At 36.1% G+C, this 72,089-nt stretch overlaps 3 protein-coding genes and 2 long non-coding RNA genes across 17 annotated transcripts in view; 3 read left to right on the forward strand and 2 right to left on the reverse strand.

Moving 5' to 3' along the window:
* Positions 1 to 31,833: 31,833 nt before the first annotated feature.
* On the forward strand, positions 31,834 to 48,401 carry LOC110931440 (WAT1-related protein At1g09380). The gene is made up of 7 exons (XM_022174834.2): positions 31,834 to 32,006; positions 45,224 to 45,286; positions 45,360 to 45,476; positions 47,014 to 47,272; positions 47,467 to 47,625; positions 47,717 to 47,865; positions 48,073 to 48,401. Exons 1-7 carry the CDS (start codon positions 31,834 to 31,836, stop codon positions 48,299 to 48,301), a joined length of 1,149 nt encoding a protein of 382 aa, XP_022030526.2. The 3' UTR covers positions 48,302 to 48,401.
* LOC118490178 (sodium-dependent phosphate transport protein 1, chloroplastic-like) lies at positions 39,069 to 42,076 on the reverse strand. The gene is made up of 4 exons (XM_035987528.1): positions 42,013 to 42,076; positions 41,761 to 41,846; positions 40,461 to 40,587; positions 39,069 to 40,332 (listed from the first exon to the last, which is right to left on the reverse strand). The coding sequence occupies exons 1-4, from the start codon at positions 42,018 to 42,020 to the stop codon at positions 40,329 to 40,331; spliced, it is 225 nt and encodes a 74-aa protein (XP_035843421.1). The 5' UTR covers positions 42,021 to 42,076; the 3' UTR covers positions 39,069 to 40,328.
* Positions 42,557 to 44,138, reverse strand: LOC118490179. 2 transcript variants are annotated; one of them, XR_004888491.1, is made up of 5 exons: positions 43,838 to 44,138; positions 43,547 to 43,657; positions 43,214 to 43,293; positions 42,899 to 42,933; positions 42,557 to 42,716 (listed from the first exon to the last, which is right to left on the reverse strand). It is a non-coding gene; the product is annotated as an uncharacterized LOC118490179 (long non-coding RNA). The 2 variants fall into 2 exon arrangements; XR_004888490.1 differs by having other exon boundaries at positions 42,899 to 43,293.
* Positions 48,402 to 56,021: 7,620 nt separating the features above from the next.
* LOC110928937 lies at positions 56,022 to 65,575 on the forward strand. 9 transcript variants are annotated; one of them, XR_004888495.1, is made up of 7 exons: positions 56,022 to 56,353; positions 57,678 to 57,776; positions 58,632 to 58,718; positions 60,070 to 61,411; positions 64,052 to 64,150; positions 65,006 to 65,161; positions 65,315 to 65,575. It is a non-coding gene; the product is annotated as an uncharacterized LOC110928937 (long non-coding RNA). The 9 variants fall into 9 exon arrangements; XR_004888496.1 differs by having other exon boundaries at positions 60,070 to 60,154; positions 61,317 to 61,411; positions 64,052 to 65,161; XR_004888497.1 differs by having other exon boundaries at positions 60,070 to 60,154; positions 61,317 to 61,374; positions 64,052 to 65,161.
* Positions 65,576 to 69,550: 3,975 nt separating this feature from the next.
* LOC110928938 (tubby-like F-box protein 8) overlaps positions 69,551 to 72,089 on the forward strand; it is a 5,290-nt gene continuing 2,751 nt past the window's right edge. The window contains exons 1-2 of one of the 4 annotated variants that reach the window (XM_035987530.1): positions 69,551 to 69,750; positions 71,339 to 71,712. In XM_035987530.1, the coding sequence (XP_035843423.1) occupies positions 71,404 to 71,712 (309 nt within the window). In that variant the 5' untranslated portion in view covers positions 69,551 to 69,750; positions 71,339 to 71,403. Of the gene's footprint in view, positions 69,751 to 70,928; positions 71,161 to 71,338; positions 71,713 to 72,089 lie in introns of those variants that run through there. The other 3 variants (XM_035987529.1, XM_022172008.2, XM_022172009.2) reach the window with 3 other exon arrangements.

A 72,089-nucleotide genomic window follows, 5' to 3' on the forward strand; every position in this document is an offset into this window, starting at 1 on the left:
AGGTTTCACTCTCTCCTTTCTACTTAAGACGTTCGCCTTGCCAGGATGGTATGTTATCTCACAATCATAATCATTCAAAGTTTCCATCCATCGTTGCTGCCTCATGTTTAAGTCCTTCTGATTAAACAAGTGTTGAAGGCTTTTGTGATCAGAATAGATCACACACTTAGGTAGCGTTCGTTTCATGGAATGGAATGGAATGGAATTAGGAAGTTTTTCTTTGTAAAATTGATCTTGGTTGGGGGAGGGAGGAATTTGAAATCCTTCACTCTAATGAAATTTGTGACTATTTCAACATTCCTTAGAAATCCTTCACTCTAATGAAGGAATGGAATGGAATGTTGAAATAGTCACAAATTTCATTGATTAAAGAAATTCATTGGATTTCAAATTCATCCCTCCCCAAACCAAGATCAATTTTACAAAGAAAAGCTTCCCAATTCCATCCCATTCCATTCCATGAAACGAACGCTACCTTAGTTCCATACAAGTAATGCCTCCACAGTTTTAGTGCGAATACAACGGCACCCAACTCCAAATCATGGGTGGTGTAATTCTTTTCGTGCACCTTTAACTGACGTGAAGCATAGGCAATGACCTTACCTTTCTGCATAACCACACATCCCATCCCGGTGTGTGATGCATCACAATATACTACAAACTCATCAATTCCATCAAGCAACGTCAGTACTGGAGTGTTGCTCAACTTCTGCTTTAGAATATCGAAAGATTCTTGCTGCTTAGACCCCTAGTCAAATTTGCTATTCTTGCGGGTGAGTAGAGTCAGAGGTGCTGCAATTCTTGAGAAGTTTTCAATAAAGCGTCTGTAGTATCCTGCCAGTCCTAGGAAACTGCGAATCTCCGTGGGCGTCTTTGGCTCTTGCCAATTCATAATTGCTTCAATTTTAGCGAGATCTACTTGGATACCACGCTCACTAACAACACGTCCAAGAAACTGGACTTCACGAAGCCAAAATTCACATTTTGAAAATTTGGCATAGAGCTTTTCTTGATGAAGTAGTTTCAGAATGCAACGGAGATGCTTCTCGTGGTCAGCTTGACTCTTCGAGTAAATGAGGATGTCATCGATGAAGACGATGACAAATTTATCCAAATAAGGCTTGCAGACGCGATTCATGAGATCCATGAACGCGGCAGGTGCATTAGTGAGCCCAAAAGGCATCACTAGGAACTCGTAATAACCATAGCGAGTCCTAAATGCAGTCTTGTGTACATCTTCATCTTTAACCTTCAATTGGTGATAGCCAGACCTCAAATCGATCTTAGAGAAGTAGCTTGCCCCTTGCAATTGATCAAACAGATCGTCGATCCTGGGCAAAGGATACCTATTCTTGATAGTGACCTTATTAAGCTCACGGTAATCGATGCACAGACGCATCAATCCATCCTTCTTTTTCACAAATAAGATTGGCGCTCCCCAAGGAGACGAACTAGGTCTAATGAAACCTTTGGCTAGTAAATCATCTAGTTGTGTCCTCAACTCCTTCATCTCTGTTGGTGCCAATCTATAAGGCGCTCTCGCAACAGGTGATGCTCCGGGGATGATGTCAATTCTGAATTCCACTTGCCTATCTGGTGGTAAACCAGGTAGTTCTTCAAGAAAGACTTCAGGGTACTAAGAAATGACTGGAATATCTTCAATCTTGGGCTTCTGTTCATCAACAGTTACCTGTGCCATATAAATGACACAACCCTTCTTCAGACATCTGGATGCTTTGAGCATAGACACTTGCTCGGGCAGTCCATACTGGGTATCTCCCTGAATGGTAAGTGGCTCACCAGACGGAGTCTTGATCACCACTTGCTTCTTATTGCAGACGATCTGGGCTTGGTTATGAGATAACCAATCCATGCCTATAACTATATCGAAACCGGCTAACTTCAAAGGAAGCAAGGACAAAGGAAAAGAGTGGTTCCTAATGGATTTAACACATCCATCTAACACGGTTGATGCGGTTTCTATAGTTCCATCAGCTAATTCAACCTCATACTTATACTTAGGGTTTTAACAGGCAATTTCAACAACTCACAAAACTTATTATCTACGAACGACTTATCAGCTTCTGAATCAAACAATACTCTAGCATAAACATCATTTATGAGGAAGGTACCTGTTATCACATTGTCGTTCTGAATCGCCTCCTGTGCGTTCATCTGGAAGACCCTAGCATTGGTCTTCTTGGCTTCCTCAGGCTTCTTGGCGTATTTAGGGCAATTGGTCTTGATATGCCCTTTCTCATTGCAGTTGTAACATGTGGCATCTTTAATCTTCTTGCAGTCAACAGTCTTGTGCTCTTTAGACTTGCATAACCCACATGCAGGTGATCCTGATTGAGACTTGGTCTCAAGCCTGCATTTTCCAAAGTGGCGTTTTTGGCAAGTTATGCATTTTGGCTTCTCCTCTGTTCGTTGACTATTCTTTCCAGACCCAAACTTCTTGGAATCAGTATTTCCCTTGTGCTTCTTTTTCGACCCTCGTGAGTTATCATCCTCACGCTTCCTCTTACCCTCTTCAGAGTTCTTTAGCGATCTCAACCTGACCGCATCTAAGGTAAGAGATAGAGATAGATCAGCTGCTGATCTAAAAGTAGCAGGTCTTGAAGCCTTAACACTGGCTTTGATTTCTGGGGCTAAACCCCCAATGAAGCGAGCAATTCTCTTGGGTTCCGGGGTTACCAGATACGGAACCAGTCTGGACATGGTATTGAAACTGGTGAGGTAAGCTTGACAATCTAAATTTCTCATTACCAGCGATAAGAAATCTGATTCAATCCTTTCAACCTCATGTTGCGGGCAATAATTATCTTTTATGAGAGCAACGAACTGATCCCATGATAGATTGTAGAGTGGGATCTTCCCAGCAGCCTGGATGAGAGACTTCCACCAAGCTAATGCCTCTCCCTTAAATGATTGGGATACATACTTCACTATATCCCTTTCAGCACAACCGCTGATATCAACAACAGTGTCCATCTCATCTAACCAAGTCATACAATCAACTGCCCCTTTCTCCCTAGTGAAATCCCGGGGTTTGCAGGAGACAAAGTACTTGTAAGTACATGACTTGGTACGCGGTTCATCATCGAACACTATCCTCTTGGATGGAACACTGTGTTGGTTTGGGGAGTGTTGGACATCCTCTTTCTTGGGTTCATCTTTCTTAGAGGGTGGCTTGCTGTGAGCCTCTGAATGAGTTTTAGGGACGGATTTAGAGTGGGGTACAGATGAGGTTCTACTATGCGTCCCACTAAATTCCCTGAATTGCTTATCTACAGCTTTAGATACAGCTGTATCAATCGGTGTACGGAGCTCTCCTCTGGTTATATTAATCCTATCAGCATCGTGGTTTTCCAGGGGATGACTGTTTACTTCTTCTGACCCAGCCATGTAGCTTTAATTGCTACATAAAATCAAACAAGGACAAGGTTTATATAGAAGCTTATACAGTTTTATCGTTTTAGACGATTTATTAACCATGGTTTTTAATACCCATTTTAGTTAATTTGTTAAGTATATAATTATTCAGGGTCTTTATCATAACCCTAAATTATAAGTTAATAATAGCACAAAAGGCCTAGTCACATAGACAAGTTTAATTTATAAACCAGGATTCTTACAGAATCGAGATATTAAGGTTTGAATCAAAGTTCATTACCTTTTCTAGACAGGAAGTTGTAGGCTACCACTGTCTTTAGTCCCAGAGGACGTTAATTATAGCCCGTGGGCACTTCATCCTTAAGGGATGATTATTTTAATAAGGAAAGATTGGAATAACCCAATTTAAGGATGACTTATGCGATTTTATCGAATCACATTTTGTCAAGCATGTTAATATGCTTTCAGATGTTTAACAAGGATTTGAATCTTTTGGATAGGTTTTACCATCTTGGCCATGTTTGCAATGACATTTAGGCTAGGTTTTACCTTTAAGATTCTTTTTTAATACTTAGCGCAGAACAATCCTAAATTGAGATGTTAACAAGGATCTAAATCTAATTGAGGAACTACCATCTTGGCCCTGTCTTAAGGTGACACATGGCTAGGTCTTGTCCTTTTTAGATTTTGCCATTTTATTATAATGGTAGATCTTATAATAGGAATGTTATTTTAAATCTAACCGTTCCATTAAAATTTAAACAAGTACATGGTTCCCCTAAACGGGACTTCTATCTGAAAAGACTTGCCCATGCAGGGGCTAATCAGAAAATAACAAGAAAACAAATGAAGGACGAAATAAGACAAACTAAGATTAGTCCTAAGTTCTTTGTCTAGACTCGAGAATCAAGGAATATGCAATTGTGTAACTAAGATTAAACACAAAAGGCTAGTGTTTAATTCACTCAGTGTTGGCTCTGATACCAACCTGTCACACCCCGATATTTCCACGTAGTACCGGTGGGCCCGGTGGGGAGTATCGTGACGTAGTTGATATCATCATAGTCAAACAACACAAATTTAAATGCACAGCGGAGCTAAAGATAGATTTATTTCAACTTAAATAAATTGTAATATTAAGTATCACAAAATAGTTGAAACAGATCCATGGGCGGATCGAATAAAAAGAAAACCGTTCAACAGACTTTGATATCTAGAGCTTGCGAGACTTGATTATTGATGCCTGGAGTAGCCAGCCTATTACGTATAGTACCTGCACTTAGCCTTTTTGGAAAAATACGTCAGTTTACACTGGTAAATATAACTTAACTGACTCATTTTGAAAAGAGTTTAAAAATTGATTTGAATGCACTTTGGCAAGAATATCTTTTATAACTTGGGACAATTATTCAAAAATAATCTTGTATACAGTTTTACTTATTTGTCGTCCAATCAGGGCCGGTTTTTAGGGCCGGTCTAGATTAACTGACACGCCACAGGTATAATACCCACAAGGTTGATTCCTTTAAGTGGGCTACCAGTTTTTACATATGCAACTGTCAGGTGTACGCCTACACCCCGTGCTTAGGTCGTGGCCATTTCTTTGAATGATGCCAAGGATATCCGGGACATGGTCATTTAACCCCCAAAGGCCATACACCAAATAATACATATTAAACGGGTCATGTAAATACATTAATCACAATCCGATTTAAATGACTACACACACCTGACCAAGCGGTACTTTTATAGTACCGTATCCCAAGCCCGTATAGGGAAAATAAGTTAAGAGTATTTACCTGAGCAATGTATAAATCAAATACAACAAGTGCACGTATCTTTTACTGGGCTCCTAGTCTAGAACGAAGGTTTTTAATAACCTATTAGAATCCTAACGGGTCTTTAATTAAGCTTAGACTTAGACCGGTTAGTTTTCAAAAGGGAGATACGGTTCAAACACATGATAAAGCGAAGACCGGTTTAGAATGTGGTTTCGACCCGACAAGCTTTTATGCTTGTTTAATATGGGTAACTTAAACACATTCTGAATTTTGAGACAAAAACGATATGGTTTGACCCGTTTCGGCTAATATATGCAAACTAGTTACAGAGGCCGATCCGAACGCGAAAAGTGCGTAACGAGTAACCAAATGAGTCATATACAAGTTTCCTAAGTTAATATGCCTTAAATATGTTGTAACATCAGTAAGATATCTTCTATTATGCCCACAACGAATTTAAACTCAAACTATGCCCCGTAGGGGCATTTTGGTCATTTTAAAGGTTGTAAAAGAGCTTAAATAGTAATCTGAGTTACAGGTCTGATATAATCAGTAAAAATACTTAATTTAATAAGTTATAACAGTAGGGTATCATACATATGTGAAATTTATCAAATATAACCAAACTATGCACCGTAGGGGCATTTTGGTAATTTCACATAACCTTAAAAGGTTAAAACCGGAAATCTGAGATTAAAACTTTTGCTTACTGTTAAAGTATAAAAATTTGCTGAAAATATCAGTAGGCATCAAACCTTATATGTTTAAAATAGTTTTAATACATACTATGCGTTAAAAACGCTTAAAAAGGCGATTTGGAGCCATTTCCGTGTTTTCAAAAAAAAGCTGATATTTTTATTATTCCAGAAGGCTCAAAATATTTTATTTATCATATTAGATCAGTAGAAAAAGGTTTGGTATCAAAAGGATTTGTAAAACTCATTTTATAGCCCAAAAGGGCAAAACCGACAATTACCGAATCAAGCTTAGAACTCTAAGTTATGCTCAGCCTAAAAATAAATAAAAATATTCAAAAATCTCAAAATATTATATTACATAATTGGGTATTAAGTTTGGTATCAAAAATTGGGTTTAGATAAGCTATATGCTAATTATGCCATTTAATTACTAAAAAGCTTCTTATTTACGCTAACGAGCATAACTCCTAATCTAGACCTCAAACTGATGTCAAATTTTAGGGACAAGTTTATAAATCAGTAGTGAAGGTTTCTATTCTTTCACTTTTTCAAAAATCACATTTTAAGGTGAAAAGGGCATCATAGTCAACATTTAAGCATTTAATGGAAACATGCATATGAATCGGATAACTAATGAACCAAGTTGTATAATCTCAGAGGGTTATACTTATAGGTAACTTGGTCCTAATAAGGCTCTAAGGAATTTCTAAACTATGCTCAGATGGGTCAGAACTGAAAGTCAAAGCAGAAGTCAAACTATGCGACTTTCGGTCCCAAACCGAGCCTAAACTGAAAATTGTCGAGTTGAACATGTTTAGACATGTTCTTATATTAATTACTATGTTATATTAATGACAAAACAGGTTTCATAGCTTCTACATTGCTAATTATGCATTAATTTGAAAATAAGTTTCCTGTTGACTTTTTATAATCAACTTTGACCCGACAATTGACCTACTTAGAGTGGGAATCAGAGAATACCCTTTTAAAGGTTTATTACCCACATAATTACCAACTCATAGGTACTTTCAAATTGAAATTTGACTGGACAAATTAAGATTAATGATGAAGTCAAATCTTAATTACAACGGTTTGACTTTTTGGTTTAAAAGCTAATTAAAAGAACTAAACAAAGATTAGAACTCTTACTTAAGGTCCTTGCTATCTTTTCTACACTTCTTAATCTTCTCCTAAGTCAGCTACCTCCAGAAATGAGTGCTTGAATTGTTACAAGTGAATGAGCACTTGAACAAATGAACTCATGGCCCTTATATAGGTTTCTTAGAGCTCCAAGATCATTCCAACAAGGTCTATGGATGTTATGGGATCATTACAGGTGTCACTAGGCCATAATAAACCATCAAACAAGCCCATAGAATCAAAAACAAGTGTTTAAAGTCAGTTACACAGCTTTAACAGGCAGCTGACCACATTTTCTGATGCTGGCAGTCCCAGGCGGCCCGCGTAAGGTCCTGGGCAAGCCTTACGAGGCCCGTGTGAAGGTGGCTCTCCGGTCAGCAAGTTTTAAATATTGCAATTTTGGCCCCTGGTCCTTCCAAACTTGATTTTAATATGGTTTCTTGCACTTTTAACCCCCAAACTTGACTTTTAAGGACCCCAAGTCATAAACCAACTTTGTTAAGTCCTCGGTTATTCATACGATCACCAAAAAGTCTTAAATTTCAATGTTGACGCTTTTAACCCCTCGTATACGAATATTGTCATAACTTTCTCATACTTAATCGAAACCTTGTGAAAATTTTATCACGCATTCTAGTGAGCATAATTAATCATTACAAAGCTTCGGGTTTGCTAAAAGGTTACTCAGAGGTATACTTTAAACATGTTGACACTTTTAACCCCTGTAGTTTGTAATCTCTTACTTTCTTTCACAATTAGCTTTGTATGATCCATGATTTATTCGTTTAAGGGTATAAACATCATGTAGGGTTATTGAAATATATATTTATTCATTGTTGACACTTTGAATCCTTTTACACACATAGATTCCTTGTTTGTCAACTTTAGTCCCTCTAAATCAATCATTTACACGTTTTAAGTCCATGACACGTGTTGATATATTATTGGACATGAATTTCGAGGTGTTACAATTAGTGCTCCGTAGCACTTTTACTTGATTCACAGTAGGTCACCTGAAACATGTTTTAAAAATTTTTTATCAGCGGGGAAATACTGGCGAGTCACTCAAATTTGATAAAACGACACATAGCTATTAATTATAGTATAAGAGCGATTACAATGGCTTTTATCTTATTTTTATCTCGCGCCGTGTCACACCCTGGTGACGATGGTCATACCACTATTGGGTCCTTTCACCCAAGTAGTGATGATTATCACTGTTAGGTTGATGAACCTAACCGTGAGAACTTAGTAATGTGCACAATACCCCACTTGCCAGTGATTTATGATAACCACGACTTAATCCCTGTAATTATAACTTTGAAAATAATTTGGAGTATTGTAAAATATTGTTAATAAAAGAGAATGACTCACATTGCAAGTTTAAACGGGCAGAGTTTAGCCTACTGATAAGCCTTGTAACCTAAATTAAATGACAATGCATACGAACTAGGTCAATAACTTAATACAACATTTACGATAACTCACGAGATCAAAACCCTCACGACAAATGACAAAGTATAGCCCTAATTTGGGCAGCACTTAAACATCCATCGGATTGGTTTCAATCGATCGGACATTGAATCGTAGCAGTGATCGAGTTAATACCCTGTATCGTAGCAGCGTCTTGATACCTTAAGACTTCGAATTTAGGCAGTATACTTCGTTTTTGATCAAAACTTTCGAACACAGAGCAAGTCCCATGCACAGGCTACTTATAGCCACATTTTGAGTTTTACGCGGCCCGCGTAAACCTTAACATAGGTTTTACGCAGCCCGCGAGAGCCCCTAGTCTACGTGTAGGGCATATGTGTCACGAGTAGGGTTGCCAGGTGTTCGACACGTGGCTGGAATGCTTATCCGGTTAAATTATAAGTTGACGCGGCCCGCGTAGATGTTACTTATGGTTTACGCGACCCGCGTGAAAACCAAAAATCTAATTTTCTTGGTTTTTCATGCACATTAGGGTTTCCGGGGTCCGGGTTTTCACTTACGGGTTGATTTGGGGCATATTTGCAGTCCTTACAGGGCCCATCCACACCGTTCCCCACAGGCATGTGCCATCGTCAACGTCTTCACCTCGACGTGCTCGATGAGCCAACTTGTTTATCCAACGCACACACATATACATACATACATATATACATACATACATATGTATATATGAAGGGGTGCATGCTCACACCCTAGGCCCATCCCTTGGGGCTCATCCCCTACACCCGCTGACGTGGACGACTACGTCATCCCCAAAGGACTACCCTCCACTACACACAATAGCCTCACTGTTCTCGACTTTCCTAGCTAGTTGTTTGTTTTCTGACAACCTTACCAAAAAAGTTGTGTTAGGTACGGGTGAGTATGGAACTCATTTTTAGCTATCGAAATGCCCCCCAAACTTACCAAATAGTGTTTTCCAGGTACGAGCAAGAATGGAGAGTGTATGCAAGTATATGTGGGAATTAAATAAGTATGTAAGCATGTATGTATGGAATTTACGAAATATTAGTAGATGGAAACCATGTATGAGTACGAGTAGAAATGATTATGTGTTAGGTTGTACGTATGGGCTTCGTATGGATGGATGTATGAGGCTAGGTGTCGTAGATGGAATGTAATAGGATGTAGAGGTACATATAAGTTTGGATTAGATAACATGTATGAATGTTGGAAACTATATGAAATGAAGAATGAGTCTTGTATGTATGTATGTATGTATGTATGTATATGTGGTGTTAAAACATCTAAATATTAAAGATGCTAATCAGGTTGATTTTGAGAATGAAATGAAGTGTAGGTACATGATAGTTGAAACATTCAAGGGTAGACATCGAGATGCAACTGTTTGAAATCTGAAAGAGAACCAAATGGAATGTGCATGAGAATAGAACATAACGTGAACGTTTAATTATGTATGATTTAGATTATGTATAACGTCACCAGATATTAATGATATGAATGTATGTGGTGACTGCAGGTTGCATAAAATTACAGATTATCATCATGGAGGATAAGCGGTTGAAGATCGAGTTAAAGAACGTGGATTGTACGGTTATCCCATATACTATGTAGTTGTACACATAGATTATGTTTTATCTTTTAGATAAGATAGAAGGACGCAATATCTTTGGAAAAAGGATTATCCCAATGGTTTTAAGTATGTATGAAATGTTTATAAAGAAAGAAATTTTTCGGCTCACAGCTCCGTTGTGTCTTTTCGGTTAAAACATGTTAGGGTCTTACATAAGTAATAGCAACAATGGACTGGTGAGTTCTTGGATGGTAATCAATGCATCATGGTAGAACGCCTTTTACCATTCAGTCAGAATGTCACACCCTCAAAATACCACCTAGGGAGTGTCCCTGTTAGGCGTGTGACCCACTAGCAACGAGCCACCAATTACATTGAATCAATAAGTTTAAAAATAAAGTTTCATCATTTTATATTAAAATCCAAACATAAGTTATTCGAAACCAGCAAATTCAGCGGAAGCGTTAACGTATCACAATATAAACATTTTCCAAACAAATGTAAGAACCAATGTTCAATAAATAAAACCAATCGGTGTGAACCATGACCACTCATGCCCTCCAGCCAGCAAGTTCCTGTTCCAAGATACCTAACGACCTGCGAGCATGTAACAAGTGTATCAGACAAAGCTGGCGAGTTCACAGTTTAAGAAAATGTTTGTTACCAGTTGTATGTAAAACAGTTCACTGACAAATGCAAGTAATATTGTTAATATCTCAATTCCAAACAAGACGGCTCCTGATGTACATGACTGCCCTTTCCCACGTACTCCTATCCAGTACTGGGCCCGACTGGGTCATTAGTTCACATCCGTCCTATCTAGGAGTGGTGTGAGGGTGCCAAACCTAAGTAGCGCTACCAACTAATACCCGTTACCCTCCAGGTAACAATATAAGGGACTTACAAGAATGATAGGTGAGAATATTAACCAATATACCCGTTTTTACCCAAAAGACTTATCCCTCCACGGGATACCCACTGACCGTCCCCAACCACTGGGACGCATGCTCGAATGTAGTGAACTCACCTTAGATTGCTCGGTATGTCACATTACTTTACCCATTCCAAGTTGGTCAACCAAACCCTACCGTGGTTACCAAAGAAAATCAGTTAACATGCACAAAAATCACATATTCCGCATTCATGTTGTGTACAAGAAGCACTCATATTGCACGCGTCATAATAGTTAACACACAACCCATTTTCATCAAGTAATCACTTAACATGTACTCCGCTCTAAAACAAAACACATACAGTGACACATATTCAATTCCATAATACACTAACATGCAATAGTTTACCCTTGCTCACTTAAGTATGTGTCCATGAATTGTTATACTACTTGGCTCATGCAACATTCTGCCCGATACTAGTGGCCCAATGTGGGTGTGAAATCGAACTGTTTGACCCATGCATGGCAATTTACTTATACCAAATCATCCTTTATACGTATCATACAAATTACACCACATATTGCCATGCTAGTTATAACATTTATTCATGCAATCAAACCTTTTAGCACACAACATAAAGTCATAAAATAAGTGTTTGGTTCACCTACTGTTCGTTTACACAACCTATCCAATCCATGTTGTCAATACTTAACCTCTATCATGCAAGTATGTTTTCACAATAATTCAAGCCTCGTTCGAGTGTACCGCAAGTGGTTTGTGAGGCCCAACGGTACCGGCCCAAGTGCACAGTGGGTATGTATAGTCCACTAGTTCCCAGCCCAGCTAGGTGTTGCAACCCGCTGTGCGGCCCAGCACAGTAAAGTCCACTTTACGATTTGCGGCCCAAGGTGCAAAAGGGCTTCGGTGGTACAGTCCACTCCGGGGTTGTACAATTCGGGGTTGGGCCATTGAATTCAGTGACTGAGTTCTATGGCTAGTGTCACCTCCCCCGGTCCAACTCTTTGTACGTGACCCATTATGTGCATAAGCATATGGCCCAATTTAGTTATATCATTTGCACCATGTAGTTATACGATGTAATCAGTGTGATGAATATCCACAATGCCAATTAATATCAAGATTTATCAAGTAACAAAACTTCAAGATTCATACCAATTATTATAACACATTCGTCATTCAATCTCAAAGTCCGAAACATCATATTACGAGTCCGCAGTTAACCTACCATATCATTCCGTTTTACACGCAATTACCCCTAAATCTTTGGTTGATCATCATAAACATAACCTATCTATTATTGATTCCCTGATCATATGACAAATAGCATGCATACATTCATGTATTCCTTGCCGTTCATTAGTACATATCAACGTCAGTTAACATTGGACCCAACATATAACGCATACCATTTATTTCATGTACATATCAAATGCAACCCTCACACTAATGTTCATCCTAATCGGTAGTTCATATTAATCAGTGCATTAATTCTTTTTTTTTTTACACGGCATTATACTAGTTCATTCAATTTGCATGGTCCCTATCAATTGCCATACCCATTACATGTAATTATGTAACACTTATCCCTAACACTTAATTGTCTCTTTCATATATTTTAGTTGACTAAATTCAATTCATTCACATGGTCTCTGACAATTCATGTAGATCGTATGCACTAACAATTAACCAATCAATTACACCGTTATGGAACCATTATTACAGATCACGATAAATCACACAATCATCTCTTTTCATATGATTAAACAGAGCCGATTAACCAAATAACGGACAACCCCGAAGCGGACCCCTCCCCCCCCCCCCAAGTACATCGATTAATATTACAACCACCTCTAATTCGATTTCATTAGTTGTTAATAGAAATATCTAGCAATACTCCTAAATTGAATGAAAAATCATGTTCAATCAAATAACCACATAACACGTTCATATCTAATCACAAGTAGTCAATCAAAGGGTTAACCAAAATAAATTCACCAACCTAAGCCAATGAGATCGTGTGTTAGAGTGGTGCCAAGGGACGCTCAAAGAAACTTGATTGAAGGGTACGATGGCACAAAAATCTCTGCCGTGTTCGCAAGAGGGGAAAAGGGGTTTTAGGGTTTGTAATATTTTGTAAGGGGTTGTGTGGGTGTCCCATCTCATGCACTAACGTAACAAATAAGGAGGAGATGGGCTAAGGGTCGGTTGGGCTTAGGGAGTACTCGGCCGAGTGTGGACCAGGATGATTTAATGTTGAGAGTGTAACAAATAATATGTAAGAAACTCACAATCCAATTATCATAGTAATTCGATATAATTAAAACAATTAAAACAAGTTTACGCAACATAGGCATAATGACGCCGAATAGTGGAGCATGAAGAGTGGTGATGTAAGTCAAGTGCCACGAAGTTAAACAAGACTAACATTGAAAGTTCGGGTTGTTACATCATCCCCAACTTGAAAAAAAAAAATTCGTCCCGAAATTTGACAAGTAACCACGAAGGAGTGAAGTGATAATCAAGATTGTTGCGGATTTTGCTTAGGTGCCACATCATCCCCAACTTGAAAAGGAATTTCGTCTCGAAATTCACCAGCTTTACCAGATTTAGATTGGTCATTAGGAAAAAGTTGAGGATACTTGAGCTTCATCTGATCCTCACGCTCCCACGTGAACTCCGATCCACGTCTTGAGTTCCAACGAACTCTCACAATCGGAATACGACTATGTTTATGCACCTTGATCTCTCGATCCATGATCTCAATAGGTTCTTCGACTAACTGCAACTTGTCGTCAATCTCGAGATCTCGAAACAACACAATCTGTATTCCATGACGTCATGAATGTTACCCAACTCAGCATGACGTCATGACTGTTGAATGGCCCATCGTAACATTAGTGTAGCTCGCCATGCTTCCCAAGCATTCCACACCCTCCCAGTGTGAGACTTTCAACACGATACAATTGCCTACAGCGATCTTCCAGTGTTTTCCAAGTTTATCAGCTTTCCTGACAGTCACGCGTTTCCACCAATCGACTACCGATCCAACAACCTTCCCAAGAGTTTCGAGTACCAGTCCTGGACCAGTAATTAAGTTATCAACCATCCCAGTCTATCAAGAAGGTTGGAATTATTGTCTATGAAATGCCTCAACAGAGCTGTCTGGTTACCAAGATGATAACTGCCGTAGTAGTACTCAACCATACGTAAGAGTCCTTCAACACATGCTCGCAGCATGTCTTCGAGTGCCAGGAGAGTTCGTTTCCTCTGATCGTTCGCCCAATAGCGATAACCAATGCCCTGGTCCTGACGTGAGCCAAGGGTGTTATGTATTGCCTGACATAAATCATGCATAAATCAAATTCAGGGGTAACAGGAGTTGGCACCTCATGCCTAAAAGCCGTCTTTCTTAGAGGAACATTCACAACTATGAAGACTCGTCAGTTTTCTTGATTGCAAGAAAGTGTACTGGTTGCATTAGACAATCAACGATCACCCAGGTGATATTGTTTCCATTCTGAGTTTTAGGTAGTCCAGTGACAAAATCCGTTGCAGTCTGTTCTCATTTCCAAATGAGGATTTCTGGTTGCTGGCACAAACCAGAAAGTTTCTGATATTCCACCTTGACTTTCGCACAAGTCAAACATTGTTCACATACTCCGTTGTACGGACCTTCATGCCCGGTTGTCAGCACCAGGTTTATAGATCCCATTATCTCCTATCAAAATCCCGACGACTAGAATAACGAGACTGGTGTGCTCTGCTCAATACAAGTTTCGTGCGGGTGCCGTATAGTGGTGTTCACACTCGTTCCATGAAGTAACAAATATCGCCCGCCTTGCCAAAAGTTGCTCCTCCATGCCTCGCATGAACCCTACCTGAAAATTCTCTTCCTTCAGTGTTTCGATTTGGACAGGGCAAATCTGATCGTTTAGCTCTTTGGAAAACAAGGGTATACGGGAGGCCCTTGTGATCGGTCTAAATAGCGCAATTGGTACCGTCCAAGTAATGCCTCCATCTTAGTTCCAAGGACCATGGCTTCTACCGCAGGTTATGACTCGGGCAATTCTTCCTGTAAATCCACTACGTAAACTGTCACCTTCTCGTGCCGCATTGGCGTGTAACTGGGTCTCTGCTTCGAATCGTCATGATATATCACTAGATCACCCGTACCCTTGGGTAAAGACGATGCTCAGTGCATTGTAGTGTTGGGTTTCGAAAACTGAAAAGACGTGCTCCCGTTTGTCTCCCACGAATACACAGCACCCTGTTGTGCTAAAATGTTTAAAGCTGCGAAATCCCCGAAAATCCCATGACAAATCTACGATAGCATCTAGCTGGACCAAGAAGTTACTGTATCTCCGATGGGCTATTGGAATGGATCTTTAGCGAGATCTGCCTGTATCCCCACTTCGTTGACTACATGACCAAGAAAGCGTACCTCCCAAATCCTGAAGTCACACTTAGGTAGACTTCGCGTGGAGTTGCTCCTCCCCTAGGAGCTCTAGGACACAATACCGGTGCCGTTCATGGTGTTCATCAACAAACACGGTCGGTTCATGTGGTCCATAAAGCTGCTGGTGTAATGATTAACCCAAAGGTCATGGAATACAAAGTTGCAATGGCCGCATCGCGTTCAATATGCCGTTTTAGGAACATTCTCCCCTTTTGGACTTCCACCTGATGTTAGTTCATTCGCTAATCAGTCTTCGAATAGGAGCTTGACTCTTGCAACTGGTCAACAGGTTGCCAATACATCGTCGAGGCAAACGATTCTTGACTTTCATCTTGCTAAGTTCTCGATAATCAGTACACATACGAAAAGGCTTATCTTCACGGATATAGCTGGGGCTCCCCAAAGCGAAAATTAGGCCCAACAAAACTCCTGTTCAACAGTTCCTGTAGCTCTTGCAACCCTCCTGGTGCAAGATGATAAGAGTACGAGCTGCCTCTGACGTGAGATCAAACTGAGATTCCGCCTAACAGTTGTGGAAATATACCTGAAAGCTTCTCGGGCAGCACACCGAGAGGAATCACGAACAATTAGTAGATCCTCGATCCTCTTTTCTTAGTCTTAACATCAGTAACGATTACTATCATAGCGGGGTATTCCCTTCGTAGACACTTTTGGGCCTTCATGGCTGAAATGGCTCTAACCCCTGCCCCACTCTGACGCTTTTAGAACAGTTAACGATCTTTCCACTAGGAATAAGGATATACAAAACTCTCTTCTCACATGGTATATCTGCGCGATATCTAGATAACCAATCCACACTAACTGCTGCATCGCATCTACCAAGGATAGCAGGAGGAAGGTCGATGTTGTACACCCGTCCCACCAGGTCGAGTTTGCATCCCAACAGGCATATGAGGTTCCACTTGCCTTGTCATCAGCCGATTCCTCAACAGGTTCGGTTTCAAGAAGCATCAGGGTTAAGGAGAACAAAGACGAAGCGATTCGTTACCAAGAACGTATAGGCTATCGCGTTGTTATAATCCTGGCGTCGCCCACGCCAATACTAAATGTCCCTCCATGAGCATCATTTCCCGTGTTGTTGTACTCGTTGCGAGGATTCCCAGTACTGTCGTCGTTCCCTTGGTTGTTGTCGTTTTGATTTAACAACGGCCACTCCATGTTGTTGGCGCCTCCATTTCCATACTGTTGGTTACAATTACGAGTATCTTGATGTTGCCATGACTGTTACTCTAACATCATTGCCTGAAACGGAGCCCTACAATCTTTCACTAACCAAGTCCATTCCTTCACATTCTGCGCCACGCCCCAAAGCGGTAATCACTGTGCTGGTAGTCACACTTTCCCCACAATAATCAGTTGTCCTCACTTATGCCCCGATTGGTTTGTAAGGGTTGACTCCCATGAGTCGCTGTCTAGGGTTAAAGATTCAATTGGAGCCAAATTGCCGATGTTCGTCGCTGGTAATCCGTGCCGTCCAAATACTGAAGTCTGTAAAGTACCACGTCCATCCACTTGTCCATCGATCCAGCAAGTTGGTTGGGTAATACACGGTACGCCGCTAGAGTGTTGCAGAAGTGATCGCACTTCGAGTTCTACAACGTCAGCACATTGAGTTCCAGCAAACAAAGAGGAGTGGAAGAGGTATAGACTAATCATTAGCGCTGCAACATCCAACTCAGGGACGTTCGTACCAGCACCTAACATTCTACACAGTTCGCTGGGCGTTCAGATGAGTGTCCAGGTGATACTCGGTAGCAATCGAGATTCGTAAGGATCTAGAGAGGAGTAAAAAGATCACGTTCAAGTAGGGGACAATTACTGCTACGACTCCTATAGACTGTTGTGTTTCACATCATTCAAATAACAGAACGAAACCTCTTTTTCACTTGTTAAGCCTCACTGGGACTCGCATGCACCCCACATTATTATTATGTGTGCACCCACAATAATATTGTGATTTGCATGTTCATCTCAGCTCCTCCTAACTCATGTTAAATGGTTCCTCAAACTCAAGTAGCAAGCAAGGAGCATCACGAAACGTGAGTCACAAATGTTTAGGGAATTACCACCCTATCAGTCACATAACACATAAAGGTAGTACATGAATTCATGATGTTGTACTAAACGTGCAATCACATGCAATATCATAGGTAAGTGTACACTAGTTATGCAATAGAGTAAATATACGATAGACGAACCTTGCAGTCTGGAGCTGAGTGTCATGGTCGTATTCACGTATTCAGAACTGTTCGGTTATAGTCTGGTTTTACAAAAAGGTTTTAAAACCAAGTTCACTATAACTAGTGGCTCTGATACCAAACTGTCACACCCTCAAAATACCACCTAGGGAGTGTCCCTGTTAGGCGTGTGACCCACTAGCAACGAGCCACCAATTACATTGAATCAATAAGTTTAAAAATAAAGTTTCATCATTTTATATTAAAATCCAAACATAAGTTATTCGAAACCAGCAAATTCAGCGGAAGCGTTAACGTATCACAATATAAACATTTTCCAAACAAATGTAAGAACCAATGTTCAATAAATAAAACCAATCGGTGTGAACCATGACCACTCATGCCCTCCAGCCAGCAAGTTCCTGTTCCAAGATACCTAACGACCTGCGAGCATGTAACAAGTGTATCAGACAAAGCTGGCGAGTTCACAGTTTAAGAAAATGTTTGTTACCAGTTGTATGTAAAACAGTTCACTGACAAATGCAAGTAATATTGTTAATATCTCAATTCCAAACAAGACGGCTCCTGATGTACATGACTGCCCTTTCCCACGTACTCCTATCCAGTACTGGGCCCGACTGGGTCATTAGTTCACATCCGTCCTATCTAGGAGCGGTGTGAGGGTGCCAAACCTAAGTAGCGCTACCAACTAATACCCGTTACCCTCCAGGTAACAATATAAGGGACTTACAAGAATGATAGGTGAGAATATTAACCAATATACCCGTTTTTACCCAAAAGACTTATCCCTCCACGGGATACCCACTGACCGTCCCCAACCACTGGGACGCATGCTCGAATGTAGTGAACTCACCTTAGATTGCTCGGTATGTCACATTACTTTACCCATTCCAAGTTGGTCAACCAAACCCTACCGTGGTTACCAAAGAAAATCAGTTAACATGCACAAAAATCACATATTCCGCATTCATGTTGTGTACAAGAAGCACTCATATTGCACGCGTCATAATAGTTAACACACAACCCATTTTCATCAAGTAATCACTTAACATGTACTCCGCTCTAAAACAAAACACATACAGTGACACATATTCAATTCCATAATACACTAACATGCAATAGTTTACCCTTGCTCACTTAAGTATGTGTCCATGAATTGTTATACTACTCGGCCCAACTTGCAACATTCTGCCCGATACTAGTGGCCCAATGTGGGTGTGAAATCGAACTGTTTGACCCATGCATGGCAATTTACTTATACCAAATCATCCTTTATACGTATCAAACAAATAACACCACATATTGCCATGCTAGTTATAACATTCATTCATGCAATCAAACCTTTTAGCACACAACATAAAGTCATAAAATAAGTGTTTGGTTCACCTACTGTTCGTTTACACAACCTATCCAATCCATGTTGTCAATACTTAACCTCTATCATGCAAGTATGTTTTCACAATAATTCAAGCCTCGTTCGAGTGTACCGCAAGTGGTTTGTGAGGCCCAACGGTACCGGCCCAAGTGCACAGTGGGTATGTATAGTCCACTAGTTCCCAGCCCAGCTAGGTGTTGCAACCCGCTGTGCGGCCCAGCACGGTAAAGTCCACTTTACGATTTGCGGCCCAAGGTGCAAAAGGGCTTCGGTGGTACAGTCCACTCCGGGGTTGTACAATTCGGGGTTGGGCCATTGAATTCAGTGACTGAGTTCTGTGGCTAGTGTCACCTCCCCCGGTCCAACTCTTTGTACGTGACCCATTATGTGCATAAGCATATGGCCCAATTTAGTTATATCATTTGCACCATGTAGTTATACGATGTAATCAGTGTGATGAATATCCACAGTGCCAATTAATATCAAGATTTATCAAGTAACAAAACTTCAAGATTCATACCAATTATTATAGCACATTCGTCATTCAATCTCAAAGTCCGAAACATCATATTACGAGTCCGCAGTTAACCTACCATATCATTCCGTTTTACATGCAATTACCCCTAAATCTTTGGTTGATCATCATAAACATAACCTATTCTATTATCGATTCCCTGATCATATGACAAATAGCATGCATACATTCATGTATTCCTTGCCGTTCATTAGTACATATCAACATCAGTTAACATTGGACCCAACATATAACGCATACCATTTATTTCATGTACATATCAAATGCAACCCTCACACTAATGTTCATCCTAATCGGTAGTTCATATTAATCAGTGCATTAATTCTTTTTTTTTACACGGCATTATACTAGTTCATTCAATTTGCATGGTCCCTATCAATTGCCATACCCATTACATGTAATTATGTAACACTTATCCCTAACACTTAATTGTCTCTTTCATATATTTTAGTTGACTAAATTCAATTCATTCACATGGTCTCTGACAATTCATGTAGATCCTATGCACTAACAATTAACCAATCAATTACACCGTTATGGAACCATTATTACAGATCATGATAAATCACACAATCACCCCTTTTCATATTATAAAACAGAGCCGATTAACCAAATAACGGACAACCACGAAGCGGACCCCTCCCCCCCAAGTACATCGATTAATATTACAACCACCTCTAATTCGATTTCATTAGTTGTTAATAGAAATATCTAGCAATACTCCTAAATTGAATGAAAAATCATGTTCAATCAAATAACCACATAACACATTCATATCTAATCACAAGTAGTCAATCAAAGGGTTAACCAAAATAAATTCACCAACCTGAGCCAATGAGATCGTGTGTTAGAGTGGTGCCAAGGGACGCTCAAAGAAACTTGATTGAAGGATACGATGGCACAAAAATCTCTGCCGTGTTCGCAAGAGGGGAAAAAGGGTTTTAGGGTTTGTAATATTTTGTAAGGGGTTGTGTGGGTGTCCCATCTCATGCACTAACGTAACAAATAAGGAGGAGATGGGCTAAGGGTCGGTTGGGCTTAGGGAGTACTCGGCCGAGTGTGGACCAGGATGATTTAATGTTGAGAGTGTAACAAATAATATGTAAGAAACTCACAATCCAATTATCATAGTAATTCGATATAATTAAAACAATTAAAACAAGTTTACGCAACATAGGCATAATGACGCCGAATAGTGGAGCATGAAGAGTGGTGATGTAAGTCAAGTGCCACGAAGTTAAACAAGACTAACATTGAAAGTTCGGGTTGTTACACAGAATCTATCTGAGTTCAGTAATCAAATTATTGTATACTCAATGTAACCATTAACTATATTGTAACTCTCTAATTAATTAGTAAAAACCATTTAATCCTATACATATTGATATTTATCCTACACATATAAATACACACATTACTCATCTCTCATCTCTCTAGAAAAATTATTGAAATTTATCCTACACGTATTTATGAAGATTTTTTTAATTAGAGAAAAGAAAGAAGTAATACCCACCACACTTTAAAAGATCAAGGGTTACAAATGATAGTGGTAATTCTGTATATAGTGTAACTATTTTAACTTTACCTTTTATATAAAAAGGGCATTTTTTAGATTTTGGTGTAGGACTTTAATGTTAAAATAGAAGATATGGTATGCTAACATTTCTCTTCCAGCATTGTAACATCCTTCTAATATCTCTCTTGAAAGTTTTGGATCCGGTGGGTTTAGACGGAAGTTTGGATAGAATAGAACTAATTCAGTAGATATCTTGTTAGATTAGTCATAAATCGAATGATTTCATCCATACCGAAAGAGTTTACATCGTTTACAAGCTGGAGAAAAATTCTCCAGCATTTCCCCTCTGGGATCTCCAAAACTTATCAAACTATGAACACACGACACTATATATAGACATTGGTTTGGTGCGGATGAGCACGTTCATGCGGACTAGACTCTTCCATACGGATGTGGGACGTGGTGTCTAGTTTGTACGGACTTTCACTATATTTTTAGTACTTTTTACTCTTTTATCAAACTTTAAATTTATAAAACACGATATAAAACTATCACTCTCTACAACACGATAGGGCAAGTGCACCCATCGTTGGCGTACTATAGTGATGCTAAGATACCGAGATCGTCCAAGGACACAAGGCTTTTAATACCGGAATATCGTCGACGTCTAATCTAACCAAATTTTCTGAGTAAAGATTTTTTATAAGTAAAAATAAAGAAAATAAATAAAACAACAGATAGACAAGATAGAATCACTTGGTTCCGACTTGTCGCTTATGTATCCTTTGATGATTTCCGCACTTTAGGTTTTTTTAAGAGATTATCTTAGTTATTGTGGCATGTCTCTCTTTTGGAGGCAATGCTACCCTCAGCCATATTGGTCTGAGTCAGCAGGGATACAGTCCCGCAAGGCCGAATTATTGAAAGATAATTAAGTAAGTTATTAATGCAAAATGTGGCATGTCCCTCTTTTGGAGGCAACGCTACCCTCGGCCATATTGGTCTGAGTCAGCAGGGATACAATCCCGCAAGGCCGGTTTAAATTTTAATAGTAGTTTATTTATAAATGATTCAAGCCGTTCTTACTTCCCCTGATTTAATGCTATCTATCTCAAAGGAAGTCCTAATAAGCTTGAATCAAGTCCTCGCAGGATCTATACACTGAATGAGGCAAGAACTTTACCCAAACCACCCTTCTAACCCCCTTCCAGGCAGTTAACACGCTTTATATAGACCGTAAAGATACGAATGAGTGAATCAACAAAACATGAAGAGGTGATAGAATAAAGTTCACTTTCAATATAGAAAACTAGTTATTAAAGTCATTAATACATACCCAAATAAAAAGTTACCAAAGCTTGGAAATCAAAAGTAATGCATAAATGATTTATGTTCACCAAGTGATGTAAGAGATTAGCCAAGCATGGCCTTTGTTTGACAAAAACTCTTACTATCTATCTTGGATCCGGAGACTACTATACACACTCTAAGGATGGATAATGAATGAATGTGATGGATGATGGTAGTAGTGGTAGTAGAGTGGTGGCAGGTGTGAGAGAAGTGGTTTGCCAAGGGATGAGTTGCAAGTGAGCCAAGCACCTCCTTTTATAGCAGTCCAATTGTACACACGGCCCCGTATGTCAACGACACGACCCTGGGGCCCTTATACTTGTTGTACGAACCCAGATTTGCAAATCTGAGAGTTGACCACGACCCGTGTCCATGAGACACGGCCTCGTGTCCCTTATCTGCTCTGTTTATCTTTATATTCAGGGAATCTTGAGTGGCGCATGGCCCCATGCCCGACAGGCACGACCCCATGCTTTGGGTTCTGGTTTGTTGTTTTTGTTCTTGGGGTGAAGTTTGGAGGGTCAGTATAGTGTATCAACTTCCCTTCTTCTGTATTTATACTGGTTTTCGTCTTTAATTTGTTCCTTTTGTTCATTTAAGCTCTTTTAATCCTGAAAATCAAAAGTAAACAATGAAACACACTTTTTCCAACATTAGTACTAAAAAGGTTTGTTTTTATATCTTATTTGATACAATTTATATGTTGCATTTGGTGCATATCAAATACCCCCACACTTGAATCTTTGCTTGTCCTCAAGCAAAACTCTTTAATATTGCTTACACTCCCAAATGGAATAGGTAGAAGAGAAGTTTCCGGTCTTGTTTGTAGAGTGTCGAGAATCCAAGTTCTTTTTATTCTTGTTTTTTTATTTTATTTACAATCTTATTTAACATTATTTATTTAGAACTTTTTAAAAAAAAATATTTTTAAGCATAACATATCTTTTAAAATTTCATTTAGCTATATATACATTCAGATACCTCATAAGTGATCACTCAACACTCGGCCGAAGACATATAAGTGAAACGCTCGGTCCTGGTACGGATCTTACTCCTACAATATGCTTGACAAGCAATCAAACCTCCTCCTTTTTAACTTAATCCTTGTAAATATCAAGAAGACTTTGAAAGGATAGGCTTTTGTTTAAGGGTAGATGTAACGACTCCCAAAATACCCTTTGAGGAACCCTAATCGAAACCCCGAACTTGTACGGCGAGACCCAGCACAAAAAACGAAGAAACCGATAACAAGACACTCCGGAGCATCGCGGGGGATACCCCTGATTCTTCCACGACACACGGGGTAGTACCAGGACACGTGGCACCTGATCGCGACAAGTGGCAAGCCTATACGCATTACGAAGCTAACCAAGCCCTAGCCGGAGGCCCCCCGGTACGCGGAGGAGTTCTGCAATCCCTTCGCGACGTGCCTTGGAAGCCCAGGATGGCTATATAAAGCCTGACATGGAACTGAAGTTTATGCACCAGTTCGATCACTTTCTACGAACTTTTACTCTCTCGTTCTGTCGTTTCTTTTCCCGAACCCCTAAAGCTGTGAAACTCTGCTCCGTAGTAAATGCACGTAACCCTAATCACTGGTACGATACCATATCCGAGTGATCTGAAACCCATCAACGTATGTCAAAGTGCTGCCTGAGTAAGGCTATACTTTGTTAACTACGTTGGGATTTTGATCTCGTGATTATCGTTAAAGTTTGAATTGGGTTAATGCACTACATAGCTAAACCGATTGAAATTCTTGACCAAAAGGTCAAAGGATTAAGAAACAAGGAAATTGACCAAGTAAAGGTCAAATGGGAGCATCGGAAGGGAGCGGACACCACCTGGGAATTCGAAGAAGAAATGAGACGACTCTGCCCTTCACTTTTCGGTACGTGTACATGTTTCGGGGACGAAACCCTCTTTAAGGGGGGTGGATTTGTAACGCTCCTAAAAATATCTAATACTTAACATTAATATTTACCTTGATGATAAATATTATATACATGAATACTGTTATGGTTTAACTTGGTTAGTTGGTTGTTGATAGATGATAAAACATTGAAAAGTGCCCCTTTTATAATAAACAATACATGAAGGGATGAAATGGACAATTAGGAAACTCGTTTTAATAAAAAGAAAATAAAAACCCAAAACACACACAAGTGTGTGTTCAGGGGTGACCAGAGAGAAAGAAAGAAGGAGAAATCCTTCGTTGAACAAAAGTCATCAAATTGAAGATCAATTAGGGGCCTAAATTCATGCATGATTAGAGATTATCATTCATCTAATCATAACTAACACAGGGTATGTTGCAAGTTTCGCTTTGGGTGATAATGATGTATATGGAAGAACTTGGTTGATTGTGTTCTTGAGAAATTGTTGTTAGTATGGCTTAAATAAGGTGTAATATAGACCTAAGGCTTTAATTTTAACTAAAATTGTAAATTCTTTAGCATGAATCAAGTGTTAGAGTGTGATCTTGGTGTATGAGAAAGTGGGTTTTTGATGAAATTATGTAATACATGAATTATGGTAGTAAATTACATGTTTGATAGAAACTTCATTGAATCTTAGTTACTAATTGAGCATTTGATCATGTTGAATTCATAAGATGCAAATACATGGCTTAATGATGATTAATAGAACCCATTTAAGTAATATATGAATTTATGCCCACAAGGTGCTTGACAATATGCCTAAAAGAAGATTTATTTGTCAAAAAGGGTAAAAGAATAACAATAAGAAACTTGTGAATGATAATTGACAAGTTTACATGTCATAAAATGTGCTATGAGTTCTAAACGATAAATTGGGTTGCACTCTTTAGGCAACTCAAGTGGAGCTCCAGACGGTCAAACCAGGACGGACACGCATTTGGGGAAAACTCTAAGGTACATGGTTAAATGCTTCGTTAAATTTGTTATTTAATCTTTTGTTATTGAGATTAGTTGTTATGTTAAGATCTGAAATTGAGTGTGTTTGGTTTGCATGAAATGATGGATTTCATAAGGGCAAACCAAACGGCTCAATTAAGGGTAGGTGCAAATCGGGTAACGGGAGCACTTTACCCATAGACATTAAGCTCGGGGGACAGGTAGTGATTGGTTAAATGCGCAAACCGGTAATGGGAACGTGAGTGACGAAAGTAATGAACCCGGGAACAGGTAGGAGGGATGGATGTAATCCCAAGTAATATTTTATAAGTAGTCTAAGTCTATGCACTTAGATCACTAACGGGTCAAATATTAAAAAGCGCAAACCGGGTAACGGGAGCGCGAGATAAGTAAGATAAGGAACTCGTGAATGGGTCAACATATTGCGAAATAAATCCCATCCAAAAGGATAGGGGTTAATTAGATTAAAGGGTTAATTGGTAAAAATGTCGAATAATTATATTTGCATGATAATGTTTCCGATGATGCATCTTTAATATAAGTTTCGCTAAGAAAATATTATAAGTTTGAAAACAGGAAAAATATTTTTCTTACAAAAGCGTTTCTGGAAGTCTCGGGTTGTGTTTTAATGTACGGGAATCAGAACGGGTCAAATGGATCAATTAAAAAACACAACAGCAAAATGGATGCAGAACATGGCGTCGCCGACACCATGTGTGGTCGTCGCCGACGCGGCTTAAAAATCCATAGTTGCCTAACGCCTTATTTTACTGCCTACGACAGTTTGGTCCTGACGCAGCATCCATTCGACGTCGCTGAAGCCACCCAAAACTTGAATTTTCCTGATTTCGTTATTTCGCAAAGTTAGTCATGGTGTACATTCCATTAAGCCTTATAAAACTAACAAATTGTAAATTTTCAGTTCTAGGCCATTCGCACGTACTTTTGGACGATGATCAAGTCACTACCAAGGAACCGAACATGATAAAGATCTTAGGTCTGCACCTTTTATTGATCATAGGATTATAAATTAAGTACTTTTGTAAATCATGGGATTACTTTATGTTTCAAAACATGTTCTTAAATGTTAAAGTAATGTAACAAATTTTCTTGTTGAATTTAATGAAAATCTTGTTTAAACTGAAAAAGTTAATTAACTATTTGTTAAAGAATTAAAGTTTTGATGGGTCTTACACTTTTGAACTAAGATTAAAATAAATATGCCTAAAAACCTTCATGAACACGTGAATGAATGATTCAGAAACACTTTGGAATCTGCAAACAGTGCATTGAATGATTCGGAAACACCCAATGATGAAGACGTGAATGAATGCCAAGATTTTAGTAGCTTGAACCAGACCATCATTGAAGGGCACCTCTTAATTTGTAGCTATTCTATAAAATTTGTTATTGGACAATCTAATATAAATAGTGATATACATAAACCTAAGAATTTGAGTGCAGCTGGAATCGTGTTCACCTTACTCCTGTTCCAATCATAATTACTCAATCTTCTAAGGATTCAAAGGTGAGTAGCATCTTTTTTTTCTATAGCCAACAAAATTTTATTGATAATGCATCCGGCTAACAACTATTAGCCAAGGGCTTAACAGAAACCAACAATATAAATGATTCAATTTCATGCATTCGCCAAATTAAAGTCACACCAATCTGCCCAAGTGATAGCTCGATATCGTGATCTATTCTTGAACAACAAGAATCCAAGCATTTTAATCTCATCCTAGATCCTCGCAAAGCATACTTGCTTCTGGTTGAAAATCACATTGTTCCTACTTTTCCACAAGCACCAAATCGTCGTTTGCATTATCGTATACACCGTTTTCCGCCAATTTGCTTCTCCCCTGATATGGCCATGAAAATTGACTAGGTCTTGAAATTCAAGTATAAAAAGATGAACTTAACCTGCACCATTGAGTCACAAAATTCCAAATAACTTGCGCAACGACCACAACAGATTCATAGTAAACGACACCCGATCCATAGCCACCCGCCAAGCCAAAAAATTCACCTTAAAAGGGTGTCCAACTGTTCCAACTAAAGCCAATTCTCAAATCTGTAAACAAATGACTTCGGACATGACTCATCAAACTTCGGGCAGATAAAACCCTCATGATTCCAGCGACCAATTCCACTTGTCTTTTCTAGCTCCGAATGTCTAATTTTGTAAGTCACCTGATAACTGCTCCAGGTCCCTTTTTTCAATCACACTGCTGGGAGCCCGAGGCCACTAGACTCTTGATATAAAATTGGTTCAAAGAGATTCAAATAGGATCATAAGGGAGCAGATGAGATCAAACTCACCACCTATTTTGTCCAATTGGTTCGGAAAATCTGGGTATCCCTGATCTCTTAAACTCCGAAACACCCCTGAAATCCCATGTTCTAAAAAAATCTTATGTTTTCATGCGCCGGCTAAGGTTTCGGCGACCCTCAATGCAACGTTCAAGTTAGACGGTCATGGTGAATCATAGATCTGGCCTGAATCTACAAGGGTTTCAAATCTGAGGCAGGGTTTCATGGGTTGAAGTGGTGGTGGGGGTGGTTCAGGTGTCGACGGTCAAAGTGGTGGTCAGGCGTTTAGGTGGTGGCTGGAGTGGTGGTAGTGACTGATGACGCATTTAGGTTTACAGGGTCTTAAGGAGGAGTGTAGAGAGAGAGAAGGTGGATGTTGAGAGGGACAATTTAGGTTTATGTTTTGTATATATATACATATATATATATATATATATTGTTAATTAATATAAAATAGGATGAATTACTAACCAACCCTCATGTACAAAGCACATGTCATATTTAACTAAAGAATTTAACCTGGTTAGTGCTAAAGGATGTAGAGTGTAATAGGTTTTACAAATAAAGGACTGTGACTGTAATTATTGAAGTTAGAGGGTATCCATTGCAATCCGATACAAACATAAAGGACGAAAAGTATAATTTACCCTTAAATTAATGGGTTTACCCGAACTCGCGGGTATACCAGAAACCCAACGAGTTTTGGGACGGGTTTAGGACAAACTTATCTAATCAGATTTGGGGTTGGGATTACCTAAACTCGTCCCATTGCCATCAATGTTTAACTTTGAAATGTGAAATTTTGGTAATTAAAGGACACCGCCTGATGATATGTGTTAACTAAACTGACAAGCAATGTAATTTTGGTAGTTAAAGGGCATCCCTGAAAAAACGTTCAAATATAAAGTACGTAAAGTGTAATTTAGTCTTTAAGTTATAAGCGAACTGACAATAATAGTGGTTTGCACATGTGGGAATTTAACTAGAAAATCTAACTGAGTTAGAAGACAAGGACACTGCCTGATGATATGTGTTAACTAAAAGGACAGGCAGTGTAATTTTGGTAGTTAAATAACACCGCGTGAAAAAACATTTAAATATAAAGGATGTAAATTGCAATTTAGCCATTATTTTATAACACTAACTTGCATGATTACACTAATTGAGTAACTCATCTTTAATTAAGCATCTAAATTAAATAATAACCTTTTTAGTGTTTCTTTTTTACAAAGTTAAATAAGATTTTTTTTTATTGTAACCATATATTAAAAAAAAACTACAAAATTTCCACCCGTTACATTAACAAATCGAAAAATTATTCTAAATTGTAACCATCATTTTTTTTTTTTTTTTTTTACAAAGCAATGGCAGGTAGTCGGGCAACAAGTTGCGCCGCCACCCCCTTTTGAATAGAAAAACCAATTCTACTAAATACAAAGTTTGAAACCTTTAGCGACGAAGAATTACTATTAACGACTTTTTGAACCCGATTCAAGAGTCGTACAGCGTCAGGAGCGAGACCACCAAAGGTATCAAACGCAAACGGGACAAACACATGTTGATTCTCCCGGCAAGCTTTGTCATGTTTTGCCACTTTGCTCGCCTCTGCCTTGAGCACCGCTTGCCCTACGACAAAGCCCTTGTCCTTGAGTCCGACAAGGGGGGAGACTCCAGTTAGATCTACACAAGCGTGTTTCCCCCCTTCCCATCCAAACACAAGGATGTCCGCCGGGCGTAAAGTGGACCTCCCCTCTAAGGGGTCAGTAAGGAAATTTACTGGAGCCTCCTTTTTGGCAGAGATCCCGGCCCGCTTAAGAACATCACATAACACATCTCTCACCCAATCATGCCGATATTTAAACCCTGGTAGCTCTTTACAGTGGATCGCGTGCTCGCCGAAAGAATCCAAACACGCTTTGCGGCATACCGGACATGGCTCGTCAACTGGGAACAAAGGAATCATCAGTCGGTATCTAAGGATAGCACGGTATTCCACAGCCGACATGTGTTGCCCCAAGCCTTCAATTGGTGTGGCAGACAGAAAATCCTGAGCATGTGGGGCACGTAGACATTCAAACACAGCTCTTTGCCGAGGGGATAAAACAAACTTCTCTTCAAACCTCTTGACAATTTCTCCATATAAGGCATTCGCCAGAATTTTCTGGGATTTAGGAGGGGCGGTGTCTTTAATGTAGAAACCGCCAATATCAAGGTCGGGAAGAGAACTATGCAAAAGGTCCAACGCACTCTTGTAATCGGAGTCTAAAACATCCCCACCACATTCTCGGAGTATGTGGTCTTGTAAACCCCAAGATTGGGCCCTTGAAGCCACGAAAGCATATGAAGAGGCATCCTCGGCCGTACAAATCCCTAAGCCTCCGAACCGGGTCGGGAGAGAAGCCAACCTCCACTGGAGATCACCAAAAAAGGCACCCCCACAAACAACAATATCCTCTAATGCTCCCCGGAGGCCTTCATCAAAAACAGAGACAGCTCCCCTGACCAAAGAAGGTTGACACGTTCGAAGACCAAACAACAATTTAGCAACACTCATACAAGAACGAAGTAAGAGGAGCTCGCTCTGAGGGTCCCGTAGGCGTTTAAGGCACCTCATCAGCTCGACTGCACAGTTCGCTCTTTTAAGAGCCATACCACTAATAAACTCTGCATCACGACTAACGGCACCCCCCAGGAGTTTCACACCCAACATCGGCCTCCCAATCCCCTGAGGGAATAAGCCCTCCTGAACCTTTACACCATTGCAGGTTGGCCAATAAACTTCAGTTTTCTTTATATTAAGTTGAAGCCCTAAGGAAGGACCATCATCAATTACGTGATGTGTAGGATAAGGTGTATGACAAATATAGGATAAAATTTGATATGTGTAGAATTAATTTTGATATGTGTTGGATAAATTTAGACATGTATAGCATAAAATATTTCTGAGTAATTAATTAGAGAGAAAATAAATGGTAGTTAAATTTAAAATTCTTACACCAGAATTGTTACAAAATTGTCATCAATATTTATCACTCATGATCTTATTAATTTAAAGGAGGGATTACTTCTTTTTCTTCTAGCATTAAAAAGTCTTTTTAAATAAAAGGTTAGAATTAAATACAAAATCTTCTAAAAATAAGTTGTAAGAAAGGTATTAAACGGACTCTGATTGACCTCATTCAAGCGGTATTGGAACCGTCTCCTCGAACTCTACGACGTGAGATTTTAAGTTTTTGTTTTTAAATATTTGGCTTGTATATTTTAGACTTTTTGTTTACATTATTGTGTCTTTTTATTTATCATTGTGTCTATTCTATATTTGCGTCGTTGTGTCTTTTTTGTGACTGATTGTGACTTTTTTCTTCAACATTGTGTTATATTTTGTAATCTATTGTATTTTTGCACACTGTTTATTTCAGGAGCATTTGTAGAATAACTTTATCCTTTAGAGCATATCTCACATATTAATTAATTTGTATTTTAACTATTAAATTGTCATCATTATTAATTTGTCATCATCATCATTATTAATTTGTAGTATTTATAGTTTTATATTTTATATTTTAACTATAAAAGGTTTCTATTGCATTTAATACTTAGAATGATTGTTTAAAAATAATAGGAGTAAATTACTTTTTTTAGTCCGTTTATTTAATGGTTTTAATCATTTGAGTTCAAATTAAAAAAATTTAATGCCCATAGTCGCTAACCGCTCATTTTATGATGTTTTGAGTCCAATTTTATTTATTTTATAACGTTTTGAGTTCAATTTGTTTAAAAAATGGAATCAAAAGGTTAAAAGATTCGACTCAATAGGACTCAAAAGATTATAAAAAAACATCAAGGGACTCAGAGCGTCAGACATTTTGATTTTGAACTCATATGATTCAAACCACTAAAACAAAATAACTCAAAAAATAATTTACTCAAATAATAGTTTTACCACTAAATAGTACACTGTTATGCTATAAATTCATTTTCTGATACGTAATAAATTAACATAATAAATACTTTTGATACCTCTATCTCTCTCCTATAAATTTACATAATCTGATTTTGTTTGCATGCATACCACCTAAGTCTTATATATTGTCTCTTTTAGCTTATAAATACAATAATATATTTAGGTGCCTTTTAACAGTCTTAAAGCTGTAATCGAAGTTTTGTTCTGAACTAGCACTTGAGTAGAGTTAGAGACGACTGAAATCGGTGATCATGCAAAGGTTGAAGGCGACTTTGATGATGGTAGCAGCTGAGTTGGTAATAGCTGCATTCAGTGTTTCATACAAATTAGCTGCAGATGATGGCATGCATATGAAAGTTTTAATTACTTACCGTTACTTGTTTTCTTCCATTCTCATTTTTCCTCTAGCTTTCTTCCTTGAAAGGTACTCATTTTATCTTCCTTTTTGTCCCTAGTTTTATTTACTTTTTTTTTTTTTCTTATAATTAAGTTAACGTGCTTTAGATTTTGATTAATTGAGAGAAATGGTGTAGGGTTTTTCTTAAAATGTTATGTAGGAATTAGATGGCACATACAATTTCAATAGAATAATAATAACTTAAAAGTTATTGAGGTTTTTTTGCAATGAGTGTTGGTGGGAATTTTACTTAGGGTATACGGGGTGTAAGCGGGGAATGTAATCGGTGACCCCATTCACCTAAGGGGAACACCGCCGCCATCCCTTAGGTGAGTGGGTGAGGGGAGTGAAATGGGTGGCGGCTTACCGAAGAGAGGAGAGGAGAGAGGGAGGAGAGAGAGAGGCCTTGTCCAATCACAGCTTTCCTTTTTTTTTTTTTTTTTTAAAAAAAACCAATTCACCTAAGAGGGGAGTGGCGCCATCAAATTGGGGTGTTAGGGGAGTTTAAGAGGGGACTTGACGTGGCACACGGGGATTGGTTTGGCGTAAGAGAGGGGACTCACCTATTAGGTGAGCACCCCCTTCACCCTTACAAAATATATGATACAATAAAGTTAACAAAATTGATGTTTTTTTCTAACTAATTTATTAAAATTTGTAGTTTAGTTTCCTTCTTATCATATTACAAAGAACTTATAATTAGTTTTAAGTTTTAGAAATAAACTAGCAAATTTTCCCCGCGCTATGCGGCAGAAATTCGGTTGATATCGTTTCACTTCTTTACGGTATCGTAACTCGCTATAGCAATCAAATATATAAAAGTTTTCATGTTTTTGGAGTTGTCCCGCAACTAAATCCTTGACTATAAAGCATGTAACAATAATAGCTTATGAAATAGCAAAGGTGCTATGCAAACAAAATATGATCATGAGGTGTTAAGACGAATGAATAAACAAATATACACAAACTAAAACATATATAAATAAAAATATCTCAGCGTCTCTACTCTCAACCAGATGAAAACTATTTCTCCTCTATCTGTGTAACAAACGTGAAACATCATCATCATCCCATTAACTCTCTCCAACGATTCTTCCTTGTCGACGCCATCTCCGATCAACCAACCCTAATCTCCACCGTCACTCAACAACCTTCTCTTCTCCACGTCATCCTCTGAAAAACTCATCTACATCCATCCATCAAAATTCCCTCAAAATCTCACACTTAGGCTGCTGGGTGTGGGGATGACACCTGGCCGTCGTGAGTCGTCCACACCGCCCAAGGCATGTTTCGTAACTTCCGTCGCTTGTCTAACAATTGTGACGAGCCCACCTTACTTTTTTTCTTTTTTTTCTTTGTTGTTATCCAAGACACACATATACATACGTACATCTTGAGGTGATGCCCCCGGGTGATGTGGCAGCTAGCTTACGTGAAGACCCATCACCAAGTGATAGACTATGTCCACACCCAATGGCCTTATCGCTCGTAGGTCTTCCCCCTCCTAAAGGCGTTGTCTCACGACCAATTAATCCACACTAAAGCATACAAAGCTTTTTAGCTTCAATCATCAACTGGTTCCTTTGAGCAAAAAAAAAAAGTTAAGTTAGCTAACTTGTCTAATTATATATATAATAGTTAATCTATATTGATTCTTAGCTAATATGTGTTTGATATATACTTTAATATAAAATCATTTCCAAAACTATTTAAATCAGTATTTCTTTCATTAAAACTGTCACAATAAAGGAACTTACAACCATTTTGCCTCTGAAGGTTCAACCACTTAAGAGATGGCATTTAATTAAGTTTCTTTACCACACATTGTCTTGATCTGTAGGGTTTCATTAACACCATTTTGTAATTTCTTCACAAATTCCTCCCTTAACGGGAGCTTGTTTGGTATGGGCTCGATTAAGGGGCGGACCCAGTGTTAGCTCAAGGGGTGCGGACGCCCATCTTAAAATTTGTTTTAGTGTTATACGCTGGGACGGAACCAATGTAGAATGAGCCGTAGCACGGGCTACGGCTTAACCCCGTATTCGTATTCGCAAATAGCATACCCAAATACATATACGAGGATCCCTAAGAGAAAATTATGAAACTTGATATTATTCATTAAGCCCAAAACATGTTTAGTAACAAAGCCCAAATAATTAGTTTTATGATAATTAAGCCCAAATTGTAATAACTAATAAAGCCCATATAATAGACTAAGTGATCTTGCGCGTCTTAGACTGCCTCCAATGCTTCAAGTGAAGGGGGTGCATTTGGTGACGTGGAGGCTGCATGTGGGAAGGATGCAATGGAGTGGGTGATGAAGGAGAAGGCTTGTAGGTGGGGAAGTGCAACCAAGTGCAGAGAGAGAAGGTGGGCCCATTCAATTTTAAGCTTAAAAAAATAGAGGAGGGAGGGTGCATGTAGGAAGGATGGGTTGGAGTTAAAAAGAGGAGAGAGAGTGCGTTTGTTAAGAATGAGTAAAAAGCTGATTTGACAGTGATGACTAGGATGCATGTAGTAAATGCAGGCCGATGCATTGGAGACAGTCTTATGGTTGAAATGGGAACACATAGTTCTTGTTCTTTGGTTTATTAGGTAGTGAAACTAGCTTTTGGTTTACCGTTTGCAACTGCAACCGTTGATAAATGTTTTTCGAAATTGAAGATTATCAAGACGGATTTACGCAATCGAATGGGCCTGGAATTTTTGAACATTGCAATGTTTGTGCGGACGAAAAGATTTTTTTTCATAAAGTAAAAGACGACGATGTGATAGAACGATTTCAAGCTATAAAAAAGAGGCCAAATTATTAGGTATTTGTTTATTTTATTTATTTATTTATTGTCTTTTTTGTAATATTGTATGATTGCATGATAAAACTTTTTTTTAATACCCCTGATTTAATGGGCTAGTTCCGCCACTGAACTCGATTACTGAATTTGTATATGGAATTCTCACTCGAACCAGATTCGAGTTTTTCGAGTCTGATTGGAATGTTGAATACCCCGATGAGGGTTGTTGACAAACTACGATGATGTTGTCAACTTTAATATGATAATCTGCAAGTAAGGAAAAAAAGTCTTAATGAACTAGAAATCTAACAAGGTTAGAAACTGAAAGAGCTTGAAATCAAATACATAACTTTAAAGATGGTTGTCGACTGAACTGAAACTAAGGAACTAGCTTCAATCGGTTATCATTTCTTTAGTTGAGTGGAACCATGGTAGTGGCAATGTCGATTTTGTTTTTTGGAAAGAAGATAAAGTGGTAAAAGAGATTAGAGGCTTAGAGCCAATTACTATTTTAGTTCTTAGGTTGGATATTAAAGCAAAACTAGTTTTTTGAGGTCGCGCGTTGCTTCGAAATCGAGCAAATGACAATGTAAAACAAACGTGATTTGAAAATAAAGCATATTGTTTAGAAAGCCAAACCATTAAAACGCTTTAGTTTATCATCGTATCGTTTTATAAATACTTTATTTTGAGTAAAACTTCGTTTTTAACAAAACTTATAACAGAATGTCAAGGAAAAAACCAAGCACAACTATGTACTTAAATTTTTATAAACAAGTTATAAACGTAAGTTATTAAAGAAGTATTAAATTAACCGATAAATTAATATATGTTCTAAAAAAGAAAAAAAATTATTAAAAAAATGATAAATGAAATATATGGTTTTAGAAAAGAAAATAAAGAATATGTTATTAAAACTAAATATAATAATAAACTATTATAATATATTAAATAAAAGAATAAAAAAACTATATATTATTATAAAAATAAAATTACTATTCATGGTCCTTTATCAACAATATATATAATATAATATAATATATATAATATATAAAAACTAAATATAATAATAAACTATTATAATATATTAAATAAAAGAATAATAAAAAACTATATATTATTATAAAAATAAAATTACTATTCATGGTCCTTTATCAACAATATATATTAGTTTTTTTATATCGCGCGTTGTGGCGAAACCGAGCAAACGATAATGTAAAACAAACGTGATTTGAAAATAAAGCATGTTGTTTAGAAAGTCAAACCATTAGAACGATTTAGTTTATCATCGTACCGTTTTATGATACCAAATAAATGCTTTATTTTGAGTATAACCTCATTTTAACAAAACTTATAACGGAATGTCAGGGAAAGAAATCAAGCACAAGTACGTACTTAAGTTTTTAGAAAAAAGTTATAAACGTAACTTATTAAAGAAGTATCAAATTAGTCGATAAATTAATATATGTTAAAAAAAGAAAAAAGAAACAATTATTAAAAAAGGTAAAGGAAATTGTTAAAAAAAGAAAAAAGAAACAATTATTAAAAATAGGTAAAGGAAATTGATGTTAAACAAAAAAGAAAAAATTGTTTATAAAATAGTTATTTTTTTATAAAAAAACAAAATGTTTTGTTTATAAATAAAGTAAAAAAACTGTTTTACACATGTAAAGTTTCGTTTTTAATAAAAAATAATAATCAAATGACAAAAAATAAAAGATAAGTTGTTCTAGTTGTAAGGTAAGTTTATTTTGTTGGTTAAACGATAAAGTTTAAAATTTTATTCTTTAAAGTTCATAACTTTTTTTAAATATTCACATGGTACTCATCCAATAAACTTAAAGTTTAAAATTTATGTTTTTATAAAATAAAAAATAGTAGTTAACTCGTAAGTACGTTTTACATCTCTAACTTTAATTTTTAAATTTTGTTTTTATATATATAAAAAATTTATAATTTTATAAAATTTTAAAAATAGTTTTTATAAAAAAATAGGATGTTAAGAGTTTATATCTTGATTAACTTTTTATCATAGTAAGTTCAGTTTTTTAGTTTAGCTTTAAAGTTTATTACTTTATTATTTTTTAATTAAGAAATACAAATTATTAGATTAATATCCAAGAATAATTGCAATATTTTATAATTTAAGCTTGACTATATCTAACTGCAATATGTATTTATTGCAACTTTAGGATATTACCTTATATAAGTTCTGTTTACTTATAAACTTAGAATACCAACTTTATTTTGAACTTTATTAATATGGTCCTGCATTATATTGACACCAAAAATAAAGTTAAAAAATAAAATAAACTTTATTCATACGTCTAGATCAAACATAACAACTGAAAATGAAAAAAAAAACATAAAACACTTGATGGATTTCATATAGACTGCATGAAATCCGTTCCGCTTCTGAATTGACACTCGAGGTATTTTTAATCGGGTTTTCTGGTTTGTGCTTGAATCGACAGTATCTTCTAATTCCTCTTCTTTGTCATTGTCCTCGGAATCATCTAAATTAATAACCTCACTCCATTTCCATTCAGAGTGTCTCTTGAATCTCTTCCTTTAAGTCTCAAAACTTCTGATCCTTAAAAAGGACAAAAATTGAATACAAAAGTTAAAAAAAAAAGATTAAATAAACATTAAAACTACCTTTTCACTAAATTCATGTTGAAAATTAAACTTGTATAGACTAAACATTGCACCATAAGAAATAATATCAACATTTTTATCACAATCATCCTGCAATAAAACACATATGTAATAACATAACGAACATGTTAATATGAAAGATATACACAAAATTAATACTTAAAACCAGCAAAATCAATACCTTAGAATCTTGTTCAACAACTGGGTTGTTTAAATTGGCATGTTCATTATGCAACTGAATCTGAAAAATCAAATAAGTTAACATTCATATAAAAGTAAATAAAAGAAAACAATTATTCACTACTGCGATATAATAGAACTGACCTTAGAATTTTGAATCTCGCATGCTTGGTTTTTTCGCAACAATTACATTCAGACTGGGTCCATTTTTTAACTTTGTTTAGCAATAGATACAGTGATGTCCTACTATGTATTTATAGTAGTAACTATATAATTGCATTAGGGTTTAATTTTAGATTTGCCACCCCTTTATTTAGGAAGTTTGTTGTGGTTAGTTGTAAGTTTTTATAAGATATATCTAAGTATAGATATTAGGCAGTTTTAATAAAATAAATTGCGACACATAATATCTTCATTTTATGTTACGGGACTTTTAATTCTTTTTGTTTTTGTTTGCATTTGTAGATTAGGCGCATTAGATCATAAGTATTAATTACTTGTACATTAAAGCATTATCGACTTGTACCTTTTAATCCGTGCATCGATATTGAACAAGACAACTATCGAAATATCGACAAAAATGTGTAGGTCGTCATGCTATCTTTGGATTTTTTTAAACAATATAGTTTATAAGATATGTCAAGAATTCGTAAAAAAAAATATAAGTTTGTTGTGGAGGGTGAATTGTAACTAATTATCTATAATTTTGTTAAAATCTCAGGGATTTAAGTGTAATAAGTTTAGGGACTAAAAAATAATTAGTGTTTAAAAGACCAAACTACCCTCATTTTAGGGGTCTTTCTATAAATAAAGGGGGAAGAAGTTCTTAGTTTTTGGGTATCTTAAAATACCCCTCCCTCATGCATTATAATATAGTATAGATAATAATATATATATATATATATATAATATATATATAATAATGTTATAATTTATAGTCTTATGAGCCCTTTACAGTGTTGTGTGTATATATATTAAATATAAATATAATTCATAATTTGAATTCAAATTCGAATTGAAAATAAAAATCTATATTCAATTAGTGAATTCGAATCGAATTTGACTCGAATATTAAAAAACTGTACACATCTATTGGACGGTTATAAAGCACGCTTATTTAGATGTCGTGTATTCAACTTAATATATATATTGGCCGCTTATAAAACACACTTACTTAGATGCCGCGTATAAAACTTAATATATACCTTAAGAATTATTGTTATTATCATCCTTTATAACAAATTACCCTTTATAGCAAGTTTTTATGTTATTAATAAATTACTTTTTAATTATTATTATTATCTTAATGTATTGAAAGACTAGTGCTAATACCCGCGAATTTCGCGGTGTTGAGAAATGATATGTTTTAAAGTATTGACAAAAAAACATTATATGTTTATAATGAACATATCAAAATGTTTATACGAAAATTCTTATCCAATACAAACGGTTCATAAAGTAAAAAAAATAACGTCCTATATGGATATAATTAGAACGAAAACATAAAATGAAATGAAGTTTCTTCTGTGCGAAATAAGAATGGAGAACCTACTATAATCTAATACCTGTGTTTTCTGGAGCTTCGTAACCGATAACTTTGCATTCCTCATAGACCAGTTGAAAAAACAATCATCACCTAACGAATTCATTGCTGCAATGCATCCATTCCTTGTGATGAAGCTTCTTCTGCTTGCAATGATGTTTGTTGCAAATGATACTAAAACAAAATCAACCTCCATGGATCTTTACAGCATTAGATGAAATCCTTACCATCAAACAATAACATGATAAATTTACCTTTCTTCTTTGCTTACCTCTATCCAGATGAGATCGATTAAGCCATTTCTTTAATGAAACAGGTAAACCACAATAATTCAGGCTATTATTTTCTTATTATAAAAAATTGTAGAAACATACACCTGCACCTAGTTGTACAGTTGCAAGACCCTTAGCATACACTTGTAGGACCTTTGAAAAAGAGGTGCATCAGTAAGCAACAGTCCACTCAAAACTCAAACCTAAAGCAGAGTAGAAGTATAATCTTACGGTGCATTAAGCCAGACTTCATTACCAAAAAACGCAGATGAAGCAAAAAGATTAGCCACTGAAAGAAAGAAGCTAATAGAGTTCCTGCAAAATTGCAATTAACATAGCCATTATCAATAATATTGGAAGAAAACCCAAGAAAAAAATCAACAATTACAATAAGAAAGAAGTTGTAAAAATGTGTATACAAAAAGCCATAATATTATGCATATTTGTGCACTGTTAATGGAGGAAGAATTCATATCAGATGATTAACAGCTGTGGATAACCATAACAGTTTCCCCTGTTCACTTTGATTTAATATCTTATAAAATCCCATCGTAACTAAAAAACCCCAAAATGAAAACCTTAGATGCCATACCGTGTTCATGAATTTGGGAGATTAAGGATACCTGATCGAAAATGATTAGAAGGAAGTGAACATGGAAATTAACCTTTGAAAGATGTCCATCCTCTTTGACGCATCTAAACCATAACCCCGATGCCCGCTTCTCTCTTTGTCTTGCATCGCCTTCTCTTTCTCTCTCTAACGTCACTTTGAAGTATGAGGCGGCCGGATTGTAGCCTAAAAAGGTATGGCGGTGCGGGCATATGTGGAGGACGCGTGGTAATTGTCAATGGCTTCACCGCCCAAATACCAAATAGCATCGAATAGCAACAGCCCACGCTCAATTCAACTGCGCATTCAGTTGATCTATTAATAGATATTAATTAATATTAATTTTGCAGATAAAAATATATTAAAGCAAGTGTAATACCAAAAAATGATGAAACAATATAAGCCAGAAACAATATGATCACTTACTTGGTAATGTGACCTATCACTGGTGACTCAGATGCTCGAACATGTTGACCGCCCAAAACTGCTTGTCGTTTTTCACGATAGGTTGCCCATGTGACCAAATAAAGTCCCGAGATGATTATGAATCCTCCTACAATGTTGTTTAAAAGACAAATAATCAACATAAGAATTAATTAGAAACCGGTTTTGCCAAAACACAACATAAAATCTATATGTAGTTTACAGAGGTGACTTCAATTTGTGCCAATGGACAATAAAGTTACCTTGCTTTTAGATTCTACCAAATAACCCTTACCATTAGAATTGTGATGTTTGATTTCTTAAAGAATTTAAGATCATTGTTTGGTGGTTAGATATCTGAAAAAACCTTGCTTACAGAAAAAGAAATCGACTGGCTAGATTAAGATCAACCTTTATATTTGGTCTTTTTCTAAATTAAATTGCTATAATTTTTTTATAAATGTTGGTAGTTTGTTTTAACTGATGAGGAAACAATTACGTGCAAACTAACATAATTTAGGTAAAGGAGTGGCCATTTCAACCACCATGGATGAGTCCATGTAGTGTATCTCTAACGAATTAAACAAATAAAATAGAAAACATATCAATCTATCATAAACGAGTCAAAATTCACCTAAAGTGAGGCATAAAAGCTATTAAGTCATTGTATTGAAAACAACTTAATGACTAACTGCTAAGTTACAGAAAGTTAACCTTTTAAACACAAACAACGGAGGAATAGATAAATAAGTTGAATCTGGTCATTTACAATATGTTGTAGTTTTATGATAAAGCTGGTACTAAAAAGTGATTTTCGGATGTAAATAAAAACACAACCCTATATAACTAAAGGTTCTTCCTTTTTCCAACTACGCGATCATCATCCCTACTCAACGAAAAACTTAAAACTAAGATATGTAACTTACATCTTTTAAAAAAAAGTTAAACGGGGATCTAATATAATTAGTGTGTCATTCTGACCCATTTTACTTTTAACTAATTAAACATGAATCTCCTTTTGAAATTAAACAGGCATCTTAATCATTATATGAGCACATCAAGTTGTGTTGACTGCCTTTTCTATTTATTAATATAAATAGTCTAGTTTTTTAGTAAAACGATTTATGAGGCTTGGGACGACTTTCAACCCAGTTAATCTTATTCCCTCCAAAGCTTATTTTCAATTTACCTATTTGACCTATTAGAGATAATACATAACCCAAAGAGACCCGTTCAAGAGAAAATGAGCCGAGATCGCCACCTAATAACTATACTTTCATTGTAGTGAGGGATAAAAGTGTACCATGTTGCAAGATGTTACCAGTGGCTGCATTGCCAAAGACACCAGCGAGGATTCCCACGGTATTAGACACGCCAAGCAGCATCCCCCTATTATTCAACATAAAAAAGGTCAACAAATTTAAACCATTTGTTGCTTGTATCAGTTATGGTAAAGCCAATCTAGATGCTCAAAGGGCATCGAGGGGACATATCATGATGATTCTTACTTAAGCTATATTGTAAAAATGCATCAGAACTCTATAGATTAACATACCTAGTCATTTCTTTTCATTATCCAAAGTTGGTTGAAGATCAACTACCATCCAAGTACACACTACTTTGCAAAGAAAATACAAAAACATCTTGTGTTGTAAGTTTGTACCTAAAAGGCATAGAAGTGCTAGATGATAGTTCATAAATAAAACTTACCATATAGAGAATGCTAGGCTTTTCTCTTGGCTTCTTTCATGTGTCGTGCCCGAGACATAGAGTGAATATTGGTTAGCTTTCGAATGATAAAACCATCCTTGAACAACTTCCTATGTTTTGACCTGCAGTGATGAAGTAAAAAATGAAGGTGAACGTTTATAGTATGTGATCAATACAACAAACTAAGCAAAACGTTTCCTTGATACCTGTGACAATAATCTGTTGTTTTGTTTCTTGCTCAATGAAAGCAGGGGCTTCTCTATGAATCAGCAAATAGTGGTCGGATTATTTTAAAAAGAACGAAAAATGTTCAGATACAAATCCGAAGATAACAAAAAAAAGCATGTTCTGCAAATAGATATTCAGTCAACTCAATATAATTAGTATGCTTAAGATGGCGAAGAATAATCAATGAGAAAAAAGAATTTATTTATTTTTAAATAATAACTTATATGAGGTACAAACTACTGCTTGTAAGATATGAGACTGGTATCCTTACAAATCCGTTTTCAAGTGCTCTCTCCATCATGTAAAATAAGATTCTCTTACCTGTAAGTTGTAAAAATTAAGTTAGTCTTTACTTCATTGGCATAATAACACCAATAAATTCATTAGAAACCTAAAATCTTATGATAACCCTTTAACGTATCAAAAACAAAATAAATAACTATATTACACGATTTCCATATAAAATAGTACCAATCAGAGTAAGTAAACATATGGGATAGTACCTCTGATCGGATGAAATTGGCTTTAGTTTTGTAATCTGCAATAGTGGAGAAGACGGTAACACACTAATATCAAAAATCAAACAAAATAAACACAAAATCAAGAATCTAAATCAAGGGTCTCGCTAAAATTGATAAAACAGACAAAACCTTTTAATCTTACTCCAAAGGAAAAGTAATCCACAACTATTAGCGGCCACACATTATCTCCATGACAGCCTTTACTTAATAATTAAAATTTCATTTTTTTCTAATGAACATATATTCTTATAATAACTGGTATTCAATAATATTACATTTAGTTTACAATAAATTTACCTTTTTATATTTTACATCAATGGCCGGAAAACACCAGCCATCGGTCTTCGTCGTCGTTCTCACCGGCAGTTCCCACCATCCTACAAAATCAATAACATAACGATCAAACTTTAAAACATTTGCTTCTAACATCAATAAATTCTACTAATCACAATTAACTTTCACAAAATCCCCAAATATTCTCTTAAGACTTGTCAAAAACTCAGAATAAAAAAAAAATTAACCTAAAATCTCAATCAGGTAAACAAAATTAGTAACATAATCTTCAAACATTCACTTCTAACATCATAAAATTAAAACAAATCCCCAAATATCAAACACATTAACACTCACCATACTTGTATCCCAATCACCATCCAAAAACTCATCAAAATCACCAGCCTTCCAAAAATTCCTAAAGCTCGGAGCAACAACTTCATTCGCAACATGTGGCTCCACCTCCTTCTGTGGTAACGAATTCAGAAAACCATCCGGTAAAACGATGCCGGTAATAGAGATTTTTCAATATGAGAGGAAGACAGAGTGATCTTAAAACAGAGGGGAATGTTTCAACAACTAATAGGAAGATTGAATATTAAAGAATAATAAAATCATAATGGTAATCGAAATAATTGTTGATCTAACCTTGATTTGAAGATGTCTGAAGATCTGAGTTCTGACCATCTCCTTTAACAAACCATAAAATTTCTTCCCCCAATTGTGAGCTTGAATGAGCAGTAGACAGACGGAAAAAAAAACAAAACAAAAACGTGATTCATTTGTATCTATAACTGCTTGATACAAAAAGAAATCAGTAAGTTGATTTAGTTTTTTCGTGGTGTTCCTTCAGAAGATGATTTACTTCAGAGGGAGGCGGCTAGGGTTTCTCAAGAAAATCCTAGGTAAATGAGAATGAAGATCAAATCAATGAATAATGGAAACAAAGATTGACAGTTAAAGAATGATAAAATCAGTATGTTTAATCAAAAGTACTGATGATCTAACCTTGATTCGGAGTGTTGATATGAAGATTTATTAAGATCTGAAGAGAGTAGAGCGTGAGAGAGAAATTTATGAAACCCTAATTGTGAATGAAAAAGTGAGGGAATTGATGATATGCATCGGGTTATATGCTTATATATGGAAAGAAATTTTGACCCGAAATATTGTAAATGGATCCCGTGTTTGGTTCACCACAGGGAAATCAATGAATCCTAGTTTTGGCGGGAAAATGAGGAATAGAGCCTCTAGATGGGTGACACGTGTCCCCTAATTAAGGCTTTTATTAGATTGTATAGATGTGTTTTTGAGAAAATCTTTTGTAAAATTTATCATTTTATAGAGTTTTATGATATTTTAGATGACTTTACTACTTTACACCCTTAAAATGCCATGTTTTGTTATCGATCAAATATCTGCTATTCATCCATATTTAATTTCTTCCTACTATATCGTTCATTTTTTCAAAAAGCGTTACGCAACCTTTTGTAAGTAAAATGTTATAAGTATCAACCCCAAGTAAAATGTTATAAGTATCAACCCCACTAGTTGGAGAAGATTTGTGCCCCCCAAAACCTGCCCTCACTACCATTGAATCCGAACTCTAGCAACATAAGTAGAAGATTCGGGCCATGTGATATTTTGATGTAATATATTAGACTTCTTAAATATTTGTAACCTTTACCCTTCCATGTTGCACATTATAGAATACCCTATATATCCTTTAATCGGATATTGGACCTTTGGTCTCCACTACATTTGATCGAAATGGAGTCATGTGATATGGCAAAACTCCTTGGCTATAAGTCTCAATGTGTGGCCTCTAACACGAAAATGTAGGTTATATCTAGGCTCAATAAAACAGTTTCAGTCAATGAGAGCACATAATACATCCAACCTAAATAAGCCTGTTAATAATTGCTTAATTCATTTAGAAGTCTATATGTGTTTTATTGTGGTGCAATTGGTTTAGTCAAAATTTTAAAATATGCTTTTTTTTTTTTTTTGTAACTGTTGATGTAAATGTCGCAGAAACAAAAGGCCGAAGCTAACATGGAAAATACTCTTTCAGGCTTTTGTTTGTGCCATTTTCGGGTATGTCGTTAAGCTAGATATATATTATGCATACACACACAAATGCTTACTTTTCGTAGTTCAAATAACGCAGGGGGCCGATGTCACAAAATATATATACTCAAAGCTTGATTCTAACATCCGCGACATATGCGGCAGCTTTTACCAATCTTATCCCACCATTAACCTTCATCGTAGCAGTTTTGTTCAGGTATACTTTTTAAGTACATTTTTTTAAACGGCAAAATTAAATAAAATGACACCACATATTACAAAAAATTACTAACAAGAGAAAAAAAACAATTACAAAAACATGAGCAGGTTTTTCAACCAATCGACTCAAGTCACTCAACTCAAGTGAATCTTACGGTTGCTATGAACAAACCACAAAAATAAATAAATAAATAAATAAATAACAACTAACAATTGAATACAAAATTTCTTATGTCGAGGCCCCTTTGTTCTTGAACACCTTATATTTTCTGAAACTCCACAAAACCCAGCAAGTAGCCAAAACAATAGTTTCCAACAAATGTTTCTTATACTTTTTATGTGGACTGAAGCAATCTAATAAATACGCACAAGCACACTCGGATGATTAGACCATGCGTAGTCCTTGGGGTGAATAATGCCCCACCCTTGGGCGTTGTGCACCATGTGGTAGCCCAGTCAGCAATGGGGCGTTTTTCTAAAATGGGTGTAGTAGGGATATGAGCATTATTTTAAAAAAAGGGTGTAAATAAAATTAAATAAAAAAAACATTAAAAAACTTTATTGGACAAGAAAAAGTAGAACATCAATGATTGGCCAAAAACTTTTGAACATGGGCGTGGAAAATACAACGCCAAACACCAAAAATTCAAAAAAAAAACGCCCAGGGGGGGGGCGATCCTGGGCGTGTTTGGGCGTTTTCGAGCACAAGAACGCCCCAAAATGGAGCCACTACGCACGGTCTTAGGGGGTAATCACAGAAGGGATATAACATTAAAGACACATCCATATGCTAAAATATTTAGCTAACCTGGAAGAAAACGATTCTATAAAGTAGGTTGAACTCTAACCATGAACCACTTTAACTATGAAAACTGAGTCCTCATCTAATCTACAAATTCACTCATCTGTATCATGATACAAGGATACATCCCCTATCAAATGAAGCAACTCAAGAAGTTGAGTAGATTCAGCTCTATATATATACATACTCTAATATTTTTTTTAACTGTACCATAAATCACGTATTTTTAATATACAACCCAAAAACCAATACGCTTTTAATAAAATCTCAAATTAACCCAAACTCTAGTCTCTAAGTTAGGATTGCCCCCTCTATCCTAAAGTTCAACACACCATAATCCAGCCCTAAATCACTAAATCAAATCAACTAAACTCAAATTCAAATCCAACTTTAAAACTTTAATTTGAATTATTCAGTTTGATTAATAAAAAATTTATTAAGTGAACACTCATATCTTACACTTAGAAAATCATACTTGAATATTTTAATAAAATATAAATATGCCATGTCATTTTACTAAAGCTTGAAAAAAAAATTGGTTAATATGAATCTATGACTTTCAAAGTATATATGTTATATAAAAAGTGGGAATATGTAAGATCACAGTTTGTATATTTTGCCAACAACAATATTATTATTGTTGCTATTGTTGTCATTGTTGTTGCCGTTGCGGTTGCCGTTGTTGTTATTATTATTATTAACTATTAACTATTAATTAACTTTGAAATTAAAGGTTGGAGAAGGTTGAAATAGGTAAAATTACAGGAAAAGCCAAGGTTGTGGGAACCCTTGTAGGGGTTGGAGGGGCAATGATTCTAACATTCTATAAAGGTCATCAACTTAACATTAGGTCAACTCATTTCAACATGTTACACAATGCTCAACATATGGACAAACATGTGGCAGTGACGCACAAGACATCTGATCATATCTTTGGCTCTATATTGGCACTCGCTTATTCTCTTTCTATCGCTCTTTATTACATTTTTCAGGTCAATTCTCATCACTCACACAATGTGTCCAGGTTTAGTTTGAGAACATAGTTTACATAGGTTTTGTTTTTTGGTTCTCTTATTGTAAAAAAATCTATGAAATATTCAATAGTAAGATCATAGAGTTTAAATATTCTATTAGGTATCAAACTTCATTAAATGTTGATCCTAAACTAATTATGTGAATTACACAGAGTATATTGAGTGCGAATTATCCATGTCATTACTCAAACACATTTTTGATCAGTGTGATTGGGTTGATACAATCTCTTGCGTATGTTCTTCCAACTGAGAGATCCTTGAATCAATGGAGGCTCAGTACGAATATCAGGCTATTCTCAGCAATTTTTCAAGTAATTAGTTATCCCTAATCTCATTAGTGTAATATGATTTAATGACGTATGATAAAACTTACACATTAAACTTTGATTCTACGTATCACAGGGAATATGTTCACTACTAGCTATTTTTTTGGTCATGGCAGCTGTACATCTGCAAGGTCCATTATTCGCGTCAATTTTCAATCCATTGGTTTTGGTTTTCGTGGCGATCGCTGGCTTTCTTGTACTTAATGAAAAGTTATATGTGGGAAGGTTAGTCAACAAAATAAAGATCTCTTTTATACATAGTAATGAATAACTTATGTCAAAGTAGTTTATGTACAGGTAAATCGAGAGTTAAAGGTTTATGTCATTTACACCAAATTACTTTGCTTATTACTAAATTCTTCATCTTTTTTACTGTACGCAACTTTCTCATGTTGTATCTAACACTATATCATAACATGAGATTATGTGCAGTTTGTTAGGATCTGTTGTAATTATAGCGGGTTTATACTTGGTGCTATGGGGAAAAGGTAAAGAGACTAAGAGATCGCCGAAGCTAACGCATTCAAGCAATTCAAAAGATGTGAATGATGTCTCAAATTCCATAGCCAATGCAGTGACTCCAAAGAATGTGTCCATGCCTCATACTACAAATCCTCCAAGGGTAAAGCAAAATGATCAAGAATTTGTTGAGGAAGTTTGAAGGCTAAAAAGTTATAAAATGTTTCATTTTTTGGTATAGCCTAAAGACTACATAATATAATAAGGGGTTGCCAATAACATAACTTTGTGTCTGAGATTAATTTTCCGGTTTTGTAATTTATTATTGATGGATATAAATTTGTCAACGATCATAAATGTTAACTAGAAATGATAATCACATGGCTATTGTGTTTTTTTAAAAGCAAACTTTAAAAAGAACACATATTATTTCCATTTCCAACGATTTTTAACCGATGAACAAGGGATACATCATTGTCCCCCTTCCTCAACCTTCACATCACCTCCACCTCACCACCATTCCCTTCCCCATCAATGGCAATGGTCCCCTTCCATAAAATTAAGAGAGAGAGAGAGAGAGAGAGAGAGAGATAAGAGAGAGATAGACACACAAGAGAGATCGGGAAGGACGAAGGTGAGTCCCCTGGGCACCGAAGATCAATCGAGAGGGGTGGTGTTCCCCGTCGGCAAAAGTGCCACCTCACCCCTCCCTGATGCTTCCCCAAGACCATGCTCTTACACAATTCCAACAATTAGCCCAAATTTCTTTCTCTTTGAGCCTACTACACATTCCCAAACTATCTAGCCTATCCTCATAATTGTTTTTTTAACACATGAACCCATAACGAAATATGGTTATTTACACATCTTTGCTGCCATTTGTAAAAAAAAGAGCATCATTAAGACTTGATAAAATCCTAATACCCACACCTCTAGATTTTCAACTAAGACCAAATCTATTAGGATCTGAGTTTACAAGGCTTGTGATTAAAACAAATAAGAACAGACAATTTTGTATTGTAAGGCAGATAAAATAATCACAAGAAATGAATTATCATCAATGACTATTTTATATCATATTCAAATTATTTGATTACAGTACAGTTGGCTTTACAAACTTCCTCTTAGCCTGATCACAAAACAAATATGTTGGTACAAAAGAGAATGGAATGTGATGAATAGATCTCTAAGATCTGTTTATACTAAGTACAAAAGGTCTATTGGTGATTGGCTGACATCACCATGATAGTGATATCTAACATTCCTAACATAAAAGATTCGACAGATGTTTGCAAACATCTGTGGGAATTTAACATCTGATTTAATATACTACACATTTATTAAAAAAAACATAATACTATTACATAAATAAAACAACTGATTTTTAAACCATTGTTGCTTTGTATCAAACATTTGTTTGGCCTGAAAAGATGTTTAGTCTTCTTGAACAGATTGCTTCAACAACACTTTGGTCTTGATCAGTGCTTGGTCTTCTTCAACAGTGGTTTCCAAGGCTTGTGTGACACCAGACAATTTTAGGTTATTTATGACAGACACGAACTCTTTTTATCATGATTAAACATCCATACACTTGATTGGGATTAATTAAGTGCACCAAACATTACACTAGTTCAAAATAAACATTCATGTATTGGTAATTCGGAGAATTACTAGATCAAACACAAGTCTTGTCCCCCTCCCCCCGAACGTTGGTGAAATATCAAACAAATATTTCAAACATGTTATAATTTATTTCTATGTGGAATTCATGCTAAGTGATTTCATGCTTATATTGTTAATCGTATTTGAACAATGTCGAATTTCGTGCAACCATTACGTAGTTTGAGTTAAATAGTTTTTATAAGATATTAGGCTTTTGTATTTATATTATTTGGGCTGTAATTTTTATAAAAAAAAATATAAAACCCTTTAGTCTTGAGCCTTTTTTACTTAGCCTTTTTGTTAGAAAATTCCAAAACCAAAAGCCCACCCCATCTTTCTTAAGCCTACACTAATCATCATTTGAAAAAAAAAAAAAACACAAACCTAATCCCCTACCCTCCCTAAAAACATGATAGCATCCCCCAAACCCTAAATCGCCATTGATGCTTGCTTAGATCTTGAAATTGAAGGTATTCTTGATCGTTTCCAATACCCTTTATCGCTTACAAGTAAGTTTTATGGTCAATTTCATTAGTTTTTATGATTTTCAAGAATCGATCAAAAACCCTAATTCCTCCAAACATTATTATAACCAATCAAAGGTTTAAATTTAATGTTTGTAACTGGTTCTTGATCGTTACATGTGGTGATTACACAAGATCTAACACTAGAAACTTGATTAGAACACTAATCAACATCATAATGTTACTGCAGAATTTTCAGATTTTGTTTTGATCATAACCTACTCATATTAATGCCAAATAGAACAATTCTTGAGCCTAGGATTATCTACTAGAGGTGAACATGAGCCACAAAAATTTTCATAATTTTTCATATAACCTAAGTATATTTTTCTAAATTTGTAATGTTGATATGTAAAGTTGAGTTTTCTGATCCGAAAATATGGTCCATGACGAGGACTATCACTTGATCAATGTTTGGAGTTATTGAGAGTCTAGGATCCGGCGGGTCTAGACAGAAGTTTGGATGAGATAAAACTAATTCGGTAGAATATTATTACTAAGAATGGAGTAGAAGCAGAATAGTCGAAAGCTTCATTCATAACGAAAGAGTTTACATCTTTTATAAGCTGGAGAAAATTTCTCCAGCATTTCCCCCCTGGGAACAAAAACTTCTCTTAGCTCTCACTCACATCTACTATATATAGTCTAAACCCTCCGTGCGAATGGAGCTTTGAGCGAATGGAATCTTTCCATTCGTGCGAGTGGCATGTATCCTTTCGTGCGAAGGGACTCCTTCATACGAATGGACTTTTAGAATATAAAACAGAATTTTCCACTCTAATCTATACAATATTCAACACACGCTCTATCTGGTATATTCATATAGTGATGGACACACAAAATATGCACTAACAATTTCCCCCTTGTACGTCACTGTCGAATCTTGATCTTTGAAAATGAAAGTTGTGTTTGAATATTTTGCAACTTCAATCAGGCATCTTGATATCTTCTATTAATTCCCCCTTGATTGATGATTCGGACTTGCATTCCCTATGAAATGAATCTTCAGGTCTTGGTTTTGCACAGTTTCCAACCTCCTCTAATCTGCTTAACTGCAATCTTCACGAATAATCATCTACTTGAAACTAATTGATGCAGCATCTCTGTTTCAACGTTAATCACATCCATGTTTGGTTTTTGATTTACCACTTCAGCTCCATCTCTTAATCTTCAAAAACCAAACCAGCAATTGATAGAAACTTCGAATCACCACACTAGTAAACTTCAAGTCTTTGAATACCCAAGAAAATCTGAAAACCCGTTTTCCGTAATCATCTTTAAGCACACTCCTGAGTGATTGATCAGTGTAAACAGTAATCTCCACGACTAGCAAATCTTCATCGGATAACAAATCATCTGGTAACACATTCAGATCTAAGAAACATTCTTCCACAATCAGATTCACATTCTTTCTCTTTAGTCACAATAACAGGTGTATAGTCTTCTCCGTTAGTTCCGGCAGCAACTTAATCAACAAACATCCGCATTCCTTGGCGGTTAGTCCGGAAAACAATTCCTCTGCTTGAAGATAACCATTCTGCCACTTTAGACTATCACAAAGCTGTGATATCTTATATGTATCAACAATACTGATGCATCTCTTGATGCTAATCATGCCGACCGGCTTGACGAAGACCATGGACTCAAACCCTAAGACATCACTCTGACCCAGATCTGAAGAATCTGAACTTCCTATGACATGAGTTCATGAATTCAGATCCTATACATTCCCAGACAATCTGAAGTCGGAACCACCCGAATGTTGTTGCATGTAACGAATTTTAAAAATGCCGGAATTTCAATATATTCTATGAAATTTTTATTTCCCCTCATTTTTGCAAATTCTAACTTCTCTAATCTTTATCACTGAATTTCCCCCTCAAATTTGGCGAATTCAGTCCACTATTTTCACTGAAAAACTCCACTATGCAAAAAATTTGTCATTTTGGTCCTCAAAGGTCAGTTTTTCACCAATGCGGATTTTTCGACTTGGCCCATTAATAGTCAGATAACTCAGATGATAAATATTCTGCATAGGTATCATGATTACCCCACTATCTTCAACAATCTGTGATTGCATCATCAAATCTATTCTCTGAAGTCCCCGACGGTGTCCCCGAACAACCCGTATTTATCGGTAAAATCTCGAAAAAGTTTCAATCACCAAATTTTTTCTAGACACTCGTCTCGTCACTGCGATCAAAAATGCCTTTTTTAGGCATTTGGCTCATTCGTGCGAATGGAGTAGGTCCATTCGTGCGAATGAGATGATGTTTAGAACGAATAAATATGATCCCCTTCGTGCGAAGGGCTGATCCCTTTCGTGCGAAGGGTTAATCCCTTCGCGCGACTGGTTCCTTTGTTCGAACACTGCAGATCACATTTTTTGATCCAAAATCTTTTCTACGAATTTCATGATGATACTCCATAGATCTGAACAAAAATCAATTCCGAATCTAATGATGTCTTCAGTTTCAAAATCTATCTGTGAATTGGCCTTCAATTTGATGTTTTACGTCTAAAACCCCCCTAAAAATCCATAATTCATGAGTGTAGGTGATTCAATCAACTGTTAGATCGATTGAATCGATTTCGTAGCTCTGATACCAATTGTGAGTCCAGGATCCGGCGGGTTTAGATGGAAGTTTGGACGGGATATAACTAATTCGGTAGAATATTATTAGTAAGAAGGAGTAGAAGTAGAATAATCGAAAGCTTCATTCATACCGAAAGAGTTTACATCTTTTACAAGTTGGAGAAATATCTCCAGCATTTCCCCTCTGGGAACCAAAACTTCTCTGAGCTCTCACGCAAATCTACTATATATAGTCTAACCCCTCCGTGCGAATGGAATCTTTCCGTTCGTGCGAGTAGCATGTATCCCTTCGTGCGAATGGACTCCTTCGTACGAATGGACTTTTTACAATACAAAACCAAATTTTCCACTCTCATCTATACAATATTCAACACGCGCTCTATCTAGTCTATTCGTACAGTGACGGACACACAAAATATGCACTAACAGTTAGGACCTGAAAATTTTTACAACAGATACTCATAAGATTTGTTGAGACACTCCAGTTGGAATTTTGTCAATGGGATCAATGTAGATTTTTATAAATTAAATGGTAAATTATCATCAGAAAACGATGTTTTTGACCTTTATGTGAGGTATGATTTTTCATGAATTTTCTATAAACATTTAGATCTCAAGAAAATTACACAAACTCATATGGACTATTTGGCATATCTCATATAATATTCATAATTTTTCTGCATTGTTTAGTTTTATAAATAAAATACACAAACCGACTCAAAAACTAATGTTCTACTGAAACGTTTGTTAACATTAGAGATTGTATCTATTTGGCTATGCAAGGTCTCTTTGAATGTGAAACCTAAATAGATGTGATTGAACACGTTATGTGATATGTACTATAGACTTGCTTTGCATGAAAACGAATTAACTTGAAGTCACCTAATTAGTCACCAACGGGTCGTCAGGTCAACTCGTGCTAAATGGTCAAACATAAGAGTCTTTCCTAAAACATTTAAACAACGAGGTTGTTTGGATTACTTGGGTTTTGTGAACCCACGTGAACATTCACTTATAGACACTAAATGTGATAGGTAGTGGTTAAACGGAAACCTACTATTTGGCTTTTGCATACTCGGATTTACATGTTTGTAGTGGACTAAACAACCTTTATCTTGAAAGTCCCTACTATTATACCGACTAGTTGTCGGGTGGCAAACAGAGTATTAGTTGATAGCGCTATTAGGTTTGACAAACCTCACATTGAGTTGATTTTATATTTCATAATAGGGTTGTAAACGAACTCTATTGTACGTTCTACATTAATTAAGCACATGAAGAAAAATGTATGTAGCATTTGTCAACAAAGATTGCTTTGGTTTTTGCTTGAATGGTATCTAAACTGGACAAGTGAAAGCCAATAGAGCAGGCACTTTAATTGTTGATTTTCAATGCTAAACTATCTAGGATTCTTGTGCATTATGTTAACAATAGGCATTATGAGATCCACCTCATTAGTGTAAATTAATTGTTTTCTTAATTTTGTCATCATATAAGTACTTGAGATAATAACTCGTGGTTAGTCAATCAAACTTTTAAGATAGCAACTTGTATGTCTTCTCATAGTCACATTTAAAAAACATATTAGCGATGATATTCTAATCTCGGTAGTTAAATAAAAATTACAAATAAAGAAATAAGCCAATAACGACGAAAATGAAGATATATATTCTTCTATCATGAGATGGTGGTGGCGTATTCATATAGACAACTTTAACTAACACTTACCCTGACGAGGGTAACCTCTACAATGAGATGCAATGTGGTGCTAAAGAGAGTCTTGTGTCCAAATCCGATGGTATTTTATATCATCTGAATCGCATCTGGATTCCTAATTGTGATAACCTTTGAGATTTTCTGATGAAGGAGGCACACAAATCGAGGTATTATATTCATCCTGGTGCTGATAAGATGTACCACGATATGCGTACATCCTATTGGTGGCCTGGAATGAAGAAAGATATCGCCACCTTCGTTTCGAAATGTCTCACTTGTTCAAAGGTTAAAGCCGAACATCAACGTCCCTCTGGCTTGCTCGAACAACCAGAAATCCCTGTCTGGAAATGGGAGAGCATTGCGATGGACTTTATTACCAAGTTTCCTCGTACTTCGTCTGGTCATGACAGTATTTGGGTAATCATTGACCGATTGACCAAATCCGCTCACTTTCTCCCCATTCGTGAAGATTACAAAGTCGAGAGATTAGCTCGTATCTACACGGATGAAATCATTTGTCGTCATATGGTATCCCCATTGACATCATCTTTGATCATGATGGTCGCTTTACGTCTCGTCTTTGGCAAACTTTTCAATCCGCTATGGGTACTCTTCTCAACTTTAGCACCGTTTTTCACCCTTAGTCTGACGACCAAACCGAGCGTACTATCCAAACTCTAGAGGATATGCTTCGTTCTTGCGTAATTGATTTCAGTGGCAACTGGGATATGCACTTGCCTTTGATCTAATTCTCGTACAACAACAATTATCACTCGAGTATTCAAATGGCACCTTTCGAGGCATTGTATGGTTGTAAGTGTCGTTCGCCTATTTGTTGGCACGAGATCGGGGAAGCTGAAATCACCAGTCCCGAGCTTATACAAGAGACAACGGACAAGATTTTACAGGTTCGAGACAACTTGCTGAAAGCCAGAAGCCGACAAAAGAGTTACGCTGACAAGCGCCGCAAACCTTTGGAATTCGAAGTATGTGACTTTGTACTTCTCAAGGTATCCCCTTGGAAGGGCGTAGTTCATTTTGGTAAGAAAGGGAAACTTGCACCTCGCTATGTAGGTCCTTTCAAGATTCTCGAAAGGATTAGCAAGGTAGCGTATCGACTGGACCTACCTGAAGAACTCAACAACGTTCATCCTGTCTTCCACGTCTCAAACTTGAAGAAATGTCTAGCTGAGGAAGGACTTCAAGTTCCACTCGAAGATCTTCAAATCAACTAGACTTTACACTTCGTGGAGAAACCTGTCGAGATCATGGACCGAGGAGTTAAGCAATTAAGGCGCAGTCGAATTCCTATCGTCAAGGTTCGATGGGAAGGAAAACATGGCACTGAGTTTACTTGGGAACTCGAAAGTGATATAAAAGCTAAGTATCCGCATCTGTTCTGTAACGCCCCAAAAATAAAAACTCAATAAAACAAGTGAGGATAAATAACAAACTTAACATAATTAAGGATTTATGGCAAGATGGTAGTGAAATGTAGTTTAAAGATTAGATTTGTAATTAGCAACTAAGTGAAGGGGGTAAAGTGCAAAGTGATTAAACTTAAATTAGTAAAAAAAAAAAAAAAACAAACAAACTAAACCCCAAACACAGTGAGTGTGTCTGGGGGAACGATCGAACAAGGAAGGAGGAGGGGGAAACCCTAAACTCAAGAAATCAAGTAATTGAAGCCTAAAATCATAAGAAAATCCAGTGCATGAGCCATCTTATCGATCATCTAAGCATACCTAGTGAAGTGGTAAGTCGAATTTCTGGATTTGGTGAATTGTAGAAAAAGGGTTTCAACCCAATCATAAATTCATGGTATGATTTGTGTTGATTAGATGTTAGGGTTACTCCCTAGAGTGGAAATCATGTTTGATTTTAGTTAAATTGAAAGAAAAATTTATAAACCTACATGTAGTAGTAGAGATGATGATATGGATGATTATACATGTTCAATGCTTGTGTGATGTTGATACTTGATGTTGATTGTAAGAAGTAATTGTTAGATAATGGTATAAAAGTTATATAATTCTAGTTGGAATTGATAATCTATGTTATGAATTAGGAAGATGAACATGAGAATATTTGTACATTATGCTTTAAATGCGAAACCCGCCAAGTGTTTGATAAAATGCCTACAAAGTTTGTGTAAAATAGTTACTTTTGACAGCCTTAGATAGTCATCTTGTAAAGGCCGTATTTCATTCGTTATTAGGAGTTAGACAACGAGCCTTATATCGTTGAAAAGGCTGTTTCGCATATTACATTTCATATTTGGTCATAAGAGGCTGGTTATGAGATTTAGTGGGTCAAAACAGCATGAAAAGTTAGTAAATTCGTTTTGACAGCAAGCTGTTTGGAAGCATTTCAGCTTCTGTGCTGATTTTGTAAAAATCATATAAAATCATAGGAATGTCCGATTGTTACGATCTTTATATGCTTAGAAAGATCTCTGAGTGTAGATCATTTCATATTTGAACATGAAGAACTGAATCAGAAGATAAATGGGTTAAAATGTGTCGTGAACAGCTGCTGCGCAGAAAGTTGCTGCACATTTTTAGTATAAATATTAAGTAAAAATAGTTGTATTGTTATGCACACTTGTATGAATCATGAACTACTGATTTTAATAAATTATTAGTAAGTTATTTGATTGTTTTAAGTGTCTAAAACACTTACCAACTAGTCTATGCATATGATTGCACCAACGGGTCGAAACGGGTTGTTGATAGAAAATAGTAGAATGGATGTGTAAAAAAAACCAAGGTGTTAAGAAATGGTATGAAATGTTTAATGTATGAAACAAGTTGCCTAACTTAGAAAATGTTATCATTCTAAGTATGGAATTTTGAAAGAATAATGAACATGATGTAAATACATAATTATGCATGCTAGAAGCTCATGTATGACTTTTGTGATGATGGAATGATAAAATGTACAGAATTGGAATGAAATAATTGTTAAAATAGGACTTGTGTATGTTATAATGGACTAGTGAAAGTCAATGTGACCCATGTGTTGGAAATGGATGTTATTATGTATAAGCATATATGCTAACAATGTTGTAAACATGATAGCTTGAAAGAATAAGAACCATGTCAAGATGGACCAACTCATGGGAAGCAAACGGGTCAAAGAGGAGGCAAAGAAACTAGCATAAACATGATGAGCACAAGGTAAGTGATTTCTATAATCACTTCTTTAGTTGTTTAAGTAATATAATGTTTTAATTATTAAGTTCATATGAAGTTGAGGTCAAATCAATAGATTATTTTGATAAATGCACGAATGGGTCGAATAATTTATAGATAAATAACAAGCCGAATACGTATAAGTTAAGAAATTCCTTAACTCGGATGTTGGACTTCAAGGTCACATGATAGAATATTAAATTACAATCATATAGGAAGAAACGTGACGCAAAACGGATGAAAAATGAGAGAGTTATGTCCGTTTCGGTAAGGATTAATGGCTAGGAAAAGTGCAGAGTTGACACGGCCGGGTGGTGAACTGACACGGCCGGGTGAAGGTTCTGTCAAAAATATTATTTATGTGATTTATGCGCCGTAGGTTGCGGTATATTATCCGTGAATTACGACGGGCCTCCCAAACATGATTTCGAGTGTTTCCTTGACGATTATAAGTTGTAAACCCAAGTCTAAGCCTCATGTAATTTATATAAGAGTGTGTTAGATGTATGTAATGAGGTTGGACATGTATTACATGTAAATGTATACAAAAATACGTACGGAACACGTAGGTATGAATACATGATTGTAGGTATGATTAAATGTATTTTAGGTATGTAGATGTGTATGATTGTAAGATTGTATGTGTGCAAGTATGTGCGAATGCATGATTTGGATGCACTTGAGAATTAGCGTTACTAATAATGCCCTTGGGTTTGGAATATAAGTTAATTGGATGCATTTAAATGGTTGACGTCCTTTTTATGAAGATGTAGTAAATGAATATGTTGAGATTACGGGTTTGGCTAACCAAGTTATTATTGAGTATGTTTGAAAGTGCAGGTTATGAATGTCGGACTTTCAAAGTGTTGATATAATAATGAAACGGTTGAATCTTGAAAGGATAATCGGATTGAAGTAACTTATGCGGTTAGAATATGCTGTGGACGTTTTAGTTTATACAACATTTTATGTTTGGTCGTCATCATCTACCAACGGGTTAGTTGTTTGAAAATATACGTCATACCCATTTAATTGGGTAATCGAATGCGCGAGAGAAATGAAAGTACATACACGAATGGAACTAAAGTGACGGTTTTATAAGTAAATAAGTAAATGACTAACTTTTTAAAGCTTTGTTGTTGAATGTAGGTAAATCCTCAATTCAGGCGACTTGGAGAATCGGAGCGAGCGCGTGTTCATGTTATGTCATACCAAACGCTTCCGCTAGCTTGTTCAAATGTTTTTAGTCCAAAATTTGTTGTATTGGTTCTTAGTAGTATTTTGTCGAATGAATCGTAGAATTGTATCTAGTTTGATTATGTTTAAAACAGGGGAATGCTCGTTTTATGGACGGGTCATGCCCAATTTTTGTTAAATTAATGCACCTGCGTTATTGATATTATCATTTAATATTCCGAAAAGTTGGACACTTTTAAGAAAATTTTTATATTTCTAGTGTCCTTTAGTCGTCTTTTATTAGACGCAAATGCGGACGTAACAAGTTGGTATCAGAGCCTAGGTTTGAGGGATTCGAGCAAGAGTAATAGTGCTTGAACTCAAATCGAAGGCTCGTGCAAAAGTGTGTGCTCGCTCCGAGGTCGCCAATGAGGTAAAATTTTAAGTATTCGTTTAATACGAGTATGATGTAAATATTTAAGCTATATATATATATATACGGGAAGTAAAGTTGGAGGTTAAACGAGAAGTTCAGGGACCGTATGGCTGGAACCGAACCGAAAAAAAAACAATTAATAAGCTCAAAACAAAGAATGCAGCGATTTTAGTAAACGTGAGGCCGTCGCCGACGGGATGTTATCCGTCGCCGACGCCCCTTTTTGGGCCGACGCCCTATTTAACTGCTTACGGGAACTCTGGCCGACGCCCTTTTTAAAAGCCCGTCGCCGACGGGCATCTTATCCGTCGCCGACGGCTTACATAATTTCAGTCCGCTGAAATTTCAAGTTTTCATAATTTTAACTAACCGTCCATCCCGGAAGCCCGATTCACGGTTCCATTGAGTTCTTATGAGACTAAGTAAGCCGTGTAGGGATAGAACAAATTGATAGTGAATGGTTGTGCGTAACGGTATGAAACAAAAGACGAATGTATGAAGTGAAGCTCGAAATGTAAGAATGTAAATAAGTAATATGGACTAATGAACTATGATGTGTTGAAAGCTTATGATCCGTATTAAATGTAAACATGACATTGTGTAGATGGCTGATGCAAGCAACGTTAATGATGATGATGATACTAATGTGTTAAATGTTTTGTGAAGGGTAAGCGCAATTGTTGGAAGAGATGATCCGTGAATGCGGTCTAGGACCGGCATCGAGGCAAGTAATGAAACAAATTGACCCCAGGTACGTAAACCTAACGTATGGGCGTATGAAATGGTATGGTTAAGCAAGTGAAAGAAAAATTTTGAACAAATTATGATAACGACATGGTAAATAACTTTTGAAAATGTTACACGAGCCGAAACTGAATTCTTCGGACATAAGGTGGCAATTACGCGAAGACACGAAACTAGTACGTGGAATGTGTACCTGGCCAATACACAAGAAACGTATGAAGTTCGTGAGACCGTGATAATTATTACAGGTATGTCCGATAGAGTTTGGTAGCAGCTAGGCGTGTGGGTGAAATGGGTAGTAAGACTCTCGGGGGATTGAGAGTACCTTCAAGGAATGAAGTATGCGAATGCAATGCTTGAATCCGCGAGACGGATTCAAGGAATGAAGTATGCGAATGCAATGCTTGAATCCGCGAGACGGATTCAAGGAATGAAGTATGCGAATGCAATGCTTGAATCCGCGAGACGGATTCAAGGAATGAAGTATGCGAATGCAATGCTTGAATCCGCGAGACGGATTCAAGGAATGAAGTATACGAATGCAATGCTTGAATCCGCGAGACGGATTCAAGGAATGAAATATGCGAATGAAATGATTGAATCCACAAGACGAATTCAAGGAATGAAATATACGAATGCAATGCTTGAATCCGCGAGACGGATTCAAGGAATGAAATATGCGAATGAAATGATTGAATCCACAAGACGAATTCAAGGAATGAAAGAGGTGAATGCAATATTTGAATTCATGAGACAGATTCAAAACGTGAAAGGTACGAAAGGTATGAGTAAGGTGTTCGAATCCGTGAAATGGACTTAAGGTATAAACGACTAAGGCTAGTCTACTTGAGAAGAAGCCAATAGTCTGACCATAATTATGTCATACAAGTCATATAAGTAAACATAAAGCAAATGAACAAAAGTATGATAGGAGTGAAAATATCCGAAGGTGTAAGGAATTACGAACCAGACAAGTAAATGTTTCTTAAGTGATATGATTCAAACTATGCTTAAATTTTCATATATATATTTATATATATATGAATGTATTTATGTGAATGCGTTGCATGCGAGAGGGTCGAAAGGATAAACGGGTCATGCGGGTCAGATGGCGATTGCCATTGGGCTCGTTAGTTAATGTTTTGATATTTTAAGTTTTGTACTCGTAGGTGAGCTTGATGAATGGACACGCAATGTCACTAATCGGAAAGGAATGATCTACGTAAGGTATGGATAACAAATCAACGGAATCTACTTCCGTCAGGTATGTATAAAAAGAGTTATAACTTAAATAGGAGGTTATGACTCGACTAGAGACTGATGTAATAGAATATATATATATATATATATATATACAAACCGAAATGCAAAAATGTAGAACGAATTTCAAAATGTTCGTAGTGATCGCCAAGTGGTATAGAACTTGAATGCTCGTAACTGTGGAAATCCTGATAGAATGTAAGAGATGACAAGTATCATAAGAAATACTAACCTTGATGCTCGGCTTGTTGGTCATGTTCATTTGAACAAGACATTGTAGAAAAGATAAGCATGGCATAAATAACAATGGTACCATGGAAATAATGCTTAGTTTTCGTGTTAAGTATGGATACGTGAGTTTAAGAGAGGTGATTTTGGTTGTAACAATAAGTCTTTGGATGATTATAATATGCGTATGATAATATATCGACCCCTCCTATGAGCTTAAGGGTAATCAGAAGTAAAGATAGTAATGGAATGTTTAGGATGGCTCATAGTGAACAAAATGAAAGATAGCATATGATGTATGAGTAGAATGAAATAAATCGACTTATTTCAATTAGTAAACATATGAATGTAATATGCTTAAATAGGATGTTAGAAACAAGTCATAGACTTAGTTTGTATGGTTAATAACTGTATACAATTGAAATAAATTCGATGAATGAAGCGCTAGTGATGGTATGTGCTAGGAGCTAGCAGTATAAAGTGAAAACGACACTAATAAGAGCTCTGGATCAGATTCTGACTTTAATGCGATTAAGAAAGTAATTTACTCGATTTAAGAACGGAGGGACAATACGTACAAAGACGTTTATGAATGAATGAAACTCTTGCCAAGATCTCGAATACATCCATGTGGTGTTAAGCCTCGTGAATGAAAAGATGAAAAAGTAGGAATAGAATTGGTCCAGTTGAAATGAGAAAGGTTTCGAGGACGTAACCTCTTTTAAGGGGGGTATATTTGTAACGCCCCAAAAATAAAAACTCAATAAAACAAGTGAGGATAAATAACAAACTTAACATAATTAAGGATTTATGGCAAGATGGTAGTGAAATGTAGTTTAAAGATTAGATTTGTAATTAGCAACTAAGTGAAGGGGGTAAAGTGCAAAGTGATTAAACTTAAATTAGTAAAAAAAAAAAAAAACAAACAAACTAAACCCCAAACACAGTGAGTGTGTCTGGGGGAACGATCGAACAAGGAAGGAGGAGGGGGAAACCCTAAACTCAAGAAATCAAGTAATTGAAGCCTAAAATCATAAGAAAATCCAGTGCATGAGCCATCTTATCGATCATCTAAGCATACCTAGTGAAGTGGTAAGTCGAATTTCTGGATTTGGTGAATTGTAGAAAAAGGGTTTCAACCCAATCATAAATTCATGGTATGATTTGTGTTGATTAGATGTTAGGGTTACTCCCTAGAGTGGAAATCATGTTTGATTTTAGTTAAATTGAAAGAAAAATTTATAAACCTACATGTAGTAGTAGAGATGATGATATGGATGATTATACATGTTCAATGCTTGTGTGATGTTGATACTTGATGTTGATTGTAAGAAGTAATTGTTAGATAATGGTATAAAAGTTATATAATTATAGTTGGAATTGATAATCTATGTTATGAATTAGGAAGATGAACATGAGAATATTTGTACATTATGCTTTAAATGCGAAACCCGCCAAGTGTTTGATAAAATGCCTACAAAGTTTGTGTAAAATAGTTACTTTTGACAGCCTTAGATAGTCATCTTGTAAAGGCCGTATTTCATTCGTTATTAGGAGTTAGACAACGAGCCTTATATCGTTGAAAAGGCTGTTTCGCATATTACATTTCATATTTGGTCATAAGAGGCTGGTTATGAGATTTAGTGGGTCAAAACAGCATGAAAAGTTAGTAAATTCGTTTTGACAGCAAGCTGTTTGGAAGCATTTCAGCTTCTGTGCTGATTTTGTAAAAATCATATAAAATCATAGGAATGTCCGATTGTTACGATCTTTATATGCTTAGAAAGATCTCTGAGTGTAGATCATTTCATATTTGAACATGAAGAACTGAATCAGAAGATAAATGGGTTAAAATGTGTCGTGAACAGCTGCTGCGCAGAAAGTTGCTGCACATTTTTAGTATAAATATTAAGTAAAAATAGTTGTATTGTTATGCACACTTGTATGAATCATGAACTACTGATTTTAATAAATTATTAGTAAGTTATTTGATTGTTTTAAGTGTCTAAAACACTTACCAACTAGTCTATGCATATGATTGCACCAACGGGTCGAAACGGGTTGTTGATAGAAAATAGTAGAATGGATGTGTAAAAAAAACCAAGGTGTTAAGAAATGGTATGAAATGTTTAATGTATGAAACAAGTTGCCTAACTTAGAAAATGTTATCATTCTAAGTATGGAATTTTGAAAGAATAATGAACATGATGTAAATACATAATTATGCATGCTAGAAGCTCATGTATGACTTTTGTGATGATGGAATGATAAAATGTACAGAATTGGAATGAAATAATTGTTAAAATAGGACTTGTGTATGTTATAATGGACTAGTGAAAGTCAATGTGACCCATGTGTTGGAAATGGATGTTATTATGTATAAGCATATATGCTAACAATGTTGTAAACATGATAGCTTGAAAGAATAAGAACCATGTCAAGATGGACCAACTCATGGGAAGCAAACGGGTCAAAGAGGAGGCAAAGAAACTAGCATAAACATGATGAGCACAAGGTAAGTGATTTCTATAATCACTTCTTTAGTTGTTTAAGTAATATAATGTTTTAATTATTAAGTTCATATGAAGTTGAGGTCAAATCAATAGATTATTTTGATAAATGCACGAATGGGTCGAATAATTTATAGATAAATAACAAGCCGAATACGTATAAGTTAAGAAATTCCTTAACTCGGATGTTGGACTTCAAGGTCACATGATAGAATATTAAATTACAATCATATAGGAAGAAACGTGACGCAAAACGGATGAAAAATGAGAGAGTTATGTCCGTTTCGGTAAGGATTAATGGCTAGGAAAAGTGCAGAGTTGACACGGCCGGGTGGTGAACTGACACGGTCGGGTGAAGGTTCTGTCAAAAATATTATTTATGTGATTTATGCGCCGTAGGTTGCGGTATATTATCCGTGAATTACGACGGGCCTCCCAAACATGATTTCGAGTGTTTCCTTGACGATTATAAGTTGTAAACCCAAGTCTAAGCCTCATGTAATTTATATAAGAGTGTGTTAGATGTATGTAATGAGGTTGGACATGTATTACATGTAAATGTATACAAAAATACGTACGGAACACGTAGGTATGAATACATGATTGTAGGTATGATTAAATGTATTTTAGGTATGTAGATGTGTATGATTGTAAGATTGTATGTGTGCAAGTATGTGCGAATGCATGATTTGGATGCACTTGAGAATTAGCGTTACTAATAATGCCCTTGGGTTTGGAATATAAGTTAATTGGATGCATTTAAATGGTTGACGTCCTTTTTATGAAGATGTAGTAAATGAATATGTTGAGATTACGGGTTTGGCTAACCAAGTTATTATTGAGTATGTTTGAAAGTGCAGGTTATGAATGTCGGACTTTCAAAGTGTTGATATAATAATGAAACAGTTGAATCTTGAAAGGATAATCGGATTGAAGTAACTTATGCGGTTAGAATATGCTGTGGACGTTTTAGTTTATACAACATTTTATGTTTGGTCGTCATCATCTACCAACGGGTTAGTTGTTTGAAAATATACGTCATACCCATTTAATTGGGTAATCGAATGCGCGAGAGAAATGAAAGTACATACACGAATGGAACTAAAGTGACGGTTTTATAAGTAAATAAGTAAATGACTAACTTTTTAAAGCTTTGTTGTTGAATGTAGGTAAATCCTCAATTCAGGCGACTTGGAGAATCGGAGCGAGCGCGTGTTCATGTTATGTCATACCAAACGCTTCCGCTAGCTTGTTCAAATGTTTTTAGTCCAAAATTTGTTGTATTGGTTCTTAGTAGTATTTTGTCGAATGAATCGTAGAATTGTATCTAGTTTGATTATGTTTAAAACAGGGGAATGCTCGTTTTATGGACGGGTCATGCCCAATTTTTGTTAAATTAATGCACCTGCGTTATTGATATTATCATTTAATATTCCGAAAAGTTGGACACTTTTAAGAAAATTTTTATATTTCTAGTGTCCTTTAGTCGTCTTTTATTAGACGCAAATGCGGACGTAACATGTTCGTTGCATCTTCCTAAATTTCGGGATGAAATTTCCTAAAGAAGGGGAGAATGTAACGCTCCGCTTTTTCGTAACTTTCCTTAATTAGAAAACTTGTCTTGTATTTCTATTTTTGGAAACTTGTAATCCTTGTAATCGTAGTTCGTTGTAAAATCCGAGACTTGGATCATAACAAAATTCGTTATTTCATACAAATTATACCTTATATATTCGTGCATGCTTATATGTCGTGAATTCTTATTACATTGATGTCTTGTTCATGATTCTTGTAAACGCGTGGTGAAATTGCAAATACATGTCATACGTACCCAATTTACATGCTTTTATCCATGTTTATACATAATTGATACTTATTTACGATGCACATACTTATATTATACTTGATCACATGTTTATATACTTAAAAACACCTTATAACACACTTTATACCCTTAAAACATAACTTATGGAACATAAAGGACCAATATTGTAAAAAAAAAATCAAACTAAAGGCCAGCCTTAGGTTCGTCGTGCCCCGCGGCCTCCTCCCTTTGATCCTGTCGCGGGCCGCCATAGGGGCCAATCCGCAGAATGTTGGTTTCCAGCACGGGTATTGGGCGAAAATGTGTTAGTTCGGTGTGTTTTTCTCATTAAATACACTTAACACCTAACCCTAAACCTCACCTATAAAACCCACACTTCCTCCACTCATTTTTCACTTTACAAACACTTCATTCTCACTCAAAACACTCTCTAATTAGCATCAAAATCTCAGATTATAAGCAGAAAGTTCAAGACTTTCCAAGTGAGTTCTAGCTAACTTCCTTTGCTCTTTTCTACTCTTTTCTTTCTTCTTAACACTTGGAACACCTCTAGGAGTGTTTCCATAGGTTTTCCATGGAAAACCAAGATGGAACATCACCATATTTAAGGTCAAAAGTGTAACAAACTTTCTGCTTTGGAATAAACTTTTTTTAAACTTATGTTTCCTTCAAACCAACTTGTGTTCTTGTGCCATTAATCAAATCCATGATTAGTGAGCCTAACCAAGGTTGTGTCACACAAATTCGGAGGTGTTATTGGCCTCTAAACTTTTAGTTTTGTAAGGGTTTCTAACCCACAAGTGTTGTAACCTTCCAAACTTGTTCTTGAAACAAAACTTGTGTTTAGTATGAGTGTGTTTATTTGGAAGCCTTGGCTATCTTACCGTCAATCCACCACCTCACTTGATGATTTGTCCCTTGAGTAGTATGTACATTTCATTTCCATTTCCATTTCATCTCATTCATAACCATCCAAGTTGTCCTTGTGACAACTTGTGCATTGGTGAATCTTACGAAAGAGGTTAAAGGAAGGTTATCCTCCTACCATCCGAGTTGTCCTTGTGACAACCCGTGATAATAGTCAAGTGATTATTCGTCATGGTAATAAGTTATATCATCTAAGACTTAAAACTCTCGTTACTATTCTAATGGGTATCTTAACCCATGAAATCACTTTAACCCATATGGTATTCATAGTGTCAAAAACGAGTGTTTAAGCCTAGATGATTACTTTCTCATATACATACTTTTATGTTCTTTAAATTATGAATCTGAATCCTCCGTTATCTTGCAAATACTCACGCACCTATGTTTCCTCGTGTAGGAGAACTCAGTGTTCCATCTCCAAACCAACAACTCTTCATGGATTAACAAGTGGAAGCTTGAAAAAACCGTGAGTACACTTGACCCATTTCCTTTTTACACAATTTGGGTTGTAACATGTTAATGTACAAAATTCACAAACACACACGTAAACATACTTTATATTCTCAATCTGTCATATATGCTACTTGTTATACTTAGGTTCATGCTAGATTCATACTTTGCTACTTGACATTAACTTAGCTAGCCCAAACTTAACATATATAACGCTATAGGTGTAGCACGCCACCCGTTGGGGTATTGTTAAGCTTTTTATTCATAAATAGTCTCGTTACTTTTGTGGCGAGTGACACTTATAATTCTTGTGGACACTTGGGTTTGACACTTAGTATTGCATGCTAGATAACCTTGTATACAATTTGCCATGTGGATTCGATTAAATTCTTTTCATACTTATGCTATGTATATACAAACTTGTGTACTCACCAATGCTTTTGTGTTGAACCTTTATTTTTAACATGTTATAGGTTGATGATGATGCTATGACGAATCTAGTAGGGACGACTTAGAAACACGCTTGATATACTAGATTTGATTATTATGTTATGTTAAACTTTGTCATATTTGTCTTTTCGTTGTTGTAATTTGAATTTCTTGTATTGTATTTGACAATTTTGATTATGAATGAAATCGGTTTTGAACTTAATTATTGTCGGAAATAGTGTTATGTGTGATGAGCAATCTATTTCGTCTCACTCCGATGATTCCGCCATCTGTTGGGTTGTGATAGTTTATTGGTTTGGAATTAGGTCTTTGAACTTTCTAAAACAAATCAATTCATAGTTCATGCATCTAGTCATACGCAGAGTTTTGGCGGCATGATGTGGTGGTGGTTGTGGCGACGACGGCAGGATGAGAATGTGGTGGTTAGGGTTAGGAAATTGGGGAAAAGATGTGTATGTGTCATTTTTTTGGTTTTATTTATTAAACATTTTAATAAAAGCATGAATTGACGAGAATACCTTTAAGTAAATAAACTTAACTGAAAATTTTAATCTGGTTAGTGCTAAAAGACGTAGAGTGTAACGGATTTTGCAAATAAAAGATTGTGTCTGTAATTATTGAAGTTAAAGGTTATCCGTTGCAATCTGTTACAAACATAAAGGACGAAAAATGTAATTTACCCAAAGGTTTATCACCGACTAGGCTTTTAAAATTGATGTTAGAGGTTCGTTCACCTTGTGAATTTCTTTTACTATTCTTTTATTTGATTTTCTTATCATTATTTTTGGGCCAGGGCCATGCCCAATACTTAATGGATTATAGATTTTATAGAGTATAATAAAGTTGATAAATCATTTCTGGATAGGCTGAGTTTGGCAATTTTAAATAGGACCTTAACTTTATATTTATATTTTAATAAGTTTATAAGGATAGTTAATTGAATTCAAATTATTTTAATAACTAGAATTTAAATGATCTTTTATGATTGATGTGTTTTTCATTTATCCTCTTGAATTTAACGGTTGCCGATTAAAGAATATCCGTACCAATATCATATTCATTTTTATAATTTTCTTAACTTGACAAGTAAAAGTTTGTTAAACACAAAATTATATTGTCAGTGAAGTTTTTTTGGTATTGTAAATGCTACTATCATACCGATACCATGGAACCGACGTCGACTGAATAACACTGGCACTGGAATCGGCACCGATATTCATTTTTTGATTTTTGATCGACGTAAATCATGCGTCGATTACTATACCGAGTGCCGGTATAATATGATTACTATAATGAACCGAAAAGATACCAACTGAAAGTCCGTCGCAAAACGCAGGAAATTCCACTAGTTAATATAAAAAGTAAAATGTTAAAATATTTATAAATTATTTTCCTTCCATACGTCCCACCCTGGTCTAATCAGCTCAATTTACTATTCTCTTTCGAGTCCGTAGAGACTGTGTGTTATATAGCGTGTGTGATAGGGAAATTATAGGAAAAAAATCTCATATTAGTTAAGAAAACTAAGAAACTTAAATGAATGGACCTTTTTTTGCTACGTGTTACACCTTTTTACAGATGTGTTACATGTTACAACCAGAGAGTGTCACGTATTACGTAACAAATTTTATTTTTTCAGAAAAAAATGAAAGTCTACAAAAATTGTTACACGTAAGACATAGCAGCCTCTAATTATTACAAATAACACAATATTAAAAAAGTTGAAAAAAAGTTCCATTCATTGAGTTTTTGGTTTTCTTTTAGTCCCTCCCCTCTCTCCTGTTTTTTGTCTCAGGTTGTCCGACCCAAAATTTCCCTTTTCCTTTTTCATTTCTTTCTGATCTGCTTCATGCCTTTCACCTGTTTGTAGAAAGTCCTAAGAGAAAACTCATTAAAATTTACAGACCCACATCGAATCTTCAACCCTTACAAGATTCTACTTTTCTCTTAAAGGTGTGGATCTTCAACCTTGCATCATATTTTCTTACATCTGCTGTAATTTATGTACCCTAATTTCCTCTTTTCGAGCTAAAAGCTTGTGCCTTTTAATAGTTGTCTGAACATTTTCTATGATCTAATAATGTTTGATTTTCTTAAGTCACTTAAGTTTGACCCCATCTAATTAATGCAAATTTGTGGCTTCAATTTTAATTTCAAGTTGTTATTTTGTAGTTTAGCTTGAATTTTAACATGGGTTTATTCAGATCTTTGTGGTGCAGAGTTGATGAAATCTTAGCTTTTTCCCCATCATTTTTTTTTTAACAGTAGTTTAGTTTGTACCATAGTTGTTAAAAGCCATCGCCTCTTGCGCCTAGGCCCATTTTTCAAGCGAGGCGAGGCAGTTGCGCCTTAAGTCGAGGAAATTGCGCTTTAATTCTCCAGGTGACGGTTCAGGTGCACATTCCGGCGAGATTCCTGGATTCCGGAGAGTTTCCGGCCAAATTTTCTAAATTCCGGCAAGATTCTAGCCAGATCCGTACTTTTATCTAAGGAAAACTACTTTTCTACACTAATTCACTAATATTTTAGAACTTTTGGTACTAAATAAATGATATAAAGTGTTATATAATAGATTACTATTCTTTTTCTAATACATAAAATATTTTTAATTTTTTTCATTATCCGCTTTATTTTTCTCGGGCCCTTGCTTTTTTTGCGCTTTGCGCCTAGGCCCCTGGAGAGGCCTATGCGCCTTGAGTGCGCCTAGTGCCTTTAATAACTATGGTTTGTACTGTATAATACCCTTTTTTTAGGTTGTAAATCTTAGGGGCTGTTTGGCAACATCTCAATGGTTAAGTGCTGAACCAGTAGGTGCCTGTATAATGTTTAACCGTTCAGAGGCAAATGTGTGACCAATTGAGATTAGAGGTCTTAACCATTCGGACTCTGTATAAATCTTAACCATTCAGAGGCAAATGTCTGAACCATTCAGACATTTGCTCGTGAAACAAACAGTCTGAACCATTAAGTGCTGAACCAGTAAAGGGTCTGAACCATTAAGAGCATCATTAAGAGGTAAACAAACAGCCCCTTAATTAATATTCACTTAGGAACATGAGGTATCTATTGTAGATATGATTGAGGAGGGTATAAAGAACATGCTTATAGTATATGCTTATTTCCTAAAACATGATTAAACAAAAACAAGTGGCAAAAAAGATTGTTTTCCCTCAGCCACTTTCTAGAGCATTTTGACTTTTTCATTACATACAACTTGCTTTAGTCAATGTTGTTTTGGATGCACTTCAACCCTTCAAAATTTGTGTTAGTCATTAGCCATGTGATTAGAAGAGACTTTTATGTATCTTTTGTTCATTACCTTTAATATTGTTATTCGGGACCGGGCGTTGGCGGATTGATTCTGTAAGAATGTAACCGACCCGACTTTAGGCTAAAACTTGAAAGTGTTCTTGAAAAATATAGAAAGTTAGTACTTGATAAAGATGTGCAATTTAACTTCTTTTGAGGCCCATGTGATATGATGCTTTTTCCCTTTTTCCATAATTCTGATTTACAATTTTTTTGTGTTTTTCTTTTTCAGCTGTGTTCAGTGAGAAGAACTCAAGAAAGAAATCTTGTTTTTTTTTTTTTTTTTTTTTGTAGTTGATGTCTTTCCGTAGCATAGTTCGTGATGTGAGGGGTGGATTCGGGAGCTTATCGAGGCGGGCGGTTAATGATTTGAGTGATAATAGTGAGGCGGTGGTCGTGGTTCAAAACAGTCGGTGGGCGAATCTTCCACCGGAGCTTCTTTTCGATGTGATTAGAAGATTGGAAGAAAGTGAAAGCAGTTGGCCTGGTAGAAAACATGTTGTTGCTTGTGCTGCGGTTTGTAGATCGTGGAGAAGTATGTGTAAAGAGATTGTTAGAACCCCTGAGTCATGTGGGAAGCTTACTTTTCCAGTTTCCTTGAAGCAGGTATATAATCTTTTTCTTTTTCTGTTATTAATTATTTCTGCAATTACGCTTTTTTAATAGATTATTATTATTATTGTAATTGTTTTATAGAGTAAAGTTCCCGTACAAATAACTTTAACGTACTAAACGTACGAATAGCATGAAAAAGGCAAAAAACGCGGTGGCATTTTCGTAATTATTTGCTCGCAGGGTAATTATCAAAATGACTCTACAAATGATCCTGTAGAGTAATTTTGATATTGTAGAGTAAGTTTGTAAAATGTTCTTGTAGAGTAATTTTGATGAAAAAACTATACCCCAAAAAAACCTAACCCCCCCCCCCCCCCCCACACACACACACAAACCCAAACTAAATGCTAAAAAAAAACTAAGCCATA

The sequence above is a fragment of the Helianthus annuus genome, chromosome 3, assembly GCF_002127325.2.
Source record: "Helianthus annuus cultivar XRQ/B chromosome 3, HanXRQr2.0-SUNRISE, whole genome shotgun sequence".
Classification (NCBI taxonomy): Eukaryota; Viridiplantae; Streptophyta; class Magnoliopsida; order Asterales; family Asteraceae; genus Helianthus; species Helianthus annuus.

What these genes read in the sequence shown, in the direction of transcription:
- LOC110931440 (XM_022174834.2), top strand. Translation starts at nt 31,834, where the DNA reads ATGCAAAGGTTGAAGGCGACTTTGATGATGGTAGCAGCTGAGTTGGTA. An exon ending in TATTCTCAGCAATTTTTCAA is followed by an intron (nt 47,626 to 47,716) that starts GTAATTAGTTAT and finishes TACGTATCACAG; the next exon opens with GGAATATGTTCACTACTAGC. An exon ending in GAAAAGTTATATGTGGGAAG is followed by an intron (nt 47,866 to 48,072) that starts GTTAGTCAACAA and finishes GATTATGTGCAG; the next exon opens with TTTGTTAGGATCTGTTGTAA.
- LOC118490178 (XM_035987528.1), bottom strand. An exon ending in TGGTAACATCTTGCAACATG is followed by an intron (nt 40,588 to 41,760) that starts GTACACTTTTAT and finishes ACAACATTGTAG; the next exon opens with GAGGATTCATAATCATCTCG.